The sequence below is a fragment of the Mus musculus genome, chromosome 7 (assembly GCF_000001635.26).
Source record: "Mus musculus strain C57BL/6J chromosome 7, GRCm38.p6 C57BL/6J".
NCBI classification, from domain to species: Eukaryota; Metazoa; Chordata; class Mammalia; order Rodentia; family Muridae; genus Mus; species Mus musculus.
The window spans coordinates 15,014,061-15,086,149 of NC_000073.6; the positions used below are offsets into that span (position 1 = coordinate 15,014,061).

The following is a 72,089-nucleotide window of genomic DNA, read 5'->3' on the forward strand; positions in this document are numbered from 1 at the left end:
AGATGAGCAATGGCTTGTGCTGTTAAGATCGAGAATCAACAAATGAGACCTCATAAATTGCAAAGCTCCTGCAAGGCAAAAGACACAGTCAATAAGACAAAAAAGGCCACCAACAGATTGGGAAAGGATCTTTACCTATCCTAAATCAGAGAGGGGACTGATATCCAATATATATAAATAAATAAAGAAGGTGGACTACAGAAAATCAAATAACCCCATTAAAAATGGGGCTCAGAGCTAAACAAAGAATTCTCCCTTGAAGAATACCCAATGACTGAGAAGCTCCTGAAAAAATGTTCAACATCCTTAATCATCAGGAAATGTAAATCAAAAGAACCCTGAGATTCCACCTCACACCAGTCAGAATGGCTAAGAGTATGCTCTTGAAGTATGATGGGTATACATGTGAATAAGAGCGTGGGGAGGAGAAAGATTATGATTACATAAATATTCATCTCTCTAGATGCATATTTGTAATTTTGAAGTTGTTTTATTCTGTGTAGCTCTATTTGTCCTGTAAAGTGTTATGTAGAGAAAGGCGGTTTAGAAGTCACACAGATGACCTGCCGCTGACTCCTGAGTACTTTGAATTAAGGTATACTGCCAGCAAGGCTGATGCAATGTATTGTAGGAAGTTTTCCCCTAAATAGCCAGGAATTTCTTTTTTTGGGAGAACTAGACACCTTATAGACTGTGAAGACAACTTCCCTCAGTGACAGACACTGACTTACAAATAAACAAAACAAAACAAAAATGTAATTCAATGAAAAAGACAAGGACTCTCTAGGGTGGGGCCAAAATCCCAGTGGCACTGAAGGGTGAGTTTATCTACTGAATTTGAAGGTCCACAGAGTGGGAGGAGCCAAAGAGTGGGTGGAGCTTTGAGGTTCCTGCCCAGACAAGGTATATAAGGCTGTTCCCTGAGGAAGTGTTCAAACAGAAAGAAATCTGAACAAGATAAAGAGAACTAGTGTTTGTCAGGTGAGTGTTTGTCCTGAATATATTTTTTATACATTGGCTATGTTGAGGGTGGCTAATCTCATGGAGGAGGGAGGGCAGATGAAGAGCTTTTTGTGATCATTCTGCAGCTGGTGTACATGTTTGAATATTGAGGTCCAATACATCCCCAGGGTTGAGTGGGCAGTGTGGAGAAAAGGCAGGAGCAGTGCAGATGTTTCCACATAGATGTTAACACTGGAAAACATAAGCATGCAGGTCTCAAAGATGACAGAACAAAACGGCTGGTAAGACCCCATGTTGCTGGCCCAGCTACTGTGCTTTTGTGTACCAGCCAAGAAGAGACCTGAGCCCTTTGATGTTCAGTAAGTCCAGAATTGCCTGGACTAGTAGAGACACTCTGACTCAAAAGATAAAAAAAAAAACAAGTAGAATTATACCCATAAGAGTAGGGCTCTAAGCAGTTACTCTGAAACCAGTGTGGCACCAAATGTGAATGCGGATAATGGATTTCAAAGTTCGTAGGGTGCAAAGATTCCAAAGAGTGAGTTTGGAGAGATATGTAAGTGCAGGTCCTTTGAATAGAAGTCAAATAGCGGATTGGCCAAGATACAGCAGCCCACTGGATACCTGTTGAGGTAGTGGGCATCATGATGTGTTTCAGGTTGTTGTGTGAAGGGGATATCACGGAGCGTAATACTGGGAGAAAGTGGAAGGGGAACTTAGATCACACTGTTTGGCTTGTATGGTTGCTTGATAGGCAGAAAATATGTAAATGAGGAGCTGAGTATCAGTCAGGTGCAGGGATTCAAGCAGTCTATGAATGAGCTTAAGGAGGCTCCTAGATTCTCTGTTCTGAATTCTAGGCACTGGTCTGAGGGCTGTGTTTTATAAAAAGCCTGAGTCATTAGATGGAGAGGCTTGACAAGAGGAGATTTAAACTGTGGGGTTTCTCTGATTTATTTCCCTTTAAATGGGCAAGCAGGACTAGGATGAACACACAATAAGATCTCCAGTGGACTTGGGACCAAAGTGAGCTCTGGGGTGGCCAAAATAGACCATGGTGGTGGTATATTGACTGGAAAGTGTGACAACTTGTCAGCTTTATGACTAAAAAGGTCCTCATTCAACAAGAAGAGGTAATCATATTGGGTTTGTGGAGCACACATTTTACCCCAGTTCTCCGGACCCATTGGCAGTGGGACTCCGTGATATTGAGGGCTGGCTTGTTATTATAGTGGGATCCAGAAAGTGAGGGACATGTACAATTGCCAGTCTCAATTTTGAAAAAGAAAAAAGGAAAAAAGGGAGAGAGAGAGAGAGAGAGAGAGAGAGAGAGAGAGAGAGAAGAAAGGAAAGGAAAGGAAAGGAAAGGAAAGAAGAGAAAAGAAAAGAAAATAAAGACAAGAAAAGAAAAGAGAGGATGACTCGAGCCCCAGGCTACCTTGCCAGCAGAGTCTTGCCCAACACCCGCAAGGGCCCACACGGGACTCCCCACGGGACCCTAAGACCTCTGGTGAGTGGAACACAGCGCCTGCCCCAATCCAATCGTGGGGAACTTGAGACTGCGGTACATAGGGAAGCAGGCTACCCGGGCTTGATCTGGGGCACAAACCCCTTCCGCTCCACTCGAGCCCCGGGCTACCTTGCCAGCTGAGTCGCCTGACACCCGCAAGGGCCCACACGGGACTCCCCACGGGATCCTAAGACCTCTGGTGAGTGGAACACAGCGCCTGCCCCAATCCAATCGCGGGGAACTTGAGACTGCGGTACATAGGGAAGCAGGCTACCCGGGCCTGATCTGGGGCACAAGTCCCTTCCGCTCGACTCGAGACTCGAGCCCCGGGCTACCTTGCCAGCAGAGTCTTGCCCAACACCCGCAAGGGCCCACACGGGACTCCCCACGGGACCCTAAGACCTCTGGTGAGTGGAACACAGCGCCTGTCCCAATCCAATCGCGGGGAACTTGAGACTGTGGTACATAGGGAAGCAGGCTACCCGGGCCTGATCTGGGGCACAAGTCCCTTCCGCTCCACTCGAGCCCCGGGCTACCTTGCCAGCTGAGTCGCCTGACACCCGCAAGGGCCCACACAGGATTCCACACGTGATCCTAAGACCTCTAGTGAGTGGAACACAACTTCTGCCAGGAGTCTGGTTCGAAAACCAGATATCTGGGTACCTGCCTTGCAAGAAGAGAGCTTGCCTGCAGAGAATACTCTGCCCACTGAAACTAAGGAGAGTGCTACCCTCCAGGTCTGCTCATAGAGGCTAACAGAGTCACCTGAAGAACAAGCTCTTAACAGTGACAACTAAAACAGCTAGCTTCAGAGATTACCAGATGGCGAAAGGCAAACGTAAGAATCCTACTAACAGAAATCAAGACCACTCACCATCATCAGAACGCAGCACTCCCACCCCACCTAGTCCTGGGCACCCCAACACAACCGAAAATCTAGACCCAGATTTAAAAACATTTCTCATGATGATGATAGAGGACATCAAGAAGGACTTTCATAAGTCACTTAAAGAATTACAGGAGAGCACTGCTAAAGAGTTACAGGCCCTTAAAGAAAAGCAGGAAAACACAGCCAAACAGGTAGAAATCATTAAAGAAAAACAGGAAAACACATCCAAACAGGTGATGGAAATGAACAAAACCATACTAGAACTAAAAGGGGAAGTAGACACAGTAAAGAAAACCCAAAGCGAGGCAACGCTGGAGATAGAAACCCTAGGAAAGAGATCTGGAACCATAGATGCGAGCATCAGCAATAGAATACAAGAAATGGAAGAGAGAATCTCAGGTGCAGAAGATTCCATAGAGAACATTGACACAACAGTCAAAGAAAATACAAAATGCAAAAGGATCCTAACTCAAAACATCCAGGTAATCCAGGACACAATGAGAAGACCAAACCTACAGATAATAGGAATTGATGAGAATGAAGATTTTCAACTTAAAAGGCCAGCTAATATCTTCAACAAAATAATAGAAGAAAACTTCCCAAACATAAAAAAAGAGATGCCCATGATCATACAAGAAGCCTACAGAACTCCAAATAGACTGGACCAGAAAAGAAATTCCTCCCGACACATAATAATCAGAACAACAAATGCACTAAATAAAGATAGAATATTAAAAGCAGTAAGGGAGAAAGGTCAAGTAACATATAAAGGAAGGCCTATCAGAATTACACCAGACTTTTCACCAGAGACTATGAAAGCCAGAAGAGCCTGGACAGATGTTATACAGACACTAAGAGAACACAAATGCCAGCCCAGGCTACTATACCCGGCCAAACTCTCAATTACCATAGATGGAGAAACCAAAGTATTCCACGACAAAACCAAATTCACACAATATCTTTCCACGAATCCAGCCCTTCAAAGGATAATAACAGAAAAGAAGCAATACAAGGACGGAAATCACGCCCTAGAACAACCAAGAAAGTAATCATTCAACAAACCAAAAAGAAGACAGCCACAAGAACAGAATGCCAACTCTAACAACAAAAATAAAAGGGAGCAACAATTACTTTTCCTTAATATCTCTTAATATCAATGGACTTAATTCCCCAATAAAAAGACATAGACTAACAGACTGGCTACACAAACAGGACCCAACATTCTGCTGCTTACAGGAAACCCATCTCAGGGAAAAAGACAGACACTACCTCAGAGTGAAAGGCTGGAAAACAATTTTCCAAGCAAATGGACTGAAGAAACAAGCTGGAGTAGCCATTTTAATATCGGATAAAATCGACTTCCAACCCAAAGTTATCAAAAAAGACAAGGAGGGATACTTCATACTCATCAAAGGTAAAATCCTCCAAGAGGAACTCTCAATTCTGAATATCTACGCACCAAATGCAAGGGCAGCCACATTCATTAGAGACACTTTAGTAAAGCTCAAAGCATACATTGCACCTCACACAATAATAGTGGGAGACTTCAACACACCACTTTCTTCAAAGGACAGATCGTGGAAACAGAAACTAAACAGGGACACAGTGAAACTAACAGAAGTTATGAAACAAATGGACCTGACAGATATCTACAGAACATTTTATCCTAAAACAAAAGGATATACCTTCTTCTCAGCACCTCAGGGGACCTTCTCCAAAATTGACCATATAATTGGTCACAAAACAGGCCTCAATAGATACAAGAATATTGAAATTGTCCCATGTATCCTATCAGACCACCATGGCCTAAGACTGATCTTCAATAACAACATAAATAATGGAAAGCCAACATTCACGTGGAAACTGAATAACACTCTTCTCAATGATACCTTGGTCAAGGAAGGAATAAAGAAAGAAATTAAAGACTTTTTAGAGTTTAATGAAAATGAAGCCACAACGTACCCAAACCTATGGGACACAATGAAAGCATTTCTAAGAGGGAAACTCATAGCTCTGAGTGCCTCCAAGAAGAAACGGGAGACAGCACATACTAGCAGCTTGACAACACATCTAAAAGCCCTAGAAAAAAAGGAAGCAAATTCACCCAAGAGGAGTAGACGGCAGGAAATAATCAAACTCAGGGGTGAAATCAACCAAGTGGAAACAAGAAGAACTATTCAAAGAATTAACCAAACGAGGAGTTGGTTCTTTGAGAAAATCAACAAGATAGATAAACCCTTAGCTAGACTCACTAAAGGGCACAGGGACAAAATCCTAATTAACAAAATCAGAAATGAAAAGGGAGACATAACAACAGATCCTGAAGAAATCCAAAACACCATCAGATCCTTCTACAAAAGGCTATACTCAACAAAACTGGAAAACCTGGACGAAATGGACAAATTTCTGGACAGATACCAGGTACCAAAGTTGAATCAGGATCAAGTTGACCATCTAAACAGTCCCATATCACCTAAAGAAATAGAAGCAGTTATTAATAGTCTCCCAACCAAAAAAAGCCCAGGACCAGATGGGTTTAGTGCAGAGTTCTATCAGACCTTCAAAGAAGATCTAATTCCAATTCTGCACAAACTATTTCACAAAATAGAAGTAGAAGGTACTCTACCCAACTCATTTTATGAAGCCACTATTACTCTGATACCTAAACCACAGAAAGATCCAACAAAGATAGAGAACTTCAGACCAATTTCTCTTATGAATATCGATGCAAAAATCCTCAATAAAATTCTCGCTAACCGAATCGAGGAACACATTAAAGCAATCATCCATCCTGACCAAGTAGGTTTTATACCAGGGATGTAGGGATGGTTTAATATACGAAAATCCATCAATGTAATCCATTATATAAACAAACTCAAAGACAAAAACCACATGATCATCTCGTTAGATGCAGAAAAAGCATTTGACAAGATCCAACACCCATTCATGATAAAAGTTTTGGAAAGATCAGGAATTCAAGGCCCATACCTAAACATGATAAAAGCAATCTACAGCAAACCAGTAGCCAACATCAAAGTAAATGGAGAGAAGCTGGAAGCAATCCCACTAAAATCAGGGACTAGACAAGGCTGCCCACTTTCTCCCTACCTTTTCAACATAGTACTTGAAGTATTAGCCAGAGCAATTCGACAACAAAAGGAGATCAAGGGGATACAAATTGGAAAAGAGGAAGTCAAAATATCACTTTTTGCAGATGATATGATAGTATATATAAGTGACCCTAAAAATTCTACCAGAGAACTCCTAAACCTGATAAACAGCTTCGGTGAAGTAGCTGGATATAAAATAAACTCAAACAAGTCAATGGCCTTTCTCTATACAAAGAATAAACAGGCTGAGAAAGAAATTAGGGAAACAACACCCTTCTCAATAGTCACAAATAATATAAAATATCTTGGCATGACTCTAACTAAGGAAGTGAAAGATCTGTATGATAAAAACTTCAAATCTCTGAAGAAAGAAATTAAGGAAGATCTCAGAAGATGGAAAGATCTCCCATGCTCATGGATTAGCAGGATCAACATTGTAAAAATGGCTATCTTGCCAAAAGCAATCTACAGATTCAATGCAATCCCCATCAAAATTCCAACTCAATTCTTCAACGAATTGGAAGGAGCAATTTGCAAATTTGTCTGGAATAACAAAAAACCTAGGATAGCAAAAAGTCTTCTCAAGGATAAAAGAACTTCTGGCGGAATCACCATGCCAGACCTAAAGCTTTACTACAGAGCAATTGTGATAAAAACTGCATGGTACTGGTATAGAGACAGACAAGTAGACCAATGGAATAGAATTGAAGACCCAGAAATGAACCCACACACCTATGGTCACTTGATCTTCGACAAGGGAGCTAAAACCATCCAGTGGAAGAAAGACAGCATTTTCAACAATTGGTGCTGGCACAACTGGTTGTTATCGTGTAGAAGAATGCGAATCGATCCATACTTATCTCCTTGTACTAAGGTCAAATCTAAGTGGATCAAGGAACTTCACATAAAACCAGAGACACTGAAACTTATAGAGGAGAAAGTGGGGAAAAGCCTTGAAGATATGGGCACAGGGGAAAAATTCCTGAACAGAACAGCAATGGCTTGTGCTGTAAGATCGAGGATTGACAAATGGGACCTAATGAAACTCCAAAGTTTCTGCAAGGCAAAAGACACCGTCAATAAGACAAAAAGACCACCAACAGATTGGGAAAGGATCTTTACCTATCCTAAATCAGATAGGGGACTAATATCCAACATATATAAAGAACTCAAGAAGGTGGACTTCAGAAAATCAAATAACCCCATTAAAAAATGGGGCTAAGAACTGAACAAAGAATTCTCACCTGAGGAATACCGAATGGCAGAGAAGCACTTGAAAAAATGTTCAACATCTTTAATCATCAGGGAAATGCAAATCAAAACAACCCTGAGATTCCACCTCACACCAGTCAGAATGGCTAAGATCAAAAATTCAGGTGACAGCAGATGCTGGCGTGGATGTGGAGAAAGAGGAACACTCCTCCATTGTTGATGGGAGTGCAGGCTTGTACAACCACTCTGGAAATCAGTCTGGCGGTTCCTCAGAAAACTGGACATAGTACTACCGGAGGATCCAGCAATACCTCTCCTGGGCATATATCCAGAAGATGCCCCAACTGGTAAGAAGGACACATGCTCCACTATGTTCATAGCAGCCTTATTTATAATAGCCAGAAGCTGGAAAGAACCTAGATGCCCCTCAACAGAGGAATGGATACAGAAAATGTGGTACATCTACACAATGGAGTACTACTCAGCTATTAAAAAAAAATGAATTTATGAAATTCCTAGCCAAATGGATGGACCTGGAGGGCATCATCCTGAGTGAGGTAACACATTCACAAAGAAACTCACACAATATGTATTCACTGATAAGTGCATATTAGCCCCAAACCTAGGATACCCAAGATATAAGATATAATTTGCTAAACACATGAAACTCAAGAAGAATGAAGACTGAAGTGTGGACACTATGCCCCTCCTTAAATTTGGGAACAAAACACCCATGGAAGGAGTTACAGAGACAAAGTTTGGAGCTGAGATGAAAGGATGGACCATGTAGAGACTGCCATAGCCAGGGATCCACCCCATAATCAGCATCCAAACGGTGACACCATTGCATACACTAGCAAGATTTTATTGAAAGGACCCAAATGTAGCTGTCTCTTGTGAGACTATGCCGGGGCCTAGCAAACACAGAAGTGGATGCTCACAGTCAGCTAATGGATGGATCATAGGGCTCCCAATGGAGGAGCTAGAGAAAGTAGCCAAGGAGCTAAATGGATCTGCAACCCTATAGGTGGAACAACATTATGAACTAACCAGTACCCCGGAGCTCTTGACTCTAGCTGCATATATATCAAAAGATGGCCTAGTCGGCCATCACTGGAAAGAGAGGCCCATTGGACTTGCAAACTTTATATGCCCCAGTACAGGGGAACACCAGGGCCAAAAAGGGGGAGTGGGTGGGCAGGGGAGTGGGGGTGGGTGGATATGGGGGACTTTTGGTATAGCATTGGAAATGTAAATGAGTTAAATACCTAATAAAAAATGGAAAAAAAAAAAGAAAAAAAAAAAGAAAAGAGAGGGTAATTACAAGGTGAAAACAGTGGGCAGGAACGAGCAGGTCCTTTTGGGCTCTAGCATGAGAAGAGATGTTTTTTGAGATGGTCCCAGAAGATTGTAGAACAAATTTCTTCTGGATGAAACCAAGGAGGGCAGAACTCCCCAAAAAATGAGTCCAATACGGTGTTACATGCCTTTATTCGAGGCACTGGACAGCTTGGTCACAGACAAGTGTATGTCTGAGAGCTAAATTTCATCCTTGTCTTCAAATCGAGTTGTAGGACAGCCAAAGTCAGACAGACAAAATTGTCTCAAAAGAGGTGTCTTCCCCCTGTCCAAGTTTCCATAAGTTATATCTGCCAACTAAGCCAGGCCACAGGGTGGGAATATCTGCTGGATGTGAGGGACCTATGTGGGTGTACTGGGTGGAGATTCAATTAAGACCAAGTCCATGGAGTAGAGTTTCAATACTAGGGTAGGTCTAGGTTATGTGTAAGAGCCCTATGATATACTGGGTAATTAGATCATCATTGCTCTTGTGTAGGAGATGATGGTGGGGTGGGATCACATGGATGCTGCCTGTTCCATGGCCCATGACTCCTTGTTGGGAGAGTGAGAGAGAACACCAGTGGAAATGAAGAGGATATGTTAGCTTTAAACAGCCTTAAGGGGATGACAGCCAATTGCCCTCTTTTGTGGTCTGATATTAACACAGGAGCTAATTGCATGTCTATTGCAATATTGAGAATGCTGATTGTGGGAATTAGAGGCAGTTGGTCAGGAAGACTGAGGCCACCTGAGGAATCCTGATTCCTGCTTTCTAAGAAGTCCAAAGCAAATGCTGTGTAGGCATGATGTATAAATGGGTGCTCTCTGGAGCTCTTTTGATGTGTTTCCTATTTCCAGGTTCTCCAGTGCAGGAACATACTCCAATCAGTTCAGAACACATAGATGTCAAAAGATTCCTCCTTGCATCCTAAATTCCAAATGGCTTCAAATATACCCAGAGAAACCAGTTCCCTAGTGCCTAAATAGCCTACAAGGAACTTACCTTTTCAAATGTGTCAGAGTCCTCTACTGACCCCAACACGTCCATTGCAATCAAGTCATTCAGTCCATGAAAGGGACCTACATCAGAAAGAGTCCCAAGAACCATCCAGAAACTCAGGTATGCGAATGCAAACAAGTGTTGTCATGGGCCCAGGTTTACCAACTCTGAGAAGACTCTCAGGGCAGCCAAGTCATCAGATACTTTCAAGACCCTCAGTGAGTTCTGGTTTCCCTGTTCCCATAGGTTCTATGCCATTGTCTGATAAATATTATAACAAACAATCTGGCCCTGTGGCTCCAAGAAAGGTTCGAAAGGAACGCACCGTGTACTCCAAAGAACAAAAGTGTCTGCTGCAAGAACATTTTCATCAGTGCCAGAACCCAGACCTGGAACAACGGAAGGCAATGGCATTAATGATTGGTGTGACAGAATACAAGATCCAGGTATGCCTCTCTCTTTTCCCTCTGTTCAACACCAAAAGGGGCTCTTCCTCAATCAATTACCTGAACTCCGTGCTTCTTATGTGCTAAGGGCACCTTGGAGATTTGTGAATGGTGGATATTCAGCCCTCTAGGGGTGGACCTCCCATTCTGTTTTGACCTGGTACCATTTTGGGTCAAGATTATTTTCCTGCAGGGTCTTAGAGACCCATACACCACGGCTTCTACTAAGACACAGGACACACTACCTGAATCTTCCCCAGATTTTGGTGCCAAGTCATATACATCCTACCTTACTGCGATCTCTTTGGGATTTAGAGCCTCAGACTTCTCTGTTTCTGCCTCATGCAGTTTCTATGGCTATAAAAACACCTCCCATCTAAAGGCTTCAACCTGTGGTCCCGTTAGGGGCAATCAGGTATTCCTCTGATGTCTCCTTTGTTTTCCAGACCTGGTTCAAGAACAGACCAGGTAAAGAATATCGGAAGAGTTCACAACTCCCTCGGAGAATTGGAAGTGGACCTCACTATAGGCCTACTTCCTGCAGTGGTGGTGAAGTTCCTGATTTCGCTGCCAGTCCAGATTCTGTGTGCCAGAGACATGTGGATGTCAGCTATCCTCCTGAGTTTAGACCATCAAGGAACTCCCCTCACCAGGAATTCAACTCTTCCCTCATTGATCAACCCTTGGAAGACATGTGTTTCAGCAAGAGCCACATTATCTCGGAGCATCAAAGGCAGAAATGTAGAGAACTTTCCAGGGAACCGGGGCACCTATCTAGTGATAGGTCTGGCTGTTCCAACGTTCTTTCCTCACCTTCTCCACCAGCCAGTGCTGAATCTTCGTGTGACATACCCTCGGGATTAAGCCTTTCTCCTCAACTCGGACCTCCAAGTATGACCCAAAACTCAGAATCCACCTTCTCCATGTGCCAGACACCATCAGTTTTGAGCCCTCTTCCTGAACTCAGCCCCTTGAGTAATTCTCTAGACCAGATGGTCATCTTTTCCAAAATTGATCAGGTCTGTGAAATCTATCAAAAGAATACAAGGTCTAAGAAGCAAAGGTAGGAGACGGAGAAGAACACGGTGCAAACTTTGATGCATGGCCAGGATTCCTGTGAAATAACTGAAAGCCCTAAAGGCACTGTCTCTCTACCAAGCTCTGCCTATCAGGATACCTTGGCTGAGAGACAGTCTGTGTTCAGTTCTCCTCCATGCAGCCCATCAAGTACATCTCCAGACTCAGAATCCATATTTTCTGCATGGGAGGAAACGTCATGTCAGCTTTCCTCCTCCTTTCAGCCCAAGTATGTTCTCAGACCCAGAGTCAACGTTGTCCATTATTCAGATTAATGAGAATTTATTAAGTGATGCCATGATGTCTCTATAGGCTGAGTGAAACCCAGCAACAGGGGAGAGTATGGTCTGTCAATCATCAGTCTGTGCACTATCTGCACAACCTGCTGCAGATCAAGATCCAGCAATAGCCCAAACTCCACATTCCAGCACAGCTTTGACATCTGGGAATCCAAGGGAGACCCATTGCTCAATACACACTCATAGGTGTTTAAGACCAGACTGCTATACAAGACCAGCTCTTCCTGTACATCTCAGTGACTTGGATTCTGTCTCAGACCAAGTGTCACTGTCTGACTTCCCTGAGCACTTCTGACTTGTGGATGCCATCTAAGAACTGTTGATCCAGAAGTTTGGGGCACTCCTTTCTCATCTACCAAAATGAAAGTGTTAAACTTGGAGACTGATTGTCTGGACACATGAGGTAGAAATCTTTCAAGGAAGACTTTGTGAAAATGTCTCAATTAAACTAGTGTTATTTATTTTCAATGTATCACAAAGGTACAGCTATTCATTGAACATAGCAATTAAATGGATTCTCTCCTATTTTTATATTGGCTAGCACTTGATTACACACAGTTCCCTGTCCTGCTATGTCTACCTACCTTTGTGCCTTCCCCTTCCCCAAAGCGTGAAAAAATAAAAAAAAAATTATAAAACGGACATAGTTCTGTCATCTGTATTCTCACTGGAGTATGGGGACATAATCTTCATGGACTTCCCAATAACAGAACATACACCTTCTTCTTCTACCTCTTCCATTAGTCACCCATTGTGGAAAGGTACATTTCTGTATCCCAACCCACTTAAGTGTTCTCTTCAGTGCCTCAATAACTAGTATGCTACTTTCTTGGGAGGCGGGGTAAGTTGGCATATGAATAGCTGTTATGGCAGAAACCTCCCATATCCCTTCCTCTTGACTGCGAATCTTCATCCATCAATATCAAAGCAATAGTATCTTTCTTGCTCTTCACATCAGGGAAAGAAGGGATTATGGGTTGTCATAGTGTTTCATGCCATCCTATTGCTTCTCCTGAGTGTTGAAATTCCAGGTGAGTTAATACACCTGTCTTCAGGAAGATGTGGGAGTCGGGGAGGACAGATGCATAGTCCCTGAGCACAGGTTATCAACCACATGGAAGAAGGGAAAGTAATACAATTGAATCATCTAAGTTATGATCTAGTCAAAGAGGAGCTAAAATTTATAGGCATGGTATTTTTTTAATATTTATTTTATGTACACGAGTACACTATAGCTGTCTTCAGACACACCAGCAGAGAACCTTACGTCCCTTCACAGATGGTTTGAGCCACCATGTGGTTGCTGGGAATTGATTCAGGAGCTCTTTAAGAACAGTCAGTGCTCTTAAACATAGAGCCATTTTCCAGGCCTAGGCATGGTATTTTAAAGTATTTTTTTAATCTGAGACTTATTTCTGGGAGGAAGAGTCTGGGAGGAAGAACCAGGCATAACATTTACAGAATTCCACTAAAATCGGGAACAAGTCAAGGCTGCCACTCTCTCCATATCTGTTCAATGCATTACTTGAAGTTCTTAGCTTAAGCAAGAAGACACTTGTAGGAGGTAAAGGAAATACATATGGGGAAGGAGTACGTCAAAGTACCTTTATTTAAATGATATGACAATGTTCAGAAGTGACTTGAGAAATTGCACTAGAGAATCTATGATTGAAAAACACTTTCAGCAGAGAACCTGTAGTGTTAAATTAACCAGAAAAATCAGTACCCCTCTCTATACAAACAACAATTTGACTAAGAAAAAAATTAGGCACAAACACTTTAACATTGCCCCAAGTAATGTGAAATATCTTGAGGCAATTCTAACCAAGCAAGTAAAAATATTCTATGATAAAATTTCCAGGAAAAATATTGAAGAAGGTATCAGAAGATAGAAAGATCACCAATGCTCAGCCAGTCTACCAAAAGCAATCTATAAATTCAGTGCAATCCCCATCAAAATTCCCATACAATGATTCACAGATCTTCAGAGAACAATTTCCACTTAGTTATGGAAAGACAAATAGCCCAGACTATGAAAAACTCTCCTGAATAATAAAAGAACTGCTGAAGCAGTCACCTTCAGCAAAATGTACTACACCCTGAATTACATTATTAACAACAGCAGAGTATTATCATAAAAGCAGACGCATTTATCAGTTAGATTAAACTTAATACCTGCACATAAATACATGCATATATCAATTCCTTATCTTTTGATGAAGAAGATAACAATTCACACCTAGTGAGTGGACATCACCACGTGCTTGTCAGACTAGATATCTCCTTGTAGAAGAGTAAATGTAGATCCATAGTTATAACCCTGCAGGAAACTCAAGTCCAAGTGGATTATAGACCTCAACATAATACCAGATACAGTGAGCCTGATATAAAGTGAGGAAGAGATGTTGTTGAAAACTGTCCCCCTCCTAGCAAAACTGTAGCCACTTTGTTCCATTCCTGCCAGCTATTTCATATTGTTTCTGTAACATTCCTGTCAGGAATATTTCTCTTGACTTGTTTGGCCCAAGTTCCATATGCTAGCTTTTGTTTCATTTTTATATTTTACTGTTTTTTAATGTTACCTCTTAGAAGCCTAGTAAGAGAGAGAAATGGTGTGGACCCTGTTGGAAGAGGAGGGAAAAAGAAGTGGGAGGAGTAGAGGGAGGGAAATTTCTTCTGGGAGTATATTGTATGAGAATAGATAAAAGTACCTCTGGTGGAATCACCATGCCTGACCTAAAGCTTTACTACAGAGCAATTGTTATAAAAACTGCATGGTACTGGTATAGTGACAGACAAGTAGACCAATGGAATAGAATTGAAGACCCAGAAATGAACCCACACACCTATGGTCACTTGATGTTCGACCAAGGAGGTAAAACCATCCAGTGATGAATGACAGCATTGTCAACAAATGGTGCTGGCATAACTGGTTGTTATCATGTAGAAGAATGTGAATCGACCCATTCCTCTCTCCTTGTACTGAGGTAAAATCTAAGTGGATCATGGAACTTCACATAAAACCAGAGACACTGAAACTTATAGAGGAGAAAGTGGGGAAAAGTCTTGACTATATGGGCACAGGGATAAAATTCCTGAATAGAACAGCAATGGCTCAGGCTGTAAGATCGAGGATTGACAAATGGGACCTCATGAAACTGCAAAGCTTCTGCCAGGCAAAAGACACCGTCAATAAGACAAAAAGACCACCAACAGATTGGGAAAGGATCTTTACCTATCTTAAATCAGATAAGGGACTAATATCCAATATATATAAAGAACTTAAGAGGGTGGATTCCAGAAAATCAAATAATCCCCTTAAAAGGTGGGGCTCAGAGCTGAATAAAGAATTCTCACCTGAAAATACAGAAAGGCTGAGAAAAACCTGAAAAAATGTTCAACTTCCTTAATCATCAGAGAAATGCAAATCAAAACAATCCTGAGATTCCATCTCACACCAGTCAGAATGGCTAAGATCAATAATTCAGGTGACAGCAGATGATGGTGAGGATGTGGAGAAAGAGGAAAACTCCTCCATTGTTGGTGTGATGGCAAGCTTGTACAAGCACTCTGGAAATCAGTCTGTCGGTTCCTCAGAAAATTGGATATAGTACTACTGGAGGATTCTGCAATACCTCTCCTGGGCATATATCCAGAAGATGTCCCAACCGGAAAGAAGGACACATGTTCTGCTACGTTCATAGCAGCCTTATTTATAATAGCCAGAAGCTGGAAAGAACCCATGTGCTCCTCAACAGAGGAATGTATACAAAAATTTTGGTACATTTACACAATGGAGTACTACTCAGCTATTAAAAAGAATGAATTACGAAATTCCTAGGCAAATGGTTGGACCTGGAGGGCTTCATCCTGAGTGAGGTAACCCAATCACAAAAGAACTCAAATGAAATATACTCACTGATAAGTGGATATTAGCCCAGATACTTAGTATAGCTAGATATAAGGTACAAGATGCAAAACACATAAAACTGAAGAAGAACGAAGACCAAAGTGTGGACACAGTGCCCCTTCTTAGAATTGGGAACAAAACACCCATGGAAGGAGTTACAGAGAAAAAGTTTGGAGCTGTGACGAAAGGATGGACCATCTAGAGACTGTCATATGCAGGGATCCACCCCATAAATAGCTTCCAAACGCTGACACCATTCCATACACTAGCAAGATATTGCTGAAAGGACCCAGTTATAGCTGTCTCATGTGAGACTATGCCGGGGCCTAGCAAACACAGAAGTGGATGCTCACAGTCAGCTATTGAATGGATCACAGGGCTCCCAATGGTGGAGCTAGAGAAAGTACCCAAGGAGCTAAAGTGATCTGCAACCCTACAGGTGGAACAACATTATGAACTAACCAGTACCCCGGAGCTCTTGACTCTAGCTACATATGTATCAAAAATGGCATAGTCGGCCATCACTGGAATGAGAGGCCCATTGGACACATAAACTTTATATTCCCCAGTACAGGGGAATGCCAGGGCCAAAAAATTGGGAATGGGTGTGTAGGGAAGTGGGGGGGGGAGGGTATAGGGGGCTTTTGGGATAGCATTGGAAATGAAATTGAGGAAAATACGTAATAAAAATATTAAAAATTAAAAAAACCTGAAAGATATTTATTACCATACTTAGCTGGCTTTACTTCAGTAAAATCTACTTTCCAATAGGCTACAGGGTGATCTCCTCGTAGTCTTCTCCCAGGAGGATATCTTGAATGTCCTACATTAGTCATGGCACATAGTACACACTTCTTAACTACTGCTTCTGCAACGTCAGAGAGTCTTAAAACATAAAAAGTAGATGCTTTGACCAGTGTTTGCAGGTGTTTGGCTCCCAGGTGGGACAGCAGATGTATATTTTCAATAAATCATTTCCCTTCTTTTTGTGGCAATATCATTTTACCATTACTGGCTGCTCGTTGGCACTGTGAATTTTCTGCAGTAAACCCTAAATTTTCCATTAGTTTCATATTTTCAGGGATAGGTATACTCAAAACTCTGGCTGCACAGTTCCAGTTCTGGCAGAGCAACTTTCTGGAGAGATTCTATCTGTCGAGGCCTGAAGGGCAGTATCATAGGGCTGAGTGCAGCCTATTTAGCTTTAACATCAGCCATGTTAGTTCCCCTTGTCACAGCATCGTGTCCTTTATGATGTCCAGGACAATGTATAATGGCCACTTTGGCAGGCAGATGAATAGCCTCAAGGAGGCTCAGAATCTCCTCTTTATTTTTTGTGTCCTTGCCTGTTGACATCAGCAACCCTCTTTGTCTATAGATGGCACCTTGGACATGGGCTGTAGCAAAAGCATAACTGCTATTGGTGTAAATGTTGATGGACTGCCCCTCAGCCATCTGAAGGGCCTTGGTCAGGGCAATTAATTCAGCTTTTTGAGCTGATGTACCTTCTGGCAGGTTGCCAGCCCACACGACTCGCTTACCATCTACCACTGCCACACCTGCCATCCTCTTACCTTCCACTAGGAAACTTCTTCCATCTGTCTGCCAGTTTGGAACACCTGGCCATGGCAATTTGCGTAGATCTCTTCGAATCCCAATTTCCTCCACAGTGATGTCTGCACAGCAGTGAAGGGTGAGGAATCGTCCATTTCAGGCATGAAGGTAACAGAGCTGAGAATAGCAAGAGGAGCAAACATGACCTGTTCAGTCAGCAGCAGAATCTGGTAGTGAGTCATCCGGGCATTTGCCATCCATCGGTCTGGGGGCTGGCGGAAAATGACAGTTCTGCTAGCAATCTCTTGGTCCCCTGCCAGCATTCTCTCTCCGTGGATGCAGCAAGGTGCAAGTCATCAACATATTGAGGCAGAGTTATCTGGGAGTTTTCAGCTCAGAAGGAGGCTAAATCTTGTTGAGGGGCCTTATCAAAAAGCGTGGGGGAGTTTTTGAACCCCGTGGGTAACCGAGTTCAGGTCAATTGTCCCATTTGTCCAGTGTCAGGATCTCTCCACTCAAAAACGAATATGGGCTGGCTGGAGGGATGTAACTTCAGGCAAAAGAAAGCATCTTTTAAATCAAGTACTGTGTACCATTTTCTCTCCAGAGGGAGTGAGCTGAGGAGGTTATAGGGATTAAAAACAGTTGGGTGAATATCTTGTACCCTCTAATTAACCTCTCTCAGGTCTTGGACTGATCGATAGTCACTCGTGCCAGCTTTCTCTGCTGGCAGTACAGGAGTATTCCAGCATGACTGGCAAGTTACCAAAATACCTACTTGAAATAGTCTCTGACTATGTGGCCTGATTCCATCTCTTGCTTCATGGCTCATTGGGTATTGTCACACTCCTATAGGGGTTGCATCTGTTTTCAGTCCCATAACCACAGGGGAAACTTTGACAACCATTCCCATGCCTCCAGTCTCTGCCCATGCTCTAGGGAAAGCAGTCAACCAATCTTTTAGGTCTGGCACCTCCGTTTGTTTTATGCCTTCATGCAGTTGAGGGGCATCTGGGTTCTTTCCAGCTTCTGGCTATTATAAATAAGGCTGCTAGGAACATAGTGGAGCATGTGCCCTTCTTACTGGTTGGGACATCTTCTGGATATATGCCCAGGAGAGGTATTGCTGGATCCTCCAGTAGTACTATGTCCAATTTTCTGAGGAACCGCCAGACTGATTTCCAGAGTGGTTGTACAAGCTTGCAATCCCACCAACAATGGAGGAGTGTTCCTCTTTCTCTACAACCTCACCAGCATCTGATGTCACCTGAATTTTTGATCTTAGCCATTCTGACTGGTGTGAGGTGGAATCTCAGGGTTTTGCTTTGCATTTCCCTGATGATTACGGATGTTGAACATTTTTTTAAGGTACTTCTCAGCCATTCGGTATTCCTTAGATGAGAATTCTTTGTTCAGCTATGAGCCCCATTTTTAATGGGGTTATTTGGTTTTCTGGAGTCCACCTTCTTGAGTTCTTTATATATATTGGATATTAGTCCCCTATCTGATTTGGGATAGGTAAAGGTCCTCTCCCAATCTGTAAGTGGTCTTTTTGTCTTATTGACTGTGTTTTTTGCCTTGCAGAAGCTTTGCAATTTTATGAGGTCCCATTTATCGATTCTCGATCTTACAGCACAAGCCATTGCTGTTCTATTCAGGAATTTTTCCCCTGTACCCATATCTTCGAGGCTTTTCCCTACTTTCTCCTCTATAAGTTTCAGAGTCTCTGGTTTTATGTGGAGTTCCTTAATCCACTTACATTTGACCTTAGTATAAGGAGATAGAAATGGATAAATTCGCATTTTTCTATATGATAACAGCAAGTTGTGCCAGCACCATATGTTGAAAATGCTTTGCTTTTTCCACTGGATGGTTTTAGCTCCCTTGTCAAAGATCAAGTGACCATAGGTTTGTGGGTTCATCTCTGGGTCTTCAATTCTGTTCCATTGGTTTACTTGTCTGTCAATATACCCGTACCATGCAGTTTTGATCACAATTGCTCTGTAGTACAGCTTTAGGTCAGGCATGGTGATTCCACCAGAGGTTCTTTTATCCTTGAGAAGAGTTTTTGCTATCCTAGGTTTTTTGTTATTCCAGATGAATTTGCAAATTGCTCCTTCTAATTCGTTGAAGAATTGAGTTGGAATTTTGATGGGGATTGCATTGAATCTGTAGATTGCTTTTGGCAAGATAGCCATTTTTACAATGTTGATCCTGCCAATCCATGAGCATGAGAGATCTTTCCATCTTCAGAGATCTTCTTTAATTTCTTTCTTCAGGGACTTGAAGTTTTTATCATACAGATCTTTCACTTCCTTAGTTAGAGTCATGCCAAGGTATTTTATATTATTTGTGACTATTGAGAAGGGTGTTGTTTTACTAATTTCTTTATCAGCCTGTTTATCCTTTGTGTAGAGAAAGGCCATTGACTTGTTTGAGTTAAATTTATATCCAGCTACTTCAACGAACCTGTTTATCAGGCTTAGGAGTTCTCTGGTGTAATTTTTAGGGTCACTTATATATACTATCATATCATCTGGAAAAAGTGATATTTTGACTTCTTCCTTTCCAATTAGTATCCCCTTGATATCCTTTTGTTGTCGAGGTGATCTGGCTAGGACTTCAAGTACAATGTTGAATAGGTAGAGAGAAAGTGGACAGCCTTGTCTAGTCCCTGATTTTAGTGGGATTGCTTCCAGCTTCTCACTATTTACTTTGATGTTGGCTACTGGTTTGCTGTAGAATGCTTTTATCATGTTGTGGTATTGGCCCTGATCTTTCCAAGACTTTTATCCTGAATGGGTGTTGCATTTTGTCAAATGCTTTCTCAGCATCTACGGAGATGATCATGTGGTTTTTGTCTTTGAGTTTGTTTATACACTGGATTGCATTGATGGATTTCCGTATATTGACCCATCCCTGCATCCCTGGGATGAAACCTACTTGGTTCCGATGGATGATTGTTTTGATGTGTTCTTGGATTCAGTTAGCAAGAACTTTATTGAGGATCTTTGCATCGATATTCATACGGGAAATTGGTCTGAAGTTTTCTGTCTTTGTTGGGTCTTTTTGTGGTTTATATATCAGAGTAATTGCGGCTTCATAGAATGAGTTGGTTATAGTACCTTCTGTTTCTATTTTGTGGAATAGTTTGTGCAGAACTGGGATTAGATCTTCTTTGAAGGTCTGATAGAACTCTGAACTAAACCCATCTGGTCCTGGGCTTTTTTTGGTTGGGAGACTATTAATCACTGCTTTATTTCCTTAGGGGATATAGGACTATTTAGATTATTAACCTGATCTTGATTTAACTTTGGTACCTGGTATCTGTCTAGAAACTTGTCCATTTCATCCAGGTTTTCCAGTTTTGTTGGGTATAGCCTTTTTTAGAAGGATCTGATGGTGTTATGGATTTCTTCAGGATCTGTTGTTATGTTTCCCTTTTCATTTCTCATTTTGCTAATTAGGATGCTTTCCCTGTACCCTCTAGTGAGTCTGGCTAAGGGTTTGTCTATCTTGTAGATTTTCTCAAAGAACCAGCTCCTCGATTGGTTGATTTTTTTAATAGTTCTTCTTCTTTCCACTTGGTTGATTTCACCCCTGAGTTTGATTATTTCCTGACTTCTACTCCCCTTGGGTGAATTTGCTTCCTTTTGTTCTAGAGATTTTAGTTGTGTTGTCAAGCTGCTAATGTGTGCCCTCTCTAGTTTCTTTTTGGAGGCACTCAGAGCTATGAGTTTTCCTCTTAGAAATGCTTTCATTGTGTCCCATAAGTTTGGGTATGTTGTGGCTTCATTTTCATTAAATTCAAAAAAGTCCTTAATTTCTTTCTTTATTCCTTCCTTGACCGAGGTATCATTGAGAAGAGTGTTGTTCAGTTTCCACGTGAATGTTGGCTTTCTATTATTTATTTTGTTATTGAAGATCAGCCTTAGTCCATGGTGATCTGATAGGATTCATGGGACTATTTCAATATTTTTGTATATGTTGAGGCTTGTTTTATGACCGTTTATGTGGTCAATTTTGGAGAAGGTACCATGGGGTGCTGAGAAGAAGGTATATCCTTTTGTTTTAGAATAAAATGTCCTGTGGATATCTGTTAAATCCATGTGTTTCATAAGTTCTGTTAGTTTCACTGTGTCCCTGTTTAGTTTCTGTTTCCATGATCTGTCCATTGGTGAAAGTGGTGTGTTGAAGTCTCCCACTTTGGAATTGGGAGCAAGGCACCTATGGAAGGAGCTACAGAGAAAGAGTTTGGATCTAAGACGAAAGGATGGACCATCCAGAGACTGCCATACACAGGTATCCAGCCCATAATCAGGCTCCAAACGCTGACACCATTGCATACAGTAGCAAGATTTTGCTGAAAGGCCCCTTATATAGCTCTCTCTTGTGAGACTATGCCAGGGCGTGGCAAACACAGAAGTGGATGCTCACAGTCAGCTATTGGATGAATCACAGGGCCCACAATGGAGGAGCTAGAGAAAGTACCCAAAGAGCTAAAGGGATCTGCAACCCTATAGGTGGAACAACAATATGAACTAACCAGTACCCACCCCCCGGGCTCGTGTCTCTAGCTGCATATGTATCAGAAGATGGCCTAGACGGCCATCAGTGGAAAGAGAGGCCCATTGGTCATGCAGGCTTTATATGCCTCAATACAGGATAAAGCCAGGGCCAAGAGGTGTGAGTGGGTGGGTGGGGGAGTGGTAGGTGTGGGGGACATTTGGGATAGCATTGGAAATGTAAATGAAATAAATACCCAATAAAAAAAAAAGTCCTAGCCAGAGCAATTCGACAACAAACGGAAATCAAGGGGATACAAATTAGAAAGGAAGCAGTCAAAATATAACATTTTGTAGATGATATGATAGTATATATAAATGACCCATGGGTCCCTCCATGTGTACTCTTTTCTTTGTGGTTTAATCCCTGGTAACTCTGGGGAGTCTGTTTGGTTGATATTGTTGTTCTTTTTATGGGGTTACAAATTCCTTCAACTCCTTCAGTCCTTTTTCTAACTCCTCCATTTGGGGACCCTGTGCTCAGTCCAATGGTTGGCTGTGAGCAACCTCGTCTGTATTTGCCAGGCTATGGCAGAGCCTCTCAGGACACAGCTATATCAGCCTCCTGTCAGGAAGCACTTCTTGGCATTCCCAATATTGTCTGGTTTGGTGACTATATATGGGATGGATCCCCAGGTGGGGCAGTCTCTGGATGGCCTTTCTTTCAGTCTTTACACTCTGTCTCCATATTTGCTCCCGTGAGTATTTTGTTCGCCTTTCTAAGAAGAACCTCAACACCCACAGCTTGGTATTCTTATTCATGTGCACCCCCATTTCTAAGTGAAACATTACAAACCATTTGGCTATCTCTGGTTTAGGTGGCTTGTCCCTCTTCCATGCCTGTGTGTCAGTACTCCTGGGATACCAGTTCTCTCTGGGAGGAACATGGTTATGGAGAGTTGTGGCACAGGTTGAGCTCTGGGATTGCAGATAGAAACTGGAAGGATCCCTGCTAGTCTTGGTTCCTGTGTCCTGATGGCTCTGGGCAGGTCCCTCTTAGGGAAGGTATTTGAGCAGAAGTGGTGGTCTTATCTGTGCTCACAGGTATGTCAGCACTTTTTAGAGACCAGATCTGTCCTGGTAGTATTTCTGTATGCAGAGCTGTGGCACAGGATCAGCTCCAGGCCTTGGGGCACAGGATCAGCTTTGGGCACAGACCAAGATAAAACCTTGATAAGTAAAATAATCCTCCATTTTGTGCTGAGATTAGTAAAGCTGTCAGCACATAGTAGACCACAACCTGAGTAAAGTGCAAAGAACAACACTTTAGTACACACCTTTACTTGCAAACAATAACATTAAATTGAGGGGCTGAGAAAGTGATGAATTAGAGAAAAATTTGACAGAATGAGTCATAGATAGGATGAATCAAACACTCAGGAGAACAGCTACTTGAGAATATAGCAGAAATAGTCAGTTGGGTGCGTTGAGTTAATTGAGAGTCAGTGCAGTGAGTGTAGGTCAGGTAGATGGAGTTGAGTTTTTCTGTCTGTGAGTTCATTCAGTGCATATCAGCATAGGCACTTGAAGCCAGAGAATAAGAAAGAGGCAGAAGACTAGCACTAATTGAAAGACTTAGTTTGGGGCTAAGCAGAGTAATTCAATGAGAACCTGACATAAAGTAGATTAAATAAGTAAGATTGCAAAGAAGATTGAACCAAAGATTTGAATTGAAGCAGCTAGCCAAACTTCAGACAGAGCTGTAAAATGTGAGCTATTTAGCAGTAAGACTACAAGATGACAGTTACATCAAAGGAAATAAGAGATACATTTGTATCCTGGTCATTGTCATAGTGGTCAAACACAGAGAGGGATTCAAGCAAGACGTAATAACTTCCTGGTTATCTGGTGAGTTGGTCTTGTGAATAAAGTTTGTGTATAATGTGTATGCTTGCCTGGGGTTACATTCTTGAAAGAGAGGAGGCCCTTGTGGAAGAGATCCTTTGGTAGCATTCAGGAGATTGTGTGTGTGTTTGGAGGTAGAGGTCTGTCAAAGGCCCAGATTGATGGGTGTAGGGCCTTGAGAAAATACAGGAAAAGTTTGAAAGTTTCATCATAGATGTAACACTGAGACTTATAAGAGTTCAAGAATCATAGAAGACATGGGGAAAGTGATTCTCAGACCTCAGGGTGCTGGTTCAGTTATTATGCTTTTATGCATTGTTCATCAGTCTAACATGAGGCATTAGCTTCATGTTATGTAAGATGTGTCCAGGAATTGATGTGGTGGCTTGAGTATAGAATTTAGGAACTGTGGAACTTCTCTGATCTATTTTTCTTTATTCCAAGGATCTTGTGTGTACTGAGGTCTTCAAATGGGACAAGATTTTCATGCAATGTTAAGATCTCTGGTCTTCTCTGGATTCCCATTGTTCCTTGATTCACAAAAAAATCAGAGGACACTAACACTCCAAGTAACAAATGCTTTAGGTCTCCAGTGAACCCAGAGTAAGAAGATTCTCAAGTTGATGTAGGTCTACCAAGTCACAAACTTCTCCTGCCATCCCAATCCTGGATGTGGAACTCAAGATAGGCCTACACTAATGATTCTGAACTTCCTGTTTTCTCTGCCAGCACAGTTTGTGTGCACCAGACACAATTCGAAATCACCTGTCCTTTGATAATCCGTCCATTGATTACCTTTTCAGACTAGAAATCAAACTTCACCCCATTGTTCAAATCTTGAAAAAGAACTGCTTCAGGAAGGGCCATATTAGGCAGCAGCCACACAGGCAGAAGGGTAGTTAACTGTCTGCAAAGCAAGACCAACTATCTAGTGGCAGTTCTGGATTTCCCATATTTTGTGCTGCCCATACTGTGTCAGCCAGTTCAGTTTCTATGTATGAGAGAACATTGGGTATCAGAACTCCTCCCCTGCTCAGTTTTTCAACTCTTGCTACAAACTCAGAAGCCAACTTCTTCATGTGTCAGAGACCATCTGTTGTGAGCCTTATTCCTGAATGCAGCACCTAGATTAATTTCTCAGACCAGGAATGTATCTTCTCCAGCATTGGTCAAGTCTCTATGGAGCTCTATCCAAGGAATAAAGGATGTAGGATGCAGAAAAAAAAAAAAGAATTGGGTCAGTTTTTTTATCACCTACATACTCACTGGAGCATGGTCATATTCTTCATGAACTGCTCCTTAAATAGAACAGAGTGCTGGCCCTCCAACACTCTTGCCAGAAGTCATGAACTGTGGAAAGCTACACTTCATTATCCTACCACATTTTAAGAGTACTTTTTTGTTGAATTCCTGTCTAGTTCATTAGTTTTAAGGGATGGATTGGGTTGGGATGTGGTTATTGCTTACAAAGAATATTTCAATGCCATTCCCTCTCAACTGTAAGGATGCAGATACAGATATCACAGCAATAATATCCTTGTTGCTCTTCATAGTCAATGGGAGCATATATCATTGGCATCCACATGTGTCCTTGAGCAAACACAGAGCAGGAAAATGGTCCCCAGCAGGAGGAGAATGATGGAACCACACAAGGCTCACAGAGGCAGGCAGAACCATTGACATTGACTTAGGTGAAAGTACAGGCCACTCACATCAATATGGTCTTCCAGTTGCAGCAATGCCTGCTGACCCCAGAATGGCCTAACCTTCTGTCTTTCTTCTCCTAAGTGCGGATTTTCAAAATGTGTACTAACTCACTAGTTTCTCTATCATCTATAGTCAATTAATGAGTTGAAGTAATCTCCTATTGTGTTATTTATACTTTATCCTTAATATAAAAATTGTGATTTGAATAAAACTCTACTTCTCTCCCATACTACTTTATACTGTGCCACAAAATCAGAAAATTAAAATCTTGGGTACCAGTTCAGAGAACAGATTTCAGTTATCACTTTCTTGTTCTTTGTTTCTCTTCTTTGAGAACATCCAGTACAGCCTCTTCCACCTCTTCTAGGCTTATGTGTTCATACATTCCAAAATGCACATACTGCTGTCATACACTCAATTGAGAAGAAGGAATTCAGAAGCAGGCATTTATACAGTATAAATAGTGGTGAAAGTTGGTTGTGTTTTTCCACACCTTTAATCTCAGCATTCAGGAGACAAAGGCAGCATCTGGGTGTTAGAGGATAAGGGGAGGACAAAAGTTAATCATGATCTAGTATACGCAGTGAGTGGAATAGAGATGAGATAAGCTCTGAGGGCCAGCAGAATGAATGGAAACATGCAACCTCTGAGGGTGGGAGGGGGGACCTTGTAGAAAGTACAAAAGACCTTAGAGGTGAGAGCCTTTCAGGAATCAAAGGGCAGGACCTTAGATAAAATTCTCACCAGTGGAGAGAGGGAAGTCATAGAGTCCACCTCCAGTAGAAAGACAGGTCATCCAGTGGAGGGATGCTATTGCTATCCCACAGGAAAAAAAAACTCTGACCCAGAATTGTTCCTGCCTCAAAAAACTTCAGGACAAAAATGGAGAAGGGACTAAGGAAGAGGAGGGCCAGTGACCGGCCCATCTTGGGATCCATGTCAAGAGGAGGCTCCATGCCTGACCCTATTATTGAATGCTATGGAGTGCTTACAGACAGCAGCCTAACATGGCTGTCTTTTGAGAGGCCCATCAAGCAGCTGATTGAGACCCCTTTAATCCCAGGATTTAAGAACCAATGGCATGTGGGTTTTTGTGATAATGAGGCCACACTTGTCTGTATAGTGAGATCCAGGAAGTCAGTTACATGCACAGGGACCATTCCCCAGTCTAAAAAGAGAAAGATTGGAGAAATAAAGAGGTGACTGCAGTGAGCAGGAATGTGCATGTCCTCTGGGCAGCAGCATTAGAAAAGACCCATTTCTTCCGATGGTGACTATAGAGTAGGGACAATTTTTTTTTTTTCTGGATGGAGCCCAAGAGGGGAGTAAATCCCAAAGGATGAGTCAGTTGTTTGTTGCATACTGTTAATCCTAGGCCTGTGTGGGAAGGAACAGGCAGGTGCATCACTTTGTGTTCTAGTTCAGCCTTGTGTTCAGTTTGACTTACACACAGCACAGTTCATACAGAGAAACTCTGTCTCAGAAGAAAAGAAGAGAAGACAAAAAAAGAAAGAAAAGCAAACAAAAAATTGTCTTTCATCTGGCCAGGTTTCCATTAGGTGTTAATGTGTGGTTACAGTCTGGGTGTGGCCACAGGGTGTGAAAGTCTGCTAGCTGTGAGAGGATGCAAAGAGGAGCCTGTGGGAGGGTCCTGTATAGGGAGATTCAATTAAGGCCAAGTCCTTGGTATAGAACTTTAATAACAGTGGGCATCTGTGTTAGGTGTAAGAGCCTTTTGATATCCAGGGTAATTATGTTATGAATGATCTTGTTTAGAAGAGGGTGGAATGGGGTCCATTGGATCTTGACTGTTCAATGTCCCTTTATTAGATGTTTTGTGACCGATTGTCCAGCAGAAAGGAGGAGAATCTGGGACTCTCTCTTTACATTTATGATATTCCTTTTTAATGTAAACTTTATGTAATCCTTTTTACAGTCTAGATTTTCTATCCCTCCTAATGACCCCACTGACTGTTCCATATCTCATACTTCCTCCTTTTGTCTCCACAAGGATGTCCCCACCTTACCCCCCTCACCCTTATCATAGAAGACATCCCCATTCCCTAGTTCCTCTAGTCTCTTGAGAATTAGACACATCTTCTCTGTAGACCCAGCACTCTTCTGCTGCATATGTTGAATGCTTCATGTCAGCTGGTGTATGTTGCTTGACTGGTGGCCTGGGTTTTGAGAGATCTTGGGGATCCAAGTTAGTTGAGACTTCTGCCCTCCTATAGGGTCAATCTCCTCCTCAGCTTCTTTCAGCTTTTTCCCAATTCAACCACAAGTGTCAGTAGCTTTTATCAATTATTGGGCATAAATATCTGCACCTGACTCTTTCAAGTGCTTTTTGGGTCTTTCCATGTGCAGTCATGATAGGCCCCCTTTCGTAGGTACACCATTGCCTTAGTAATAGTGGCAGTCTCTGGTGCCTCCCCTGGAGCTGTATTCCAATTTGGACCTGTCACTGGACCTCCTTCTCCTTAGGATCTTTTCCATTTTTTGTCCCTGCAGTTCTTGCAGACAGAAACAATTCTGAGTCACTGTTTTTTGCTGTGGGATTGTAATCCCATCCCTCACTTGATGTCCTCTCTTTCTGCTTGAAGTGGGCTTTACAAATTCCCTCACCTCACTGTAGGTCATTTCATCTCAGGTTTCTCCCTTTGAGACCTGAGAGTCTCTCACCCCCCAGGACTTGGCTACTTTCTGGTGTGTCTCACTTCCACCTACTTCCCAAAGTTGCCTGTTTCCATTATTTTGTTGGCCCTCAGGGCTTCATTCCTATTCCCCCCACCCAATACCTGATCATGTCCCCCTCTACCTCTTTCTGTCCCCTTTCCCACTCAGGTCCCTCTGTCCCAGGTCCCTTTGTCCTAGCTCCTGTGATTGCTTTCTTTTACCTCCCAAGTGGGATTGAATTATCCTCACTTTAGACCTTTGGGTTGCTAAACTTTTCATTCTGTGGATTGTATCCTGGGCATTCTGTACTTTTTGATTAATATCCACTTATTAGAGATTACATACAATGCATATGCTTTTAGTTTTTAATTATGACTTTCAGGATGATACTTTTTATTTCCCTCCTTTAGCCTGCAAAACTCAGTATATCCTTGTTCTTATTATCTGAGTAGTATTTCATTGTGTAAAGGAACCATATTTTCTGTATCTATTCTTCTATTGTGGGATATCCGGGTTGTTTCCACCATCTGGCTATCACAAATAAGGAAACCATGAACATAGTGTAACATGTATCTCTGTGGCATAGTGTGGCATCTTCTTGGTGTAAGCCCAAGAGTGGTATAGCTTGTATACATGTAGATCTATTTCTATTTTTTTGAGGAATCTCCAGATTGATTTCCAGAGTGGTTGTACCAGTTTGCAATCCCACTTAGAAATGATGAGTCTTCCTCTCTCTTCTCATCTTCTCAAACATGTGCTGTAACCTGAAGTTTTGATCTTACCCATTCTGGTTATTGTAAGGTAGAATCTCAAGGTCTATTTGATTTTCATTTCGCTGATCACTGATGACTTTGAAGATTTCTTCAACTGATTCTCAGCCATTTCAGAATCCTCTGTTGTGAATTCTCATTTTAGCTCTATATCCCTTTTTTTTATTTGTGTGTGTGTGGTTAGCTTCTTGAGTTCTTTATATATTTTGGAGATTATCTCTCTGGGATGTAGGGTTAGTGAAGATTTTTTTCCCAGTCTGTAGGTATCCGGTTTTACCTATTGACTATGTCCTTTGACTTACAGAAGCTTTCCAGTTTCAAGAGGTCCCATTTTTTATTTCTGCTTAGAAAAATTCCTCCTGTGTCAATGAGTTCAAGGCTCTATCTCACTTTCATTTCTATTAGATTGGATTTCATGTGTCTGGTTTTATGTTTAGGTCCTTAATCCACTTGGACTTGAGCTTTGTGTAGTGTATCTAATATGTCTCTATATTTATTTTTAAGTTTACAGACTGCCAGTTACACCAGGACCATTTATAGAAGGTTCTTTTTATTTCTTTTTTTTTTAATTAGGTATTTTCCTCGTTTACATTTTCAATGCTATCCTAGTAGTCCCCCATACAAACCCGCCCAATCCCCTAACCACCCACTCCCCCTCTTTGGCCCTGGCGTTCCCCTTTACTGGGGCATATAAACTTTGCAAGTCCAATGGGCCTCTCTTTGCAGTGATGGCCAACTAGGCCATCTTTTGAAACATATGCAGCTAGAGACAAGAGCTCCGGGGTACTGGTTAGTTCATATTGTTGCTCCTCCTATAGGGTTGCAGTTCCCTTTAGCTCCTTGGGTAATTTCTCTAGCTCCTCCATTGGGGGCTGTGTGACCCATCTAATAGCTGACTGTGAACATCTACTTCTGTGTTTGCTAGGCCCCGGCATAGTCTCACAAGAGACAGCTATACCTGCGTCCTTTCAGCAAAATCTTGCTACTGTATGCAATGGTGTCAGCGTTTGGAAGCTAATTATGGGATGGATCCCTGCATATGGAAATCACTAGATGGTCCATCCTTTCGTCACAGCTCCAAATTTTGTCTCTGTAACTCCTTCCATGGGTGTTTTTGCCAGGGACTCTGGTGGAGTCAGCTTGACAAAGCGAAAGCTGGGAAGCTGGTTCATGAAGCAAAGAGTTTCAAGGAAACTCCCTTCCCGGGGGCCTGGCATTTTCTCCCTAATCTATATAAACCATAAAATTAATTTTTCCATTCCCACATTAGTCTAGTGTATAGATCCACGTGCACTCTATATAGTATTACCTTATAGTAAATGCCTTTTAAGATTGTATTCTAACATAGCTAAAGCCTTTTTCCAGTGTTCTTAGATTCCAGATAGCAGCAAGGAGCTTAACCCATTCAGTAAACAATTAAGCACTTGCCATTTTACTCAGCTGTTTACAGATAGAGACTAAAAGTCTCACTGAGATAGAAATCTTTTACTACAGGCTACTTCCATGTCAAGTATAAGTTGATATACTACCCTGATAAGGGGAAACTCTCCAGACAAGATAAGTTTTACTAGACCTAAGAATTTAGAGCTCTGTGATAGCGCATTACTCTTAAGGCCTGTCAAGAGTTAACAACCCCCTGATGCTTTTAACCTTAAAGTGTGAAATTCTTGCCTGGCATTAGGCTGATCCTAGGCAGGGCTTGTTATCCCTAATGTAAACATTTAATTAGTCCCTGTAAATTCCTTTCTGCTGTAACTGGTGAATTTCAGTGTATCTTGTCTTTTTGTGATTTGTATCTTCTGATAATTCGTTGTTATATAAGTCTGAAGCTCAACCAGAACATTACATTCAGATTCAACACATTTCTCGTGTAATCTGTCTGTCATTTTCATCCAGAATCTTTGTCCATCTGCCTAAGAAATCCCGTTCTTCACAGACCAGGGACCCATATTGTCTGTGGTATGTTTTGTTCCCATTTCTAAGAAGGGGCAAAGTGCACACTTTGGTCTTCGTTCTTCTTGAATTTCATGCTTTTAGCAAATTGTATCTTATATCTTGGGTATCCTAAGTTTCTGGGCTAATATCCACTTATCAGTGAGTACATATTGTGCGAGTTCTTCTACATGATAACTGCCAGTTGTGCCAGCACCATTTGTAGAAAATGCTGTTTATTTTTCCACTGGATGGTTTTAGCTTCCTTGTCAAAAACCAAGTGACCATAGGTGTGTGGATTCATCTCTGGGTCTTCAATTCTGATCCATTGGGCTACTTGTCTGTCACTATACCAGTACCATGCAGTTTTGATCACAATTGCTATATAGTACAGTTTTAGGTCAGGCATGGTGATTCCACCAGAGGTTCTTTTATCCTTGAGAAGAGTTTTGGCTATCCTAGGTTTTTTGTTATTCCAGATGAATCTGCTGATTGCCCTTTCTAATTCGTTGAAGAATTGAGTTGGAATTTTGATGGGGATTTCATTGAATCTGCTGATTGCTTTTGGCAAGATAGCCATTTTTACAATGTTGATCCTGCCAATCCATGAGCATGGGAGATCCTTCCATCTTCTGAGATCTTCTTTAATTTCTTTCTTCAGGGACTTGAAGTTTTTACCATATAGATCTTTCACTTCCATAGTTAGAGTCACACCAAGGTATTTTCTATTATTTGTGACTATTGAGAAGGGTGTTGTTTTACTAATTTCTTTATCAGCCTGTTTATCCTTTGTGTAGAGAAAGGCCATTGACTTGTTTGAGTTAATTTTATATCCAGCTATATCAACAAAGCTGTTTATCAGGCTTAGGAGTTCTCTGGTGGAATTTTTAGGGTCACTTATATATACTATCATATCATCTGGAAAAAGTGATATTTTGACTTCTTCCTTTCCAATTTGTATCCCCTTGATCTCCTTTTGTTGTCGAGTTGCTCTGGCTAGGACTTCAAGTACTATGTTGAATAGGTAGAGAGAAAGTGGACAGCCTTGTCTAGTCCCTGATTTTAGTGGGATTGCTTCCAGCTTCTCACCATTTATTTGATGTTGGCTACTGCTTTGCTGTAGATTGCTTTTATCATGTTTAGGTATGGGCCTTGCATTCCTGATCTTTCCAAGACTATTATCATAAATGGGTGTTGGATTTTGTCAAATGCTTTCTCAGCATCTAACGAGATGATCATGTGGTTTTTGTCTTGAGTTTGTTTATATAATGGATTACGTTGATGGATTTCCTTATATTGAACCATCCCTGCATCCCTGGGATGAAACCTACTTGGTCAGGATGGATGATTGTTTTGAGGTGTTCTTGGATTCGGTTAGCAGGAACTTTATTGAGGATCTTTGCATCGATATTCGTATGGGAAATTGGTCTGAAGTTCTCTGTCTTGTTGAGTCTTTTTGTGGTTTATATATCAGAGTAATTGTGGCTTCATAGAATGAGTTGGTTATAGTACCTTCTGTTTCTATTTTGTGGAATAGTTTGTGAAGAACTGGGATTAGATCTTCTTTGAAGGTCTGATAGAACTCTGAACTAAACCCATCTGGTCCTGGGCTTTTTTTGGTTGGGAGACTATTAATCACTGCTTCTATTTCTTTAGGGGATATAGGACTGTTTAGATTACTAATCTGATCTTGATTTAACGTTGGTACCTGGTATCTGTCTAGAAACTTGTCCATTTCATCCAGGTTTTCCAGTTTTGTTGGGTATAGCCTTTTTTAGAAGGATCTGATGGTGTTATGGATTTCTTCAGGATCTGTTGTTATGTTTTCCTTTTTATTTCTGATTTTGTTGTTTAGGATGCTTTCCCTGTGCCATTTAGTGAGTTTGGCTAAGGGTTTATCTATCTTGTAGATTTTCTCAAAGAACCAGCTCCTCGATTGGTTGATTTTTTTTAATAGTTTTTCTTGTTTCCACTTGGTTGATTTCACCCCTGAGTTTGTTTATTTCCTGACTTCTACTCCCCTTGGTGAATTTGCTTCCTTTTGTTCTAGAAATTTAGGTGTGTTGTCAAGCTGTTAATGTGTGCCCTCTCTAGTTTCTTTTTGGAGGCACTCAGAGCTATGAGTTTTCCTCTTAGAAAAGCTTTCATTGTGTCCCATATGTTTGGGTATGTTGTGGCTTCATTTTCATTAAACTCCAAAAAGTCCTTAATTTCTTTCTTTATTCCTTCCTTGACCGAGGTATCATTGAGAAAAGTGTTGTTCAGTTTCCACGTGAATGTTGGCTTTCTATTATTTATTTTGTTATTGAAGATCAGCCTTAGTCCATGGTGATCTGATAGGATGCATGGGACTATTTCAATATTTTTGTATATGTTGAGGCTTGTTTTATGACCATTTATGTGGTCAATTTTGGAGAAGGTACCATGAGGTGCTGAGAAGAAGGTATATCCTTTTGTTTTAGGATAAAATGTTCTGTAGATATCTATTAGATCCATTTGTTTCATAACTTCTGTTAGTTTCACTGTGTCCCTGTTTAGTTTCTGTTTCCATGATCTGTCCATTGGTGAAAGTGGTGTGTTGAAGTCTCCCACTATTATTGTGTGAGGTGCAATGTGTGCTTTGAGCTTTACTAAAGTTTCTTTAATGAATGTGGCTGCCCTTGTATTTGGAGCATAGTTATTTGGAATTGAGAGTTCCTCTCGGACGATTTTACCTTTGATGAGTATGAAGTGCCCCTCCTTGTCTTTTTTGATTACTTTGGGTTAGAAGTCAATTTTGTTAGATATTAGAATGGCTACTCCACCTTGTTTCTTCAAGCCATTTGCTAGGAAAATTGTTTTCCAACCTTTCATTCTGAGGTAGTGTCTATCTTTTTCTCTGAGATGAGTTTCTCGTAGGCAACAAAATGTTGGGTCTTGTTTGTGTAGCCAGTTTGTTAGTCTATATCTTTTTATTGGGGAGTTGAGTCCATTGATATTAAAAGATATTAAGGATAAGTAATTTGTGCTTCCCGTTGTTTTTATTGTTAAAATTGGCATTCTTTCTTGTGGCTATCTTTTTTAAGGTTTGTTGAGGGATTATCTTCTTGCTTTTTCTAGGGCGTGGTTTCCGTCCTTGTATTGGTGTTTTTCTGTTATTATCCTTTGAAGGGCTGGATTCGTGGAAAGATGATGTGTGAAATTATTTGGAATTGTCATTTAATACTTTCGTTTCTCCATCTAAGATAATTGAAAGTTTGGCTGGGTATAGTAGCCTGGGCTGGCATTTGTGTTCTCTTAGTGTCTGTATAACAAGTGACCAGGATCTTCTGGCTTTCATAGTCTCTGGTGAGAAATCTGGTGTAATTCTGATAGGCTTGCCTTTATATGTTACTTGAACTTTTTCCCTTACTTCCTTTAATATTATATCTTTATTTAGGGCAATTGTTGTTCTGATTATGTGTCGGGAGGAATTTCTTTTCTGGTCCAGTCTATTTGGAGTTCTGTAGGCTTCTTGTATGTTCATGGGCATGTCATTCTTTAGGTTTGGGAAGTTTTCTTCTATAATTTTGTTGAAGATATTTGCTGGCCTTTTGAGTTGAAAATCTTCATTCTCATATACTCCTATTATCTGTAGGTTTGGTCTTCTCATTGTGTCCTGGATTTCCTGGATGTTTTGAGTTAGGATCTTTTTGCATTTTCCATTTTCTTTGATTGTTTTGCCAATGTTCTCTAGGGAATCTTCTGTACCTGAAATACTCTTACATCTCTTGTATTCTGTTTCTGATGTTTCCAGATTTCTTTCCTAGGGTTTCTATCTCCAGCATTACCTCACTTTGGGTTTTCTGTATTCTGTCTACTTCCCTTTTTATGTCTTGGATGGTTTTATTCAATTCCATCACCTGTTTGATCATGTTTTCCTGCAATTCTTTAAGGGATTTTTGTGCTTCCTCTTTAAGGTGTTCTTCCTGTTTAGCAGTGTTCTTCTGTATTTCTTTAAGTGAGTTATTAAAGTCCTTCTTGATGTATTCTACCATCATCATGAGATATGCTTTTAAATCCAGGTCTAGCTTTTTGGGTGTGTTGGTGTGCCCTGGACTGAGCAAAGTGAAAGTGCTGGGTTGTGATGATGGTGAGTGGTCTTGGTATCTGTTAGTAAGATTCTTACCTTAACCTTTTGCCATCTGGTAATCTCTGGAGTTAGTTGTTATAATTGTCTCTGGTTACAGATTGTTCCTCTGGTGATTCTGCTAGCCTCTATCAGCAGACCTCGAAGACTATCTCTCTCCTCTGAGTTTCAGTAGTCAGAGCACTCTCTGCAGGCAAGCTCTCCTCTTACAGGGAAGGTGCACAGATATCTGGCATTCAGACCTCCCTCCTGGCAGAGATGAAGGCCCAAAACAGGATCTGTCCCAGAAGCTGTGTTGCTTTCGCTTGTCACAGACGCTGTTTGCTTCTGTAGTCCATACTCTCTCCTGTGCAGACTACTATTGGCAAAGTCCCGGATCCAAGATGGCTCCCGCTGATGCTGAAGCAAGTCCCTCCTGGTCCGGGAGGACACCTATCCTGGCCGGGAAAGTGCCCGGATGTCTGGAGCCTGAAAAGGGGGCTACCTCAGAAGCTCTGTGGCTCCTGCCTGTCCCAGAAGCTGTTAGCTTCTGTAGTCCACACTCTCACCTGTGCAGACTATTTTCGGAGAAGTTCCTGGAACCAAGATGGCTCCTGGTCTCTTCTTAATCACCACTAATTTCTTAGCTCCAGCTAACTAGTATTAATAGTCCCAGTAATGCAAAGCTTTTGCTTTAGTAGTTCTGGTATCTTGTTAAAAACAGCTGATTCTTCAGCCCCAGCTAATCAGAACTACAGAATCTTCACAATCAAAACATCAATGGCCCTGAAAAGAATCTTTAATTTTCCCTCTGAAATTTCACAAGCCAGAATGCCATCTTCTGCACTGTTCTCAACATTATCTTCCAAGCTCCTACACAACATCTGACAGAGCTCTTAACAACGAATGGATCTACAAACCCAAAGTTCAAAAGTCCTTCCACATTCCTCCCCAAAATATGGTCAGATTTTCACTGGAATACCACACTATGCTGGTACCAGTTTGTTTTAGCCAGGGTTTCCATTCCTGCACAAACATCATGACAAAGAAACAAGTTGGGGAGGAAAGGGTTTATTCGGCTTACACTTTCATACTAATGTTCATCACCAAAGGAATCAGAACTGGAACTCAAGCAGGTCAGGAAGCAGGAGCTGATGCAGAGGCCATGGAGGGATATTCCTTACTGGCTTGCTTCCCCTGCTTGCTCAGCCTGCTCTCTTATAGAACCAAGACTACCAGCCCAGAGATGGTCTCACTCACAACTGGCTTTTCCCTTTTGATCACTAATTGAGTAAATGCTTTACAGTTGTATCTCATGGAGGCATTTCCTCAACTGAAGCTCATTTCTCTGTGATAACTCCAGCTGTGTCAAGTTGACACAAAAAGTAGCCAGTACAGAACTCTACCGGCAGTCAAAGAAAACACATGTTGGAACTTATGGCTCTAGTTACTTATGTGGCAGCGGATAGCCAAGTCGGTCATCAATGAGAGGCCCTTGGTCCATTGAAAATTCTATGACCCAGTAGAGAGGAATGACAGGACCAGTAATGGGAGTGGGTGCGTTGGAGAGCAGTGGGAGGGAGGAGGTGATAAGGGATATTCTGAGATTAAACTAGGTAAGAGGATTACATTTGAAATATAATTAAGAAAATATTTAATAAAAAAGGAATTACAGAGACAAAGTTCAGAGATGAGACTGAAGGAAAGATCATCGAGAGACTGTCTTACCTGGGGATCTATCCCATATACAACCACGAAACCCAGATACTATTTCATATGCCAGAAAGATTTTGCTAACAGTACCCTGATATAGCTCTCTTTTGTGAGGCTATGCCAGTGCCTGGCAAATACAGAAGTGGATGCTCACAGTCATCTATTGGATGGAACACAGGGTCCCTAATTAAGGAGCTAGAGAAAGTACCAAAGAAGGTTAAGTGGTCTGCACACTATATGAACAACAATATGAAGTAACCATTACACCCCCAACCCTAGACCTGTGTCTTAGTTGCATATGTAGCACAGGATGGCCTACTAGGCCATCATTAGGAAGAGAGGCTCTTGGTATTGCAAAGACCATATGCCCCAGTACAGGGGAATGCCAAGACCAGGAAGCAGGTGTTGGTGGGTTGGGGAGCAGGGCAAGGGGAGGGTATAGAGAACTTTCGGGATAGCATTTGAAATATAAAGGAAGAAAATAGCTACTAAAATTAATTTATTAATTAATTAATACATAAATACATGAATACATGCATAAATAAATGCCAGCAGAGGAATTGAAAAGGTAAAGGGAGGTGCTGGCAGCATGAGAAGAGAAAGGCAGTTTTACAGAAGATTTTGTTAGCACACAGTTTGTCCCAGGAGAAGCAAAGCTGAGAATGACAGTAGGCTAGATCAGTTGTTATACTTTAGAGTATGGCATTGTGAAACTTGGAGAAGGGACTGTTTAAGCAATCTTTAAAAAACTAAGGGAGGAACTGTTGGTATAAATGTTTAAAAGAAATGGGAGGGAAACTTGGAGTGGGCAGGGAGTTAAGAGAATTGCTCAGTGAAAATAGCCACTTTACAAGAGTCCCCCAGGTGGTGCTGGTTTTGAAGATCTGACAGGAGCATAAAGAGCAGCTGAGCCTTGGCACTCTGTAGCAGAGGTGGAGTCCCTGAAGGTAGTCCAGGTGAGGCTACTGGTGAAAGTGCGGGCCAGTTGTAGCAGAACACCCCAACATTTTGGAGATAGCAGTAACCATGGGATGGTTACCCAGAACAGCAGCAGCCGTGAGATGGATCCAAACCAGACCCTAGGAGACAAGCTTCTGTGATGCAGAGGCCAGAGCTGCAGACATTTTAATTGGAAAATTGCATTTAAAGTTGTCTTTTTTTACCTTTTATTAAACATAGCTTCTCTTCTGATACAATATACTCCGAAAAGAAATTTCCCTCCCTCTACTCCTCCCACTTTTTCCCTCCTCTTCCAACAGGGTCCACACCATTTCTCTCTTTTACTAGGCTTCTAAGAGGTAACATTGAAAAACAGTAAAGTATAGAAGATGAAACAAAAGCTTCCATATGGAACTTTGACCTAACAAGCTAAGATAAATATTCCTAACAGGAATGTTACAGAAACAATATGAAAAAGCTGGCAGGAATGGAACAAAGTGGCTACAGCTATGCTAGGAGGGGGGCAGTTTTCATCAACATCTTTTCCCCACTTTGTATCAGGCTCACTGTATCTGGTATTATGTTGAGGTCTATAATCCACTTGGACTTGAGTTTCATGCAAGGTGATAACTATGGATCTACTTTTATTATTCTACATGGAGATATCTAGTCTGACAAGCACGTGGTGATGTCTACTCACTAGGTGTGAATTGTTATCTTCTTCATCAAAAAATAAAGAATTGATATATGCATGTATTTATATGCATGTATTTATGTGCATGTATCAAGTTTAATCTAACTGATAAATGTGTCTGTTTTTATGATATGTCTTGCAAAATTTATATGCCTAAGTACAGGGGAACGCCTGGGCCAAGAAGTGGGAGTGGGGATGGGAGGGGATTAGGGAGGGCGGGTTTGGGGGACTTCTGAGGTAGTATTAGAAATGTAAATGAAGAAAATACCTAATAAAAAAGAATTTATTATTTGAATAAACACCACAGTAACTGTCAAAAAACCCATAAATGCCCCACTAATTAACCATGAGAGAAGGGCAAGGAAGTGCTCCCATACAGCTGTGGTCAGTTGTAAAAATACACCAGCTTCTGATAGCACAAGATCCTTTTCCCAGGTCAGAAAGGTTTCTTTCCAGCTGCACGGTTCTGTCTCAATGTCTGACCAACATTATCAGATTTGAAGGATGTCCTTCCTTTACCCTCTCATATAATGCCAAGGCTTGCAAACCCAGCTTGTGGTTTTTCTTTCCTTTATAAAATGCGTTCACTTAGACCTGGGGGTTCACTCAGGAAGGTTGGTGGCCCAAGCTTGAGCTTGAATAAAGACCCTCATGCAATTACAGCAGGTTGTGATTCCTGGTGGTCTCTTCAGGGTTTTTACAAGCTGATACAACAATAGCAGAGGGGTAATGATTAGAATATACAAAACATCTTGTAAAAATGGGACTAAGAACAAGTAGCCATCATAGTATGTGGGGAGGCAGAGGCAAGTAGATCTCTGTGAGTTCCAAGCCATCCTGATCTAATTAAAATGCCTAGAAAAGCCAGGGGTACAAAAACAGACTAAGTTTCAAACCTAAGAAACCCATGCCTGATGGTGCATGCCTTTAATCTCAGCATTCAGAAGGCAAGCTCAGGCTGATGTAAAAAGGGAAAGGCCAGGAGAGATATGGCTCATACAGGAAAAACCCTGTCCCCCCCCCAAAAAAAAACAACAAGAAATAAAGTAAAACCAAGAAAACCAGTAATCAGATTTTTTAAATGTATAGAACTAAAGGGAAATTATTAAAAGATAAACAAAATCCCAGAGAAACCCTTTAATAAATGTTAAACATGCCGGGATTGTTCAAAACATAGCATTTATCCTAGGTCTTAGGAGATATGGACAGGAGGACCATTGTGAAATTCATTCCAACCTGACTTACCAAAAGAGGTCCAGTACCTCCAGGACTTTTAATAGAAAGGCATTGTACCAAAATAATAACAAACAAGCAAACAACACCATATTTAGCAATCAGAACAAAGCAAATTATAACTAATTGACAGGTTATCTTACCTTGTCAGAATGGCAAAGATCAATAAAACCAATGAAAATAAATGATGGAGAAGATGTCAGCAAGGAGGAACATTTATGCACTGCTGGTGCGGTGAAACCTAGCACAGGTACTAAAGAAATAGTGGGGTTGGTAGGATCTCTCCAGTTTCCTTACAAGGGAACTAGGAGCTATGGATTTTTCCATTGGCACTGCTTTCATTGTGCCCGATAAGTTTGGAATTTCTAGATGTCTCTGTTTGGACCCTACCTCCTATGTGCCTGGAGTGTAGCAGATCTCCTGGGAGCACTGCAAACTATGCCGCAGTAAGAGAGAGTGGGAGACAGGCTGACCTCCCCGTAAGCATAATTTCACAGATGGAAATGAAGAGGAGACTGAGGAAAAGAAGGTTCAGCAACAGGCCCAAAGTAGGCTACAGCTCAAGGGGATGCCCCAAGGCCTGACACGATTAATGAGGCTATGGAGGACTCACACAAAAGGACCTATCATGACTGCCCTCCAAAAGACCCAACAAGCAACTGAAAGAGTCAGATACAGATATTTGCACCCAACCAATGTACAGAAGCTGCTGACCCCTGTGGTTGAATTAGGGAAAAGCTGGAAGAAGCTGAGAAGGAAGAACCTGTAGGAGGACCAGCAATCTCAATTAAGCTGGACCTCCAAGATCTCTCAAGCACTGTACCACCAATCAGGCAGTTTACACCAGCTTATATGAAGCTCCCAACACATATGCAGCAGAGGTTACTGCTGAGTCTAGGTTCAGAGAAGATGAACATAATCCTCAAGAGACTGGATGTCCCAGGCAGTTTAGAGGTCTGGATGGATCCATGGTGAGTGGTGGGGACATCATTGTGGAGACTGTGAGGTGGGGAGGAGCTATGGGATGTGAAACAGTCAGAGGGTGGATGGGGGCTGGGGGGAATAAAAGCTGGAGTGTAAATGAATATATAAATAAAGGGAGAGGGAAGAAAATTTTTAAAAAAGAAATAATGGGGTTATTCCTCAAAAATCAGGTTGGTGTTAAGATCTGGAAGGCCAGCCACTCCAGGCTGAGGAAGCCAGAAGGCAAATCGAGGCAGGCTTGGCAGGTCAGTGAGACCCAGTATCAAAGTAAAAAGCAGAAGTGCAGGAGGGCCCTGTAGGTGTCTCGGCTCTTGTGGACAAGCATGTTCCTACAATGCCTGAACTTGTGTTCCAGCCTTGAGACTAACAAGGATGAAAGAGAATAATAATCCCTGCCAATTTTCCTCTGACCTCTATTCACATATAATAGCTATTAGTGCTGAAAATAAACAAAACTATTTTGCACATAAGAAATGAGATATAGTTCTGTGGGGGGGATGGCTCACAGTATTTATTTATCAGATTTATTGCTTTTCTATTATATGATTGCATGTTCTGCATGTATATGAGGGTTCCTGTTGCATGTAGTGACCTCTGAAGCAAGGAAAGGGCATAGGAACTCATATAACTGGAGTTAGACTTGATAGTGGGTCCCTATGTTGCATGAATCCACAGCCACCCCAAATATATACTAAACAGTGTATCATTTTATACCAATGGACTCTGAATTATGTGCTCTCAGAGTGATTACTCCACATGATTTATATCTTGCAGATGATCAGAGTTGACTTCCAAGCACACACTTGTGAGAATGCCACTGTCTACAGTTTCACTCCAGGAGAGACTACACTCTTTTCTAATTCCAAGTCCCAAGACACTTTCATACATGCATTCATGCTTTTGCATGCAAAAATATTAGAGGAAAATGTCTGACAGCATGGGTTGGATGTGGAACTGTGGGTCAGGGAGACAAGGGAGTAATGACTGGAAAAATGAATAAAACAATGAATTAAAAGAATTTTACAGTTACTATTTCCTCCTTTTATTTAATGAACATATAATCTAACAATAAAGAATGAATACCTAAACTGACTTTGAAACAGTCGCACTACGTAAAACACAGTGGTAAGAAGCTTCTACGATATTGGAGCTGAGACGAAAAGATGGACCATCTAGAGACTGCCATATCCGGGGATCCATCCCATAATCAGCCTCCAAACGCTGACTCCATTGCATACAATAGCAAGATATTGCTGAAAGGACCCAGATAGAGCTGTCTCTTGTGAGGATAAGCCGGGGCCTAGCAAACACTGAAGTGGATGCTCACAGTCAGCTATTGGATGGATCACAGGGCCCCCAATGGAGGAGCTAGAGAAAGTAACCAAGGAGCTAAAGGGATCTGCAACCCTATAGGTGGAACAATATGAAACTAACCAGTACGCCCCAGAGCTCGTGTCTCTAGCTGCATATGTATCAGAAGATGGCCTAGTCAGCCATCAGTGGAAAGAGAGGCCCATTGGTCGTGCAAACTTTATCTGCCTCAGTACAGGGGAACGTCAGGGCCAAGAAGTGGGAGGGGAAGGGGGGAGGGTAGGGGGGACTTTTGTGATAGCATTGGATATGTAAATGAAATAAATACCTAATAAAAAATAAAATAAAATTTTCTCCAAATACTGACACTAAAGGTGTGTATAACACACTTCTTCATGGCTGTAAGGCCTGGACTGGTCAAGGACCTCAGTGGTGTAAACTGGAGTGGAGAGGTTTCTCAGAGTAAGCCAGTCATCTGATGTGTACAAGTCTTCAAGGATCCTTTGCCAGAGCTCATCTTCACATGGACCTGAATTGTGAGCATCCTCTGGGGCTTGGGCGGCATATGCCAGGCCGACTGGACCTTCAGCTACTGCTAAGTCAGTCTGAGATTCAACTGCTGCTGATTGACCAGAGTTCCAAGCTGTAACAGGGGCATGGCCATCAAGCAGGTATTCTTGGTATTCTTGGTATTCTTGCGGACAACACATGTCCCCATCACAGGCCTGAAAACAATGCAGGGAAGATTCCTGGCTGCAGTTGAGTTTGGGAATGGAATCCTCACCAAGTGTGCCTGAACACATGGACTCTCCATTGTCCGAGGCAACAACAGGTATGGAACCAGGAAAATGGGTTGACTCAGAAACCGCTTTAGAGCTTTCATTTGTCTCTGGCAGTGCTTGTTTAATATTCTGGAGCTTCATCTGCCTGTACTTAGCTCGGTTGTTCTTGAACCAGATCTGAAAAACAAAGTAAACATCAATAGAATACCTCTTTGCCCCCAACTGGACCACAAGGTGAAACTTTTGAATCAGAGTTTCTATAACAATACTTCACAAGTCAGCAACAGAAAGCATAGACTCAAGATCCCTAGGAGATTGTAGTAAGGTAGACTGTGTATGAACTGACATCAAAAAACAAAAAACAAAAAAACCCAAAAAACAAAAAAAGACAAAAACGGGGATATTGAGCTAGTATGCCCTATGTTTTAGTAGGATATCTAATATCTAGGTCACTGAGACCCTACATGGGAATAATGTTCTTTGATACTGGTACCTGGTTACAGGAGAATGTGAGGCCCAGCAATGGATGCATCAATTTACACCACCTATATTTGTCCACCCTCCCCTAAGCCTTTCAGAAGCACACAATACAAGTGCCTAATGAGAAAGTGGACATTGTTGCTGTTGGACTGAGCAAAAGAGAGAAACTAACCTTGATCTCCCTCTTTGTAACACCAACTGATAGTGCCAGCTCCATAATTTTCTTCTTGTTTGGGTACTGGCACTCATCGAAATGTTTTTGCAGAAGGCCCTGCTGTTCTTTGGAGTACACCGTGTGTTCTTTTCGAAACTTTCTTGAAGACATAGGGCCAGTTTGTTTGTTAACATATTTATCTGACAGTGGCATACAACCTATGGGAACATGGAAACAAGAATTCACTGAGGGTCTTGAAGGTATCTAATGACTTGGATGCCCCAAGAGTCTTCTCAGAGTTGGTAAACCAAGGCCCATTAAAGCACCTGGTTGCATTTGGATACCTGATTGTCTTGTTGGTCCTTGAGACTCTTGCTGAAGTAGGTTCCTTTCAGGGACCGAAAGACTTGATTGCATTGTACTTCCTGGAGTCACTAGGGGACTCTGACACATTTGAAAAGCTAAGTTCCTTGCAGGGTCTTGAGGTATTTGGGAAGTGAGTTCTATGGGTATATTCAAAGCCACTTGGAGTTTTGGATGCAAAGAGGGGCCTTCGGCCATGTGTGTGTGTTCTGAACTTATTGGAGTATGTCCCTGTACTGGAGAACCTGGTAAAAGGAAACACAATAGAAAAGCTCCAGAGAGCACCCATTTACCCATCACACCTATCCAGCATTTGTTGTGGACATTTTAGAGCAGGAATCCATCAGGACCCTCATTCTTTCTGAACAACTGCCTCTGTTTCCCAATCTTAAAAGTATTTTCAGTATTACAATAAATATGCATTTAGCACCAGTATTAATAAGAGATATTCAGTCCAGATGGGCTGGCAATTGGATGTTCTCCCCCTATGTTTAAATGTCCTAGATCCTGCCCTTCTGCCTGGCAACTTCTACTAAGGCAGACCACCAGCTAGTCTGCCCCTTCCGTGAAAAAACACAGCCTGAAGGCATCCCAAGAGTTCCTGTGCATGCAAGGTAACTGCTCACCATCTTGTCTGCTCTACTGAAGACACCACAGCCTAAAGACATCTCAGAAGTTCAACTGCACACAAAACAACTGATAACCAGCTTGTCTGCAACCCACCCCTGAACAAACACAGCCTGTAGTAATCCCAGGCATTGTGCTCACACCTGGCAACTGACACCAACAGACTAATCACATGCCAGGAATTCTTCTACAAACAAGGCAACTGGACAACTGACACCAAAGTCTGAAGACTTCCCAGGGGATCTTCAGTAACTGTACCAACTGTCTGAAAGCCTCCCTAAAGTTCTGCTGCACACAGGGAAACAGAACTCACAGTACTTAGGCCACCCTGGAGAAAGAACAACTACAGGCAGGGCAACACCTTGACTAATCCTGTGAAGAACCAACAGTCTGAAGGCCTCCCAGTAGATCTGCTGCAGCCAGGGCAACTTATCAGAAGCTTCTCTGTACCTCTGAAAATCCCACAGTTCAAAGGCATCCAAAAAGACAACTGCAGCCAGGGAAACAAGTCACTGCTGTGCATGTCCCTCTGAAGACCCCACAGTCAGAAGGCACCACAGGACATTTGCTGCAGTCAAGGCCACTGGCCTACCAGGTGACCTGAAGCATTCCAGGGACAAAAGAGGCAGACTCCATCCAGACAGAGGCAACCAGGCCAGAAAACACTAGGAATAACCATATGTCAAGAGACAAGTACAAGGTAATATGAAACAGAATCCAGTCTACATTGGCATCATCAGAAAGAACCCAGTTCTCCCATAAGAGCAAGCCCTGGATATGCCAACACATCTGAAAATCAGTACTCTGTCCTAAAATCCTATCTCATGAAGATAATAGATTATATTAAGGAGGATATAAATTACTCACTGAAAGAAATACAGGAAAGCACAGGTAAACAGGTAGAAGTACTTAAAGAAGAAACAATAAATCACATGAGATATACAGGAAAACACAAGCCAACAGAAAGAATTGTTTAAAGCAGTCCAAGACCTAAAAGTGGAAGTACAGACAATAATGAAAACACAAATTGAGGCAACCCTGGAAATGAAAAACCTAGGAAAGAGGTCAAGAATTACAGATGTAAGCATAAGCAACAGAATACAAGAGATAGAAGAGAGAAATTCAGGTGTAAAAGATACCATAGAAGAGATTGAGACACAACTGTCAATGAAAATTCAAAACATGAAAATATCCTAACCCAAAACATCCAGGAAACCCAGGACACAATGAAAAGACAAAACCTAGGAATAATAGGTAGAGAAGAGACTGAAGAATCCCAACTCCAAGAGCCACCAAACATCCTCAACAAACTTATAGAAGAAAACTTCCCTAAACTAAATAAAGAGATGCCCATAAGCATACAAGAAATGAGGAAAAAAAAACAAACAGATGAGACCACAAATGAAATTCCTCTACTCACAAAAAAAAGAGCCAAGTAGCATACAAAGGTAGACCTATCAGAATTACACCAGAATTCTCAACAGAAACACTAAAAGCCAGAAGAGCCTGGACAGAGGTCATGTACACTCTAAGAAAACAGAAATACCAGCCCAGGCTACCATATCCAGCAAAACTCTCAATCAGCATACATGATAAACCAAAATACACTAAGACAAAACAAAATTCAGACAATATCTATCTACCAATCGAGCCCTACAGAGGATTCTAGAAGGAAAACTCCAGCACAAGGAGGGTACATACACCAAAGGGAAAAATACAAGATAATAATTGTCTTTTTAAAAAGCCAAAAGGAGAGAACCAGATGCACATAATGCCAGCTACAAAAACCAAACATAACAGGAACTACCAATCATCTGTCTTTAATATCTCTCAATATTAATGAACTAAACTCACCTATAAAAGAACATAAAGCTAACAGACTGGATATGTGAACAAGATCCAACATTTCCTTGCATTCAAGAATCCTACCTCAATAACAAATACAGTCACTACCTCAAACGAAAAGGCTGGAAAAAGTTCTTCCGAGCAAATAGTCCCAAGAAACAAGTTGGCATTGCCATTCTAATAGCCAATGAAATAGACTTTCAACCAAAATTATCAAGAAAGGTGAGAAAGGACACTTCTATTCATCAAAGGAAAAATCCACGAAGTGAAAGTCTCAATATGAACATCTATGCCCCATAGGAAATCACATCCTCATTGATAGAAAGAAACTTTACAAAAGCTCAAAACACACAATGAACCCCACACAATAATTGTGGGACACTTCAACACCCCGCTTTCACCAATGGATAAGTCATTGAAACAGAAACTAAACAGACACAGTGAAACTAAGAGAGGTTATGAACCAAATGAATTTGACAGATTTCTATAGCACATTTCATCCTAAAACAAAAGAATACACATTCTTCTCAGCACCTGATGGTACCTTCTCCAAAACTGACCACATACTTGGTCACAAAACAAGTTTCAACCAATACAAAAAGATTGAAATAATTCTATGTATCCTATCATATCATCAACCAAAAGATGTTCTTCGATAACAACATAAACAGCAGAAATCCCACATATACATGGAAACTGAACAAGTTTCTACTCAGTGATTATAAAGTCAGGGGAGAAAGAAAAAAGAAAGGAAGAGAAAAGGAGAGAGAGGGAGAGAGGAAAGCAGGAAGGCAGGAAGGGAGGAAGGCAGGAAGTCAGGAAGTCAGGAAGGCAGGAAGGCAGGAAGGCAGGCAGGCAGGCAGGCAGGCAGGAAGGCAGGCAAGAAGGCAGGAAGGCAGGAAACAGGCAGGCAAGAAGGCAGGAAGGCAGAGAGGCAGGCAGGCAGGAAGGAAAGCAGGAAGGCAGGCAGGCAGGCAGGCAGGCAGGCAGGAAGGCAGGAAGGCAGGACGGCAGGAAGGCAGGAAGGCAGGAAGGCAAGCAGGCAGGCAGGCAGGAAGGAAGACAGGCAGGCAGGAAGGCAGGCAGGCAGGCAGGCAGGCAGGCAGGCAGGCAGGAAGGAAGGAAGGAAGGAAGGAAGGAAGGAAGGAAGGAAGGAAGGAAGGAAGGAAAGAGAAGGCAGGCATGAAGGAAGGAAGAAGTTACAGACTTCAAAGAATTCAATGAAAATGATGGAGCCAATGGTGGCAGGCCACGCCATTAATCCCAACACTTGGGAGGCAGTGGCAGGCAGATTTCTGAGTTGAAGGCCAGCCTGGTCTACAAACTGTGTTCCAGGACGGCCAGAGCGACACAGAGAAACCCTGACTCAAAAAAAAAAAAAAAAAAAAAAAAAAAAAAGAAAGAAAAGAAAGAAAGAAAGAAAGACAGAAAGAAAGAAAAGGAAAAAAAAGAAAAAGAAAAAATCCCCCTCAAAATCCCAACCCAGGGCTGCTAAGATGGCTTAGTGGGTAAGAGCACTCCAGTGTTCTTCCGAAGATCCAGAGTTCAAATCCCAGCAACCACATGGTGGCTCACAACCATCTGTAACAAGATCTGACTCCCTCTTCTGGAGTGTCCGAAGAAAGCTACAGTGTATTTACATATGATAATAAATAAATCTTAAAAAAAAAAAATCCCAACCCAATTCTTGAAACACATGGACAGGGAAATTCTCAAATTCATTTGGAAAAGGAAAAAAAAACCTAAGAATAGTGAAAATAGTTCTTAAAAATAAAAGAACTTCTGGGGGAATCATCATCCCTGACCTCAAGCTATAATACAGAGCAATAGTGATAAAAACTGCATGGTATTGGTACAGAGCCATATATGTTGATCAATGGAATAGAAGTGAAGCCCCAGAAATGGAACCACACACTTATGGACACTTAATCTTCAACAAAGAACCCAAAAATGTACAAGGAGAAAAATGAAAGCAACTTCAATAAATGATCCTGGAGTAACTGGCAGTCTGAATGTGGAAAAAGGAAAATAGATACATATTTGTCACCATGCAAAAACCTCAAGTCCAAGTAGATCAAGCACCTCCACATAAAACCAAACACACTGTATCTAATTGAAAAGAAAGTGAGAAAGTCTTGAACTCATTGGCACAGGAGAAAATTTCCTACACAGAACTCCAATGGCTCAGGCTCTAAGATCAAGAATTGATAAATGGGACCTCTTGAAACTGGAAATCTTCTGTAAGTCGAAGGACAGAGTCAATAAGACAAATCGGCAACCTACAAATTGGGGGGAAAAAACTTCACTACCACCACATCCAATAGACGGCTAATATCCAAAATATAAAAGAACTCAAAATATAAAAGAACTCAAGAATCTAACCACCAGAAAAACTGAACAACCCAATCAAAAATGAGGTATAGAACTAAACCGAGAATTCACAACAAAGGAATCTGGAATGACTGAGAAATACTTAAAGAAATGTTCAAATTCTTAGTGATCAGAGAATTGCAAATCAAAATGACCCTGAGATTCCAACTTACACAATCAGAGTGGGTAAGGTCAAAAACTCAGGTGACAGAACATGTTGCAGAGGATGTGAAGAGGAACACTCTTCAATTGCTGCTGGGATTGCAAACTGGTACAACCATTCTGTAAATCAATCTGGAGATTCCTGAGAAAATTGGAAATAGATCTACCTGAAGATCCAGCTATACCAATCTTGTACATATACTTAAAAGATTCCCCACCACGACACACGGATACATGCTCCACTATGTTCATGAAAGCCTTATTTGTGATAGTCAGATGGTAGAAACAACCCAGATGTCCCACAATAGAAGAAAGCATACAGAAATTGTAGTCCATTTACACAATAAAATACTACTCAGCTATTAAGGACAAGGACATCCTGACTTTTGCAGGCAAAACAAAAAGAAAGGAACTAAAAAATATCATCCAGAACGCCATAATTCAGATCCAACAGGGTATGAATGGTATGTAATCACTAATATGTGGATATTAGCCAAAAAAATGTAGAGAATGCCCAGAATACAATCCACAAAACTCAAAAACTTTAACAAGCCAAAGGGCCAAAGTGAGGATGACTCAATTCCACTTGGGAGGGAGAAGAAACATTCACAGGAGGGGGGAAGTGTGGACCTTGTTGGGAAAGGGGACAGAGAAGGAAAGAGGGGAATATGATCAGGTGTTGGGTTGGGGGAACAGGACTGAAACACTGAGCACCAGCAAAAGAATGGAAAGAGGCAAGCTTGGTAGGTAGGAGTTAGGGGGACACTCCAGAATAGCAGAGACCTGGGAGGTGAGAAACTCTTAGGACTCAAATGGAGGGACTTTAGATGAAATACCCTACAATGGGGAACTTGTAGAGCCCACCTCCAGTAGAAAGATAGGGCATCAAATGAGGGACAGTGTTGCCATTCCACAGTTGACACAGACTTGTTCTTGTCTGAGAAAACTGGAGAAGCAAAAATGGAGAAGAGCCTGAGGAAAAGGAGACCCAGTTACAGGGCCCAAATTGGGATCCAGCTCAAGGAGAGGCACAAAGGACTGACACTATTACTGAGAATATAGTGTGTTCAAAAAGGATGCCTATCATGTCTGCCTCCCAAAAAGACCCAGCAAGCAGATGAAAGAGTCAGATGAAGATATTTATACCCCACAAATTGACAAAAGCTGTTGACCCCTGAGGTTGAATAAGGGGAAAGCTGGAAGAAGCTGAGGAGGAGGACAACCCTATAGGAAGACCAGCAGTCTCAACTAACCTGAACCCCAAAGATCTCTCAAAAACAGGGCCACCAACAAGGCAACATAACCAGACGATATGAGGCCTCCAACACATATTCAGCAGGAGACTGTGGGTCTGGACACAGTCAGGGAAGACACACCTAACCCTCAAGAGACAGGAGGACCCAGGGAGTGGGAGGGTCTTGTAGGGTAGGGGGTGGGGATAGGGGACATCCTTTTGGAGAAGGAAAAAGAGGTATGGGATACAGAACAGTCAGTGGCTGGACCAGAAGTGGGATAAAATCTAGCCTAAAATCTAGGTTAAAAAAGATTAAATAAAATTTATTTTTTTAAAAAAGGAATATTATCATAAACGTAAAAAAAAACAGAAGAGAGAGTCCTAGATTCTCCTCCTTTCTACTGGACAATCTGTCTCAAAACAAATAATAAAGGGCCATGGAACAGGCAAAATCCAATAGATCCCATTCCACACTCATCCATCCAAGAGCATTGATGATTTAATTACCCTGGACATCAGAAGACACTTACACCTAAGCCAGATGCCCCCTGTTATTGAACTTCAATAAAGTCAAATAGCCTGAAATGAATCTCCCTATGCAGGACCCTCCCACAAGCTCCACTTTGCATGCTCTCACAGCCAGCAGACATTAACTCCTCGTGGCCACACCCAGTCTGTAGCCACACTTTAACACCTAATGAAAACCTGAACAGGTGAAAGAAAATTTTTGTTTGCTTTTCTTTCTTTTTTTCTCTTTTCTTCTTTTCTTCTGAGACAGAGTTTCTCTGTATGAACTGTGCTGTGTGTAAGTCAAACTGAGGACAAGTCTGATCTAGGACTCATAGGGACTCACCTGACTATTCCTTCCCACACAGGGCTAGGATTAAAGGTGTGTAACAAACAACTGTCCCAATCTTTGGGATTTACTCTGCTCTTGGGCTCCATCCAGAAAAACTTTGTCCTTACTCTCTAGTCACCATTTCAAGAAATGGGTCTCTTCACATGCTGCTGCTCAGAGGACATGCACATTCCTGCTCACTGCAGTCACCTCTTAATTTCTCTAAACTTTCTTTTTTTAAGACTGGAGCAAGGTCCATATACAAGTCCCTGACTTCCTGGATCTCACTATACAGACAAGTGAGGCCTCTTGATCACAAAAATCCACATGCCATTGGTTCCTAAATCCTGGGATTAAAGGTGTGGTCCACAAACCAATATGGTTACACGTTCTAGGTGAAGAAGGGCCTGCTCAGCCAAAAACCATCCTGAGTGTTAAACTTTTGAGCCAGGATACCACCACTATACCTGATCTAGCCAATCTGGAGCTTCCATTGGTCTCAAGGTCTCTCAATATCCCATTGTGAGTTTTTTCTAGTCCTGCATATATGTTTAAAGGAAAATGAATTGGAGAATGCCTACAGTCCCTTCGTCCTAGAAGCAGGCCTCTCCATCGGCTGATGCCGGGCTCTCTATAAAATCCAGGACTTAGACCTCTGCCTAAAATGAAGAATAGAGCACCTAGAGGTCTCTTAAAAGTTCATTCATAGATTGTCCAATCCAGGCATTTTGATGGTCCTTAGTGTTCATATGCACGGGATAGACTTGAAAAATCTATTAATTTTAAATATCTTCTGCCTATGCACAGGGCAACTTTTAGACTTCACCAAACAAAAACCCATACAAACTACAAAAAGTTACCAAGGCTCCACCATGATATCCCCTTCACACAGCAACCTTAAATATTTCATTCAGCCCACCAACTCACCAGGAATCCAGACGGTTGCTGTAACTTGCTAAATACTCTGGCTGTTTTAATTCTACTCAGAAGACCTGCCCTTATATATCTCTCCAAAATTGGAATCCAATGTTCCTCCCACACGTTGGCTCTGCCTAGTTGCAATATTCAACTCCATAATTCTCACACACCCTTTGATGCTCCTCTGGTGCTAAAGCCCACGCCTTTTTTTTTCCTTTGTAATCCTTTATTTCTTTTTATTTTATATTTCATTACTTCTATTATTTCACAGTCAAAACACTGCTTTCTTCCCAGTCTCCCCTCCTGCAATTTTTCACCTCATTCCTCATCCCCCAACACCAAGAGGATGCTCTCCAAACTAGGCCTCCCCACACCCTGGGTCTTTCCTGAGTTAGGTTTCTCTTCTCCCACTGAGGCTAGACTACGAGGTCCTCTGCTGTTTAAGTGTCAGTGGCATCGGGCCTACTCATGTATGCTCCCTGATTGGTGGTTCAGTGTCTGAGAGAACTCAGGGGACTGGGTTAGGTGAGACTGCTTCTCATCCTATGGGTTGGCCTCCTCATCTGATTATTGAACATATACCTAATTTAGCCACAGGGTTTCATGGAATCTGTCCAATCCCTGGGTGTAAGTACCTACATCAGTCTCAGTCAACTGCTTATGGGCCACTCAGAAGACAGCCAGTCTAGGCTGCTGTCTATAAGCACTCAATAACATCAATAATAGTGTCAGGCCTTGGAGCCTCCTCTTGACATGGATCCCAAGATGGGCCAGTCACTGGAACTCCACTTACTCGGTCCGTTCTCCATTTTTGTCCCTGCAGTTTTTTTGTTTTTTATTTTTATTTTTGTTTGTTTGTTTGTTTGTTTGTTAGACAGAAACAATTCTGGGTGAGAGTTTTTTACTGTGGGATAGCAATACCATCCCTCCACTGCATGACCTGTCATTCTCCTGGAGGTGGACTTCATGACTTGCCTCTCTCCACTGGTGAGGATTTTAACTAAGATTTTGAGTCCTGACAGTCTCTCACCTCCAAGGCCTTTTGTACTTTCTACAAGGTCCCCCACCTCCCACCTTCAGAGTTTGCATATTTCCATTCATTCTGCTGGCCCTCAGGGCTTTTCTCCTCTCTTCCCCAAAACATTGCCTATACCAGATCATGATTCACTTTTGCCCTCCCCTTATCCTCTCACACCCAGATCCTGCCTTTGTCTCCTGAATGCTGAGATTAAAGGTGTAGTAAAACACAACCAACTTTCTCCACTCTTTGTACTGTACAAATGTCTTCTTCTGCATTCTCTCTTCTCAACTGAGTGTATCAAAGCAGAATGTGTATTTGTGAATGTATGAACACATAAGGCTAGAAGAGTGTCGAAGAGGCTGCACTGGATGTTCTGAAAGTGGAGAGACAAAGAACAGAAATATTGGGAACTGAACTGGTTTCTCTGAACTGGTACCCAAGATTTTAATTTTCTTGATGTTGTGACACAGTGTAAAGTATGAGAGACGTGTATTATTGTGTTTAAAAAAAAGCCAGGTGTGGTGGCACACACCTTTAATCACCGCCTTCAGGAGGCAGAGGCAGGCAGATTTCTGAGTTCGAGGCCAGCCTGGTCTACAAAGTGAGTTCCAGAACAGCCAGAGATACACAAAGAAACCCTGTCTCCAAAGAAACAACAACAACAAAATCACATAAGAAATCACATTATTGATTTAAGGATAAAGTATAAAGTACACAATAGAAGATTACTTCAACTTATTAATTGACTATAGGTGAGAGTAAAACTAGTGTGTTAGTACACACTAGGAATCGCCATACTCAGTAAAAGAAAGAAGAAAGACAGAATGTTTAGGCCATGCTGGTCTCCAAGAAGAAGTGCCGTATACAATAAAAATAAGTATTTTATGCTGTATTCTTAAGCCATGCTGTGGTCAGCACGCCTGCTGTTACTGGAAGACCATATTGATGTGAGTGGCCTGTACTTTCACCTAAGTCCATGTCAATGGTCCTGCCTGGCTCTGTGAGCCTTGCCTGGTTCCATCATTCTCCTCCTGCTGGGGGGCCATGTTCCTGTTCTGTGTTTTCTCAAGGATCCATGTGGATGCCAATGATATATGCTCTCATTGACTATGAAGAGCAGCAAGGATATTATTGCTGTGATATCGGTATCTCCATCCTTACAGTTGAGAGAGAATGACAGGGAAATATTCTCTGACAATCAATAACTACATGCCAACACAATCCATCCCTAAAAACTAACAAACTAGGTAGGAAGTCAACAGGAAAAAAATCTCTTAAATGTGGTGGGATACTGAAGTGTATCTCTCCACAGTTGACAATTTCTTGCCAGGATGATGGAGTGACACCACCCTGTTATATTCAAGGGGCAGTTCATGACGAATATGACCATGCTTCAGTAGATATGTAGGTGAAAAAAAAAAACTTAACAATATTCCTCAAAGTATTCCATAAAATGAAATAGAAGGAACACTACAGTACTCATTCTAGGAAGCTGATTACTCTGATACATAAACCACACAAAGACACATTTAAAAAAAAAAAAAGAACTTCATTCAGACCAATTTTGCTTCTGAATTTCTGTGCAAAATTACTCAATAAAATTCTAGTAAACTCAATCCAAGAACACATCAAAACCATCACTCACCATGAACAAGTAGGCTTCAGCCCTGGGATGTAAGGTTGGTTCAATATGTGAAAATCCATTAATGTATACTACTATTTAAACAAACTCAAAGAAAAAAAAACACATGATAAGCTCTTTAGATACCCAAAAAGAATTTGACAAAATACAACACACTTCATATTAAAATTATTGGACAGATCAGGAATTCAAGACCCATTCCTAAATATAATATAAGCAATTTACTGCAAATCAACAACCAATATCAAATCAAATGGAGAGATACTTGAAAGTGATTCCAATAAAATCAGGAACAAAAAATGATGCACACCCTCTAAATATGTATTCAATAGAGTATTCAAAGTTCTAGCTAGAACAATAAGACAACCAAAATGGATAAAGAGGATACAAAATTGGAAAAGAGGAATTAAAGGTATCACTCTTTGCAGAAGGTGTGACAGTATACATGAATGATCACAAAAATATTACCAGAGAACTTCTACAGCTGATAAACTTAGTTAAAGTGACTGGATAAGAAATTAATTGGAATAAATCATAAGCCTTCCTTTATGCTGATGATAAACAGGCTGAGAAAGAAATTAGGGAATCAACACTCTTCACATTAGACACAAATAATATAAACTATCTTGGAGTAAGTAACCAAACATCTAAAAGATTTGTATGACAATAATTTCAAGTCTCTCAAGAAAAAAATCAAAGAAGATCTCAGAAAATGGAGAAATATCCCATGCTCAGGGATTGTAAGAATTAACAGAGTAAAAAGGGCTATCCTACCAAAGGCATTCTATAGATTCAATTCAATACCATCAAAATCCCAACACTATTCTTCAAACAAATGGACAGGGAAATTCTCAAATTCATTTGGAAAAGAAAAAAAAAACCAAACCTAAGAATAGTGAAAACAATTCTTAAAAATAAAAGAACTACTGGGGGAATCATCATCCCTGACCTCAAGCTATACTACCGAGCAATAGTGATAAAAACTGCATGGTATTGGGACAGAGCCATACATGTTGATCAATGGAATAGAAGTGAAGCCCCAAAAATGAAACCACACACTTATGGACACTTCATCTTTAACAAAGAACCCAAAAAAGTACAAGGAGAAAAATGAAAGCAACTTCAATTAATGATCCTGGAGTAACTGGCAGTCTGTATGTGGAAAAGGAAAATAGATACATATTTGTCACCATGCACAAACCTGAAGTCCAAGTAGGTAAAGCACCTCCACATAAAACCAAACACACTGTATCTAATTGAAAAGAAAGTGAGAAAGCCTTGAACTCATTGGCACAGGAGAAAAATTCCTACACAGAACTCCAATGGCTCAGGCTCTAAGATCAAGAATTGGTAAATGGGACCTCTTGAAACTGGAAATCTTCTGAAAGTCGAAGGACAGAGTCAATAGGACAAATTGGCAACCTACAAATTGGGGGAAAAACTTCACTAACACCACATCCAATAAATGTCTAATATCCAAAATAAAAATGAACTCAAGAAGTTAACCACCAGAAACACTGAACAACCCAATCAAAAATGAGGTATAGAACTAAACCGAGAATTCACAACAGAGGAATCTGAAATGACTGAGAAACACTTAAAGAAATGTTCAAATTCTTAGTGATCAGGGAATTGCAAATCAAAATGACCCTGAGATTCCACCTTACACAATCAGAGTGGGTAAGGTCAAAAACTCAGGTGACAGCACATGATGCAGAGGATGTGGAGAGGAACACACTTAAATTGCTGCTGAGATTGCAAACTGGTACAACCATTCTGTAAATCAATCTGGAGATTCCTCAGAAAATTGGAAATAGATCTACTTGAAGATCCAGCTATTCCAATCTTGTACATATACTTAAAAGATGCCCCACCATGGCACCCGGACACATGCTCCACTATTTTCATGAAAACCTTATTTGTGATAGTCAGATGTTAGAAACAACCCAGATGCCCCACAATAGAAGAAAGGATACAGAAAATGTGGTTTATTTACACAATAAAATACTACTAAGCTATTAAGAACAAGCACATCCTCAGTTTTGCAGGCAAAACAAAAAGGAAGGAATTAAAAAATATCATCCAGAATGCCATAATTCAGATCCAACAGGATATGCATGGTACGTAATCACTAATATGTGGATATTAACCAAAAAAAAGTAGAGAATGCCTAGAATACAATCCACAAAACTCAAAAACTTTAACAAGCCAAAGGGCCAAAGTGAGGATGACTCAATTCCACTTGGGAGGGAGGAGAAACATTCACAGGAGGGGGGGAGGGTGGACCTTTGTTGGAAAGGGGACAGAGAGGGGAAGAGGGGAACATGATCAGGTATTGGGTTGTGGGAACAGGACTAAAAACCTGAGGACCAGCAAAAGAATGGAAAGAGGCAAGCTTGGTAGGTAGGACTTAGGGGAACACTCCAGAATAGCAGAGACCTGGGAGGTGAGAAACTCTTAGGACTCAAATTGAGGGACTTTAGATGAAATGCCCCACAGTGGGGAACTTGTAGAGCCCACCTCTAGCAGAAAGATAGGGCATCAAATGAGGGAAGGTGTTGCCATTCCACAGTTGACACAGAATTGTTCTTGTCTGAGAAAACTGGAGAAGCAAAAATGGAGAAGACCCTGAGGAAAAGGATATCCAGTTACAGGACCCAAATTGGGATCCAGCTCAAGGGGAGGCACCAAGGACTGACACTATTACTGAGAATATGGTGTGTTAAAAAAGGATGCCTATCATGTCTGCCTCCTAAAAAGACCCAGCAAGCAGATGAAAGAGTCAGATGAAGATATTTATACCCCATAAATTGACAAAAGCTGTTGACCCCTGAGGTTGAATTAGGGGAAAGCTGGAAGAAGCTGAGGAGGAGGAAAACCCTATAGGAAGACCAGCAGTCTCAACTAACCTGAACCCCAAAGATCTCTCAAAAACAGGGCTACCAACAAGGCAACATAACCAGACGATATGAGGCCTCCAACACATATTCAGCAGGAGACTGTGGGTCTGGACACAGTCAGTGAAGATACACCTAACCCTCAAGAGACAGGAGGACCCAGGGAGTGGGAAGGTCTTGTAGGGTAGGGGGTGGGGATAGGGGACATCTTTTGGAGAAGGAAAAAGAGTTATGGAATACAAAACAGTCAGTGGGTTGACCAGAAGGGGGATAAAATCTAGCCTAAATTCTAGGTTAAAAAAAGATTAAATAAAATTTATTTTTAAAAAAGGAATATTATCATGAATGTAAAAAAACAAGGAGAGAGAGTCCTAGATTCTCCTCCTTTCTACTGGACAATCTGTCTCAAAACAAATAATAAAGGGCCATGGAACAGGCAAGATCCAATAGATCCCATTCCACACTCATCCATCCAAGAGCATTGATGATTTAATTACCCTGGACATCAGAAGACTCTTACACCTAACCCAGATGCCCCCTGTTATTGAACTTCAATAAAGTCAAATAGCCTTAAATGAATCTCCCTATACAGGACCCTTCCACAAGCTCCACCGTGCATCCTCTCACATCCAGCAGACATTCACTCCTAGTGGCCACACACAGTCTGTAGCCACAACTTAACACCTAATGGAAACCTGGCCAGGTGAAAGAAAATTTTTGTTTTATTTTCTTTTTTTTCTCTTCTCTTCTTTTCTTCTGAGACAGAGTTTCTCTGTATGAACTGTGCTGTGTGTAAGTCAAACTGAAGACAAGTCTGAGCAAGGACTCATAGGGACTCACCTGCCTGTTCCTTCCCACACAGGGCTAGGATTAAAGGTGTGTAACAAACAACTGTCCCATCCTTTGGGATTTACTCCGCTCTTGGGCTCCATCCAGAAAAACTTTGTCCTTACTCTCTAGTCACCATTTCAAGAAATGGGTCTCTTCTCATGCTGCTGCTCAGAGGACATGCACATTCCTGCTCACTGCAGTCACCTCTTAATTTCTCCAATCTTTCTCTTTTTAAGACTGGAGTAAGGTCCATGTACATGTCCTGACTTCCTGGATCTCACTATACAGACAAGTGAGGCCTCTTGATCACAAAAATCCACATGCCATTGGTTTCTAAATCCTGGGATTAAAGGTGTGGTCCACAAACCAATATGGTTACACGTTCTAGGTGAAGAAGGACTTGCTCAGCCAAAAACCATCCTGAGTGTTAAACTTTTGAGCCAGCATACCACCACTATACCTGATCTAGCCAATCTGGAGCTTCCATTGATCTCAAAGTCTCTGAATATCCTATTGTGAGTTCTTTCTACTCTTGCATATATGTTCAAAGGAAAATGAATTGGAGAATGCCTACAGTGCCTTCGTCCTAGTTGCAGGCCTCTCCATCGGTTGATGTCGGGCTCTCTATACAATCCAGGATTTAGACCTCTGTCTAAAATGAAGAATAGAGCACGTAGTGTTCTCTTAAAAGTTCATTGATAGATTGCCCAATCCAGGCATTTTGCTGGTCCTTAGTGTTCATATGTACGGGATAGACTTGAAAAATCTACTAATTTTAAATATATTCTGCCTAGGCACATGGCAAATTTTAGATGTCACCAAACAAAAACTCATACAAACTATAAAAATTTACCAAGGCTCCACCATGATATCCCCTTCACACAGCAACCTTAAATATTTCATTCAGCCCACCAACTCACCAAGAATCCAGATGGTTGATGTAACTTTCTAAATCCTCAGGCCGTTTTAATTCTACTCAGAAGACCTGCCCTTATATATCTCTCCAAACTTGGAATCCAATGCTCCTCCCACACGTTGGCTCCACCTACTTGCAATATTCAAATCCTTAATTCTCACACACCCTTTGATGCTCCTCTGGTGCTAAAGCCCATGCCTTTTTTTTTCTTTGTAATCCTTTCTTTCTTTTTATTTTATACTTCATTACTTCTATTATTTCACAGTCAAAACACTGCTTTCTTCCCAGTCCCTCCTCCTGCAATTCTTCACCTCATTCCTCATCCCCCAACTCCAGGAGGATGCCCTCCAAACCAGGACTCCCCACACCCTGGGCCTTTCCTGGGTTAGGTTTCTCATCTCCCACTGAGGCTAGACTACGAGGTCCTCTGCTGTTTAAGTGTCAGTGGCATAGGGCCTGCCCATGTATGCTCCCTGATTGGTGGTTCAGTGTCTGAGAGAACTCAAGGGTCTGGGTTAGGTGAGACTGCTTCTCATCCTATGGGTTGGCCTCCTCCTCTGATTATTGAACATATTCCTAATTTAACCACAGGGTTTCATGGCATCTGTCAGATCCCTGGGAGTAAGTACCTACGTCGTGTCTCAGTCAACTGCTGATGGGCCACTCAGAAGACAGCCAGTCTAGGCTGCTGTCTATAAGCACTCAATAACATCAATAATAGTGTCAGGTCTTGGAGCCTCCTCTTGACATAGATCCCAAGATGGGCAGTCACTGGAACTCCACTTACTCAGTCCCTTCTCCATTTTTGTCCCTGCAGTTTTTTTTGTTTTTTTATTTTTATTTTTTTTCGTTTGTTTGTTAGGCAGAAACAATTCTGGGTGAGAGATTTTTACTGTGGGATAGCAATACCATCCCTCCACTGCATGACCTGTCTTTCTACTGGAGGTGGACTCTATGACTTCCCTCTCTCCACTGGTGAAGATTTTATCTAAGATCCCTCCCTTTGAGTCCTGAGAGTCTCTCACCTCCAAGGCCTTTTGTACTTTCTACAAGGTCCCCCACCTCCCACCTTCAGAGTTTTCATGTTTTCATTCATTCTGCTGGCCCTCAGGGCATTTTTCCTCTCTCCCCCCAAAACCACTGCCTATACCAGATCATGATTCACTTTTGCCCTCCCGTTATCCTCTCACACCCAGATCCTGCCTTTGTCTCCTGAATGCTGAGATTAAAGGTGTAGTAAAACACAACCAACATTCTCCACTCTTTGTACTGTAGAAATATCTGCTTATGCATACTCTCTTCTCAACTGAGTGTATGAAAGCAGTATGTGCATTTGTGAATGTATGAACACATAAGTCTAGAAGAGTGTGGAAGAGGCTGCACTGGATGTTCTGAAAGTGGAGAGACAAAGAACAGAAATATTGGGAACTGAACTGGTTTCTCTGAACTGGTACCCAAGATTTTAATTTTCTTGATGTTGTGACACAGTGTAAAGTATGAGAGACGTGTATTATTGTGTTAAAAATAATCCAGGTATGGTGGCACACACCTTCAATCCCGGCCCACAGGTGGCCAAGGCAGGAAGATTTCTGAGTTCAAGGCCAGCCTGGTCTACAAAGTGAGTTCCAGAACAGCCAGAGCTACACAGAGAAACCCTGTCTCCAAAGAAATAACAACAACAACAAAAAACCACAAAAAAATCGCATTATTGATTTAAGGATAAAGTATAAAGAACACAATAGAAGATTACTTCAAATTATTAATTGACTATAGGTGATAGTAAAACTAGTGTGTTAGTATACACTAGGAATCGCCATACTCAGAAAAAGAAAGAAGAAAGACAGAATGTTAAGGCCATGCTGGTCTCCAAGAAGAAGTGCTGTATCTAATAAATATTTGTCCTCTATGCTGTATTCTTAAGCCATGCTGTGGTCAGCAGGCCTGCTGTTACTGGAAGACCATATTGATGTGAGTGGACTGTACTTTCACCTAATTCCATGTCAATGGTCCTGCCTGGCTCTGTGAGCCTTGCCTGGTTCCATCATTCTCCTCCTGCTGGGGGCCATGTTACTGTTCTGTGTTTTCTCAAGGAACCATGTGGATGCCGATATTATATGCTCCCACTGACTATGAAGAGCAGCAAGGATATTATTGCTGTGATATTGGTATCTCCATCCTTACAGTTGAGAGAGAATGACAGGGAAATATTCTCTGACAATCAATAACTACATGCCAACACAATCCATCCCTAAAAACTAACAAACTAGGCAGGAAGTCAACAGGAAAAAAATCTCTTAAATGTGATGGGATACTGAAGTGTATCTCTCCACAGTTGACAGTTTCTTGCCAGGGTGATGTAGGGACACCACCCTGTTATATTTAAGGGGCAGTTCATGAAGAATATGACCATGCTTCAGTACATATGTAGGTGAAAAAAAACTGACCCAATTCATTTTTCTGCTGCCTCTGCAGCCCTACATCTTGTATTCTTTGGATAGAGTTCCATACAGACTTGACCAGTGTTGGAGAAGATGCATTCCTGGTCTGAGGAATTACTATAAGTAATGAGTTCAGAAAGAGGGCTCACAGCTGCTGGTTTCTGACACATGGAGAAGGTGGATTCTGAGTTTGGGGCAAGAGTTGAATAACTGAGTCGAGGAGGAGGGCTGATACCCCAGTGGTTTCTCAAACATAAAAACTGAACTGGCTGACACAGGAAGGGGGACACAAAATTTGGGAAATCCAGAACTGCCACTATATAGTTGGTCTTGCATTGCAGACAGTTCTCTACCCTTCTGGCTATGTGGCTGCCCCCTAATATGGCTCTTCCTGAAGCAGTTCTTTTTCAAGATTTGATCAATGGGGAGAAGTTTGATTCCTAGTCTGAAGAGGTAATCAGTGGACAGATTATAAGAGAGCGGATGACGTCCAAATGCATCAGGTGTGCAGAAACTGCACTGGCAGAGGAAACAGGTAGTTCAGTCTTTGGAATCTGTCCTTAACGTTACGAAATTCATCGCAAAACACGAAGTTTCCTGGACCCAAGAAACAAGGAAGCAGAACGACCTGGGCATGAAAGCCACAGTGTAAGGATGTGTCTTTTAAGACTCAGAAATTTGGAGGAGTGCCCTGAGGTCTATGCCTCCCAGACAATTTGTGGAGCCACTGTCTATGCCTCACAACTGTTCCAGATTTTTGCATTGCAAGACTAAAGGCAATGGAAATCCAGCCCGGAATTCATCTTAACAACCCTTCTACAACTTGGAACTGGACCAAGGTCATGGACAGTCAGGGAAGTGTGTGCTTAGGTGATGGGGAATATCTACCTCACTAGAGGGGGGAGAGATAACACAGGCCATAACTTGATCTTGTGGTCAATCAATCCAACATCTGAGCCAGTGACATTGGTTTTGCCTTGAATCGATACTTGAGCATATTAAAATATTCTTCCAGGACTACATTTTTTTTAATGAATACAGTGAGGTCTATCCTCTGCCTCCTTGAATCTTTGGAAGAAACTTGTGACACCAGAGACACTTGGGATGTGAGGAGAAGTTGTTGACTTTGGTAGACCTGAAGCAACCTGAGAAGCTTCACAGTCTGGGTTCACTGGAGACCTAAAGGATTTGTTACTTGGAGTTATAGAGTGTCCTCTGATTATTTGTGGATCAGGTGGCAAAGGGAAGCCTGAGAGAACTTCAGATTTAGCATTGCATGAAAATTAATTCCCATTGGGAGAACAGTATGCTCAGGAGAACATAGAAATAAAAATAGATAAGAGAAGACCCCACAGTCCCTAGCTTCTATACTCAGGCCTCCACATCAATTCCTCGAGACTTCTTATATAATATGAGGCTAATGCCTCATGTTGAACTGATAAACAGTCCACAAATCATAGTAGTAACTGAACTAGCACCCTGATGTCTGAGCAGCATTTTTCCCACGTCCTCTATGATTCTTGAACACCTATGGATCTCTGTATGTTGAAAACTTGCAAACTTCTCCTGTATTTTCTCAAGGCCCTACACACATCAAGCTGAGCTTTTGACAAACCACTATCTCCAAACACACACAAACCATCTCCTGAATGCTACCAAAGGATCTCCTCCACAAGAGCCTTCTCTCTTTCATGAATGTAACCCCTCCAATTCTACACATCATACACAAACTTTATTCACAAGAAAAACTTAACAGATACCCAGGAAGTTATTATGCCTCTCTGTGTTTGACCACGACAACAATGGCCAGGATATAAATGTAACTTTTGTTTCCTTTGATGTAAGTGCCATCCTGGAGTCTTTTTGCTGAATAACTCACATTTTAAAGCTCTTTCTGAACCCTGTCCTGCTGGTTTGATTCAACAGTTTTGGTTCAACCTTCTTTGCAATCTGACTTATTTAATCTATCTTCTGTCAGGTTCTCATTGAATTTCTCTGCTTGTCCCAAACTAACTGTCAATTAGTGCTAGTCTTCTGCCTATTTCTTATTCTCTGGCTTCAAGTGCCTGTGCTGACATGCACTGAATGAACTCACAGACAGAAAAACTCAACTCCATCGACCTGATCTGCACTCAGAACATTGACTCTCAATTAACTCAACTCACTCAACTGCCTCTCTCTGCTATATTCTCAAGTAGCTGTACTCCTGAGTGTTTGATGCATCCTATCTCTGACTCATTCTGTCAAATTTTTCTCTAATTCATCACTTTCTCTGCCCCTCAAATTAATGTCATTGTTTGCAATTAAATGTCTGTGCTAAAGTGTTGTACTTCCCACCTTAGGAAAGTTGTGGTCTACTACGTCCAGACAGCTTTACTAACCTCAGCATGAAACAGAGGAGTCTTTCTTCTTTTCAATGCTTCATCTTCTCCATCTGATCTCAGGAGCCCAACACCAATCTTTAACCTTAGAAATACCACATAGCCATGCTGACCCACCCATTCTGAACTTTGTATCATACTTTCCCACCTGCTGTGCATCAGCTTCCACATATCCCAAGGAAAGAAGCACGGTGTGAAAATCACCTGTGCTTCATCCTCCCTACCTGGTGTGCTGCAGAACCAGGATACTCCAAAGAAAGGAATGAAAAACTGAACAAAACTCAAGAGTTCCAGCCAGAATGACTAACATGTGTGGCAATCTGTGTTCCAGACAAATCACACGGACATAGAAGGTCTTTGAATCTGCTCAGAGCCGCCATATTGTTTGATTAAAATTCCTTGACACCCGGGCTTACATATATTGTCCACGAAAGAATCTCAAAGGTCTGCCCAGTCTTTGGATCCTCTGACTTTGCAGGCCCACAAATCTTTTTTTTTTTCTTTTTTGGCTTTTTTTAGACAGGGTTTCTCTGTATAGCCCCAGCTGTTCTGCTGGAACTCACTTTGTAGACCAGGCTGGCCTCGAACTCAGAAATCCGCCTGCCTCTGCCTCCCCAGTGCTGGGATTAAAGGCATGAGCCACCATGACCGGCTTGCCCACAAATCTTTTAGATGTACACACAGAAGTCACTCACATTTCTGCCCCACCCAAGAGAGTCCTAATTTTATTGGTTGAATCATAATTGCTTTCTTTTCTCTTGTTTGATTTTGACTCAAGGTCTCTTACTGTAGACCAAGGTATACTAAAATGTACTGTGTGGAGCAGCCAGACCTTACACTCACTCGAATTACTTTGCCTTACCTTACTACAGTGCTAGCATTAAAGGTGTGGGTAACTAGAATCACCCAAAGTTTAATCATTCTTTTACATAACACCTACTGAGCAGGATTATGAGGAAGATGGTGAGTAAGAGAACATCGTTCTTGCTCTCCTAGGGCTGAATCCTAAAGAAACTGGGGATATACATAGAACCAAGGTTGATGGCTGTCTTAGTCATATTTTCTATTCCTGCACAAACACAGTTTTCACAAAGAAGCAAATTGTGAAGGAAAGGGTTTACTCGGCTTACATTTCTACATTGCTGTTCATCACTAAAGGAAGTCAGCAGGACAGGAAGCATGAGCTGAGGCAGAGGCAATGAAGAGATGTTTCTTACTGAATTTCTTCCCCTGGCTTGATCAGCTTGCTTTCTTATAGGACCCAAGACTACCAGCCCAGAGATGGTACCACACACAAGGTTCTCTCCCCATCCCTTGAGAAAATGCCTTACAACTGGACCTCATGGAGTCACTTCCTCAACTGAAGCTCCTTTCTCTGTGATAACTCCAGCTTCTGTCAAGTTGACATAAATCCAACCAGTACAATTGACCTCTTGTCAACTTGACACACAAACAAAACATTAATTATTAAGCCTCAACCCTTACTTTCTTATTCATCCCAAAGATCTAAATAACTTTAAAAGGCCCACTGTCTTTGCAAATTCTTAAAATTTCAATTTCTTTAAAATAACCAATCTCTTTTAAATTTCAAAGTCTTTTTACAGTTAAAAGTCTCTTAGCCGTGGGCTCCATTAAAATAATTTCTTCCAGAGGGAAAAAAATATTAGGGCACAGTCACAATCAAATGCAAAATCAAACTCCAAAACTGCCCAATGTCTGGGATCCACTCACTTTCTTCTAGGCTCCTCCAAGGGCTTGGGTCACTTCTCCAGCCCTGCACTTTGTAGTACATACCTTGTCTTCTATGCTCCAGATGCCTGTACTCCACCTCTGCTGCTGTTCTTCATGGTCATCTCATGGTACAGGCATATCTGATACACAGCTGTCTTTCACTGCAACTAGGCTTCTCCTGTAGCCTTTCATAGGCTCTCTTCTTGGTGCCAAGCCTTAACTCCTTTGCATAACCCCTTCAAGTCCTGGGCCATCAATTGCAATTGAGGCTGAACCTTCATCAATGGAGTTCCATGGACTCTCACAGTACTGAGCCTCAGCTGCTCTTCATGACCACTTCATGCTTTCAAAACGAGTACCACCTGGGTGACTCTTAAGCCTTACAAAGTCCAGCCACTGCACAAGTTACAACTATGGCTACCTCTGTAACTCAGCCTCTGTGCTCTCAGAAAACACTTCCCAGAAGATTTCACCTCAATGATGCTGCTCTCATCTCTTTTTCTTTTCTTCATATCTTTGAGGAGCCCTTAAATGCAGCATATACTTCAGTTTCAACATATGTGGCATTTACATTTCTGCTTTTTTTTATCACATATTTTCTTTATTTCCATTACGAATGTTATCCCCTTTCCTAGTTTCCCCTCCAAAAATTGCCTATCCTCTCCCCCCTCCCCCTCCTCCCCAACCCACCAACTCCACCTCCTGGCCCTGGCATTCCCCTGTACTGGGGTATAGAACCTTCACAGAACCGAGGGCCTCTCCTCCAACTGATGACCGACTACACTATTCTCTGCTACATATGAAGCTAGAGTCACAAGTCCCACCATGTGTTAGAGCCACTAGTTCCACATGTATTTTCTTTGATTGCTGGTTTAGTCCCAAGGAGCTCTGGGGGTACTGGTTAGTGCATATTGTTTTTCCTCCTAAGGGTGTTGCAAACCCATTCAGCTCCTTGGGTACTTTCTCTAGCTCCTTCATTTCGGACCTTGAGCTTCATCCAATGATGGCTGTGAGCATCCACTTTTGTATTTTTCAAGCACTGGCAGAACATCTCAGGAGATAGCTATATCAGGCTCCTGTCAGCAAAATCTTGTTGACATATGTAATAGTATCTGGCTTTGATGGTTGTTTATGGGATGGATCCCCAGGTGGGGCAGTCTCTGTATGGTCATTCCTTCCATGTCTGCTCTGAACTTTCTCTCTGTAACTCCTTCCATGGGTGTTTTGTTACCCCTCCTAAGAAGGATCAAAGTACTACACTTTGATATTCTTTCTTCTTGAGTTTCATGTTTTGCAAATTTTATATTGGGTATTCTGAGTTTCTTGGCTAATATCCACTTATCAGTGAGTGCATATCATGTGTGTTCCTTTGTGACTGAGTTATCTTACTTAGGATGATATCCTCCAGATTCATCCATTTGTGTAAGAATTTCATGAATTCATTGTTTCTAATGAGTGCTCTCAGGTATGTTATCACTCTCTCCTGGCAGTATTTGGGTATGGAAAGCTGTTGCACAGGGTCAGCTCAGGCAGAGATGGAAACTGGAATTCATATACTTCTTTTTAATGGCTTAATAGTATTCCATTGTCTAAATGAACCACATTTTCTGTATTCATTCTTTGGTTGAGGGACATCTGGTTTCTTTCCAGTTTCTGACTATTATGAATAAAGTTGATATGATGTTGAGCAAATGTCCTTGTTTGATGGTGCAAGATCTTTTGAGTATATCTCCAAGAGTGGTGTAGCTGGGTCTTGAGGTAGAATTATTCCCAATTTTCTTAGAACTGGAATGTGGGAACAAAAAGGGAGTAAGAGAAGGATGGGGGAGTGAGAATAGCCCACACCCAGCCAGATTTCCTCCTATGCTCTAGGCAGGCAGATGCGGGGCAAGGGGGATGCCAGATGTTTTCCACTCAGCCCTGGGTAGGTATCTAAGGCACTGATTCCACTTGACGGGAGGCGGGGGAGTGGACAAGAGGCAGCTCCTGACCATGGCCCCGGGCGACACCCTGTAGGCCCAGGGTTATGGAAGAGAGGTTCCCATGCAGGGGAGAGTAAGCGCAGCAGGCCTTGATGAACAGAGACAGTCTGTGGTTTTAGACCTTTATTGTAGAAAAGCAGGGAGAAAGGAGAGAAGGGAGAAAGAGAGACAGAGAGAGAGAGGGAGGAGGAGGAGAGAGAGCAGCCATGACCAAGAGGATAGAAGGGGTAAAAGGAGAGAGAAAGAAAGGCTAGAGTGTAAGAGGGAGAAAGTAAGAGGAGAGGAGAGGAGAGGAGAGGAGAGGAGAGGAGAGGAGGGGAGGGGAGGGGAGAGGAGAGGAGAGGAGAGGACAAGGAGAGAGAGAGAGAGAGAGAGAGAGAGAGAGAGAGGAGAATAAGGAGAGTATGAGCAAGCGAGCAAGAGTGTGAGGAGGGGACAAGCAGCCCTTCTTATGGTATGTTGTTATCTTTGCTGATGCTAGGTAACTGGAGAGGAGTTTAGCCTGAAGGTCAGAAGTTTGGGACATTGTCTACGGGACTATTAGCCACACTTCTCCTGTGGGGGCTACTGGGGCTGTAACTTCAACAGGAGCCAGGTTTCTATGAGCATGAGGGAACTCCTTACATCCCATGTAGGTGAATTATCACCACTGGGTCCCAGGATTCCACACCTCAGGTTGACTGGAAACCAGACTGTCTGTGTATAGCCCAATGCCCATCAACGGAAGCCTTGATTTCCAGAGTGTATGTACATGTTTGTACTTTTACCAGAAGTGGAGACATTTTCCCCTTGCTTCACAACTTCCTTCAATAAGGACTCACCTCCTAATAGTGAACTCCTTATGGGCCAAGTTCTCAAACATGGGGGGGGGGGTGTGTGCAAACCTAGTCAAACCAATAAACAGACCTTTTAGAAGAACACATCCAAAAGATCATGGACCATGATCAAGTAGGCTTTTCACCTCAGAGATGCATGGATGTTTCAATATGAGAAAATTCATGGCTGGAGAGATGACTCAGGGGTTAAGAGCACTGACTGCTCTTCCAGAGGTCATAAGTTCAATTCCCAGCAACCACATGGTGGCTCACAACGATATGTAATGAGGAATAGTGCCCTCTCCTGGCTTGCAGGCATAAATGCAAGCAGAACAATGTGTACTTGATACATAAATAAATCTTAAAAAAAAAAAAAGGCCAGGCACACCTTTAATCCCAGACTTGGGAGGCAGAGGCAGGAGGATTTCTGAGTTCCAGCCTAGCCTGGTCTAAAGAGTGAGTTCCAGTACAACCAGGGCTACACAGAGAAACCCTGTCTTGAAAAAAAATTCATAAATGTGATTCATCATCAACAAACAATCAGAAAGAAAGGAACTGCATGATCTCCTCTTTTTTTAATTAGATATTTTCTTTATTTACATTTCAAATATCACGTTTCCTAGTTTCCCCTCTGAAAATTTCCTATCCCCTCCCCACTCCCCCTGCTCCCCATCCCACCCACTCCTACTTCCTGGCTCTGGCATTCCCCTATATTGGGGCATAGATCCTTCACAGGACCAAGGGCCTCTCCTCCTATTGATGACCGACTAGGCCATCCTCTGCTACATATACAGTTAGAGCCACAAGTTCCACATGTGTTTTCTTTGATTGGTGGTTTAGTCCCAGGGAGCTCTGGGGATTCCGGTTAGTTCATATTGTTCTTCCTCCTAAGGGGCTGCAAAACCATTCAGCTCTTTGGGTACATTCTCTAGCTCCTTCATTGGGGACTTTGAGCTTCATCCAATGGATGGCTGTGAGCATCCACTTCTGTATTTGTCAGGCACTGGCAGAACCTCTCAGGAGACAGCTATATCAGGCTCCTGTCAGCAAAATCTTGTTGGCATATGCAATAGTGTCTGACTTTGATGGTTGTTTATGGGATGGATCTCCGGGTGGGGCAGTCTCTGGATGTTCATTCCTTCAATCTCTGCTCCAAACTTTGTCTCTGTAACTTCTTCCGTGTCTACTTTGTTCCCCCTTCTAAGAAGGATCAAAGTATCCACAGTTTAGTTTTCCTTCTTCTTGGGTTTCATATACTTTACAAATTGTATCTTGGTTATTCTGAACTTCCGGGCAAATATCCACTTATCAGTGTGTACATATCATGTGTGTTCTTTTTTTTAAAGATTTATTTATTTATTTATTTATTTATTTATTTATTTATTTATTTATATATTATATGTAAGTACACTGTAGCTGTCTTCAGACATCCCAGAAGAGGGCATCAGATCTTAAGGATGGTTGTGAGCCATCATATGGTTGCTGGGATTTGAACTTACGACCTTCAGAAGAGCAGTCAGCGCTCTTAACCGCTGAGCCATCTCTCCAGCCCAGGTGTGTTCTTTTATGATTCGGCTACCTCACTTAGGATGATATCCTCCAGATCCATCCATTTTTCTAAGAATTTCATAATTCGTTGTTTTTAATAGCTGTGTAATACTCTTCTCAATAGATGGAGGAAAGGCGTTTGAAATAATCCAATTCCTGTTCATGAGAAATGTTCTGGAGATCTTAGGGATTAAAGGGACATATCTAAACATAATAAGGGCAGATTACAAAAAGCCCATCGACAACATCAAATTAAATGGAGCAGATATCAAAGTAATTCTGTAGTGAGTGCCTTGTGTAATGTTTGGATGCTTCACCCATGACTTAAAAAGTCTGTGGTCTATGACATAGACACGAAATGGAAGGGGAAACATCATGTAGGTAGAGAACATTCTGGGAGTGAACAAAATGGGAACATTTGCCAAGGAAGATGATGGGACAGATGCATAGTAGCTGAGCACAGGTTACCACCCAAATGGAAGAATATAGGTTAAAATAATTGAGTTATGTAATTTATTATCTAATCAAAGAAGAGCCTAGCTATATAGTCAGGTATTTTTTAAGTTATTTTGAGTCTGAGTCTTATGTCTGGAAGAATGGGGCTTGGAGGAAGAACCAGGTTTACCTTTTACAACATTCTGCTAAAATAAGGAAAAAGTCAAGATTGCCACTCTCTCCATTTCTAGTCAATACATTACTTGAAGTTTAGGAGATACATATAGGAAAGGAATAAGTCAAAGTATCTTTCTTTGCATCTGATATAATAGTGTTCAGTAGTTGAACTGAAATTGCACTGGTGAATGCCTATGATTGATAAACACTTTCAACTGACTAGCTGTATTGCAAAGTTAACTCAGAAAATCAGTACCCTTCCTAACTATATACAAACAAGAATTTGACTAAGAAAGAAACTAGGGAAAAACATCTTTTAACATTGCCCCCAAATAATATGAAATATCTTGCAGTAACTCTAACTAAGCAAGTAAAATTTCAAATGTTATCCCCTTTCCTGGTCCCCCTCCCCGCTGGAAATCCCCTATCCCATCACCCCTCTCCCTGCTTCTATGAGAATGTTCCACTACCCATCCACCCACTCCTGCCTCCCTGTCCTCATGTTCACCTACACTGAGGCATCGAGCCTTCACAGGTCCAAGGACCTCTCTTTCCATTAATGCTCAACAAGGCCATCCTCTGCTACATTGAGGATGGAGCTATGGGTCCCTCCATGTATACTCTTTGGTTGGTAGTTTAGTCCCTGGTAGCTCTGCGGGAGTCTGTTTGGTTGATACTGTTTTTCTTCCTATGTGTTTCAAGCCCCTTCATCTCCTTCAGTCCTTTAACTCCTCCACTGGGGACTCTGTGCTCAGTCCAATGGTTGGTTGACTGTGAGCATCCACCTCCATATTGATTCTACTGATTCAATGCGATCCCAATAAAATGCCAAGACAAAGATCTTGAGAGGACAATTTCCACTTAGTTATGGAAAGATAAAACCTCCAGGATATGTAAAACTCTCCTGAACAATAAAAGAACTGTGGAAGATCTCACCTCTAGCACTTACACACTGAGTAATGACAATAATAACACAGTGTTATCATAAAAGAGACTCATTTTTAATGATTATAGATTTTATTCATCTAGACATTTAAAAAATAGATCAAGACATAAATTTCATTACAGAACTAAAACACATTAAAAACCAATTTAAAAAAAGAAGGGCCAAGAAGTGGGAGTGGGTGGGTGGGGGAGTGGATGGGGGAGCGGGTGGGGGACTTTTGGGATAGCATTGGAAATTTAAATGAAATAATTACCATATATATATATATATATATATATATATATATATATATAACAGATTAATATTTCAATATTTGTGTTCAAGAACTGAATTCCAAAGGTTATAGTACTATTGTTCTATACTCATACTTTAAAAAGTATTAAGCCTTGTGAATCTGAGATTTTAGAAAGCTAAACTTTGTAATCACCTTTCATAATAAATTAAATTTTAAGCTAAAAAAAAAAGGAATTCTCAATTGAGTCCATATAATTTTAGGATAGAGTATGTAATACATTGGTAAGTTGTTGGATTTTGATAAAAGTCAGAAGCTGTAACTCTATGAGGAAGCACTGACAGTTTGAAGAGAATCTTCTAATCTGTGGACAGGCTGTAGCTCCAAGTAGACCAGGGTCCCTCTCATAGATGGTTCTGTACTTTCTGGGACATCAATCTTAATTCTGCAATTGTTTATGAAAGAAGTCTTTTTTTGTTGTTGTTTTGAACCCATACCCTAGCCACTTATTTCCTTTTTAAAAAAAAAAAAGTATTTCTGCTCTAAGAACAAAAAAA

The 72,089-nt window shown here is 41.6% G+C and overlaps 3 pseudogenes; 1 reads left to right on the forward strand and 2 right to left on the reverse strand.

The window, feature by feature from the left end:
* Obox4-ps9 (oocyte specific homeobox 4, pseudogene 9) lies at positions 9,884 to 11,641 on the forward strand (annotated as a pseudogene).
* On the reverse strand, positions 40,948 to 51,597 carry Obox3-ps4 (oocyte specific homeobox, pseudogene 4; annotated as a pseudogene).
* Positions 61,205 to 61,708, reverse strand: Obox4-ps10 (oocyte specific homeobox 4, pseudogene 10; annotated as a pseudogene).